Source organism: Cottoperca gobio, chromosome 14 (genome assembly GCF_900634415.1).
Source record: "Cottoperca gobio chromosome 14, fCotGob3.1, whole genome shotgun sequence".
Taxonomy (NCBI): domain Eukaryota; kingdom Metazoa; phylum Chordata; class Actinopteri; order Perciformes; family Bovichtidae; genus Cottoperca; species Cottoperca gobio.
The window spans coordinates 19,349,127-19,421,215 of record NC_041368.1 but is presented as its reverse complement, the minus strand read 5'-3'; the positions used below and the strand labels follow the sequence as shown (position 1 = coordinate 19,421,215).

Below are 72,089 nucleotides of genomic sequence, written 5' to 3'. Positions count from 1 at the left end.
GTGAACATCCGAAACAGATTAAATTGCACATTTTAGATTTAACAACTTTTAGTTCTGGAAATCAAAAGGCCTATGAACACTTGCTGCCCCACGATATATCCTAACCTTGACCATTCAAGGTCAAGGCCTAGCTTTAACCATCTTGCCAGAGTTTTGTAGATGTAGTGTTGCCATCTAGACAAGGTTTGTTCTGCAGCCCGGGGCAGCTTTTTGTAATTGGTTTCAATGACAGTGAAGCGTTTTGCATTTTCAGAAAAAGATGTAGAGCACATAGAAGCGCTCAACGTCAATCGCATTTTTTTCCCATTGTCCAATCAGGAACACCTAGCAACAATGAAATAAAAAAAGTGCCTCTTCTTTTTGAATGTAGGCATTAATAACAAAGCATTAAGGTACAGTAAGCTTCGCGTATTGCAACCTGCAAAAGGTGCTCTGATCAGAGACAAAGAGGTATAAATAGTAAGTAATTAACTGTAGTTTTATGTCTTTGACTGTAAGAAGCAAATATTTGTTGAAATAATATATATTATTATACTTATTTTCCATTTTCCCCTTTTCTGTCGTAGTTGTAGTGACCCAGTTTACCCAGTTAAATCAATGAAATGGAAGAACGCCCCAAAGTGTGGCTGTTTTTCATGCTGGGGTACAGCCCCCTTGCCCCCCTTGTTTTTCGTCAGTAGGGAAAGAGCGTCTGCATGTGTCCCCTCCCTGATTAAATATCCTATTGAAGTACTCAGGAAGACAAACGATATAAAATGATGAGCTCTCGTAGTGTCACTCAGGCTGGCAGCATACATTAAAACATGACTTAGAACTGAGCTGAGAGATAAAAATAAAAGAAGAACACACACAGATGACATTCATTCCCTCGTACTACAATCATTGAAATTCAAATGTGCAGTGATCGTCCTCTGTGCCGACCACCCTTCGGTGTTCATGTAAAAAAAAAAGCTTTCAAAGTGCATCAACAGTGACCTCTGAACTCACCGTGCTGACTAGCGACAGAATCCACTAAAAACCAAATTCACTCATATGTTCTCTCATGATTTAAACATAAAACCACCACATGAGGATATTTCTGCACGTGAAAAGAGATGAATATTCATGCATCCTCGCTCTGTCGGAGCGGAGCTCATCAAAATGTGTCAGTAATTAATATAATAAGCTGAAACATGATTTTACTGGACAGTACATTAAGCTTCTTTTTTTTTCAAACTGAGTGAAGCAGCGGCAAGGGGCCTGGTTATTATTATTCAGAAGTATATTATTCATCATTTAAAATCTTTAAAGCTTTGAGATGAATATAGATGAGGAGACCCTGTGAAACTGCAGTCAAATGCTGCCATCCTGACAGGGATGCAACACAGTGCAAAAATAAAACGTCCCCATCTTGACACCTAATTTTCTGGCACTTATTGCACTTTAAAGCAATTCAAAACATCTGCCAAGACTCAACTGCTTTGTTTCCAAAGAAAACTCACAAGTCTTGAAAGCTTTTGAAGTATCTGATGTCATTTATATGGATAGATTAGATTATATGCTTTACATTTCTGCAGCGTAGTGTTCTTTTCCCCCAGTTGCTGGATCAGGGGTAATCTGCATGTGTCACAGGTCCCACTTAACGTTTTTAATGAAGCAAACATCATTAGCATTTAGAGGTGTTTAAACAGAAAGCTTTGCCCCTAGCGTCTAATGATATTAGACAAATATCCGCAGTCAGCTCCTGAAGGTATTTCTTCTCTTCTTTACTAATTATCTCCCTACACCCTTTTTGCTCCTTTTACCTTTTTCACTTCTCTGCTGTTTCACTGTAAAATACGACGATAGCGACGAGTGAAGTCAAATGTATTTGATGTAACAACATTTTTAAATGGCATGTAAAAATAAATACGATAAGGTCTTAAGGTCTTAAGGTCTTAAGTTATCAGAGAAACAAGCGAAGCAAACGTTAGCGGTGATCCGCTACACCGCAAACTGTCTTTTTGATCGAGAGCCCCCTGGTGGCTGAAAATGACATGTTGTATAATTAAAGTCCGAACTAAAAGTGTTCACAAAAGACACATCAGCTGAGTCGTTTCTATTTTCTCTGAAAGCAATTAAAAGCAAACCAAGCTATGACGAAGGTTATTTGCTACTTCACTTGTAACCGAGAGCAATCTGCCGTGTGTTGGCCTTGCCTGCGTATTTGTATTGAGATGAAAATGTCTTCTGACTTTACAACAGAAGGTGTAAAGACTGTGTGACAAATGAATAACTGACCCTGAAACTCCGTTTAAACTGAGTCCATGTGACTGGATCGTAAATCTCACTTGTCAATCAGCTCAGTTTCACAACAACAGCAGCTAATGATCCGTTAATGTTAGATGTTAAATGTTTTTACAGCGCTGTGTATTTCTCTCCTCTTCCTGTTTATGTTTACTGTGCTTCTCCAGCAGCTCCATTACTGCAGGTCAAGGCACTATGCAGAGATTAACTCTCTGCAATTAGAGAAGTGAAATTCCCATCCCAATGCTCATCATCCTGCCCTCAGTCTTGTTCTGGGGCCCAGCTTGTGAAATATGGATGTACATTCAATATTTAACATTGGGACATCAAAGTGGGCCATAGTGGCAAGAAAAAAATGAAGAAAAATGAGGCAACTTTTTCCAGTGGTACGAGCAGACATTACTCATGGGAGTGCCACAAATCCGCAATTTCCTTTCAGTGTCTTCGTTTTAATCAGAGCATCAACATCGGAAAAATCTGGAATATTCCATAAACAGATAGGTGGCAAACATGGAAGTGATAATATACTAAGAGATTTCAAACATACTGTACGTGCTGCCTGGATTACGCTCAGAGACAATTATGCTACTTAAACAACAGCGCTTCAGTTAAGGTTTGGAGAATATTGTACTTCAATTTAAATAAAATGTGCTTTAACTGTAAATAGAACAAAACAAATGAATATTTCCACTCATACGTTCAGTATAAACATTTTGCAGACATATTATTTGGATGTGATATGAGCCACAAACTATACGCCTGAAAGTGACTCAACTTTTGCAATGCATTGTGGGGTTTCAGCTTCTTATATCGGGCATTAAAAGTTCTTACTAGACATGCAGACGAATTGTAGAACTTTAGCATTTATTCATTCTTAATGGGAAACTATTCTTAACACCACCAAGACAAACAGAAGAGAGCAGACTTGTGGAGAAGCACAACCGTCTAGTGGCCATTCAGGGAACTTTCACTGCTCTTCCACTCAAAGCCACGGTGATTGATTCTCGGCACTGTGTTCCACCATTGTTTAAATTACACAGATTTGCTGGAGGTCGGTGCGACATCCTAATATGGGACAATACACTGTATTGTAATTTGTGACACGTTTAATGTTGACGTGTTTATTTTTGGACCACTTACAAATTACACTGCAGGGGGTTATGAGTGAATTTATTCATATAGTTTTTTCTCTCTTTCTATTTCTATGCTTGTCTCCCCCCCCCCCCCCCCCCCCCCTCCGCAGTCTTTCTCTTGTCCCAGGCAATTATTTTTACCCCTTTGAAAGTGATGAAACAGTTCTTGGGCTCGTTGGAGGAGCGACGACTTGACAGGGAATGCTTAAAGGCACACAATACTCTCCAATGTATAAAGGCAATGTATTCTCACGCTGTATATGCATGTGTGTGTGTGTATGTGTGTGTGTGTGTGTGTGTCTCTGTGTGTGTGTGTCTCTGTGTGTGTGTGTGTGTGTGTGTGTGTGTGTGTGTGTGTGTGTGTGTGTGTGTGTGTGTGTGTGTCTCTGTGTGTGTCTGTGTGTGTGTGTGTCAGTGTGTGTCAGTGTGTGTGTGTGTGTGTGTGTGTGTGTGTGTGTACCCTGTAAAACAATTTTAACTCTGTTTGTATAAGAAGGAGCTTAAGCTTAATATACCAGCATTTCTTCATAAATCTGCATCTTGTGTTGCCGTTTAATGTTTTCACATTGTATCTTTACCACTTCTGTGGCACTACCAACATGTTTGAACCTTGGGCCGTAAAGTTGTCTGTGTTTGTGTGTGTGTGTGTGTGTGTCTGTGTTTGTAGGAGGGGAAGTGGGTATAATCCATGATCGAGTAACCTGATTGTTTCCTTGTAGTAGCTAAATTATATGCATCATGTTTAAAGCAATCAATGCTCGGGAGCTTTGTGATTTGTGTTTGTAAAGTGGGACGGCAGATCCAGCCCCTGCCACCCAACCCCCAGTGAACGTTTTCTTGATTACGTCTGTGTTCCTGCAGCTTTTCTGCTCCGGCTTGTTCTTTCCATATGCTGAGAGGCATTTTGAGTATATGAGTCCAAACAGCCTGCGGTCAGCTGCAACAATCAGAAACAATGTCAAGATAGTGTCAAGTGTGTAGTAATGCCATTGGATTCACTCCAATGTCCCTCCTCGGCTCCTCTGTCCCCTCTCCTCAATCACTTGACACGGAAATCGATCAGGACACTTCCTGTTGAAGGACGTCCCGATTATTTCAATGTGTGTAAAGAACATATAACGTCTGCACTGTACCCATGATGATATAGCGTTACGGAAACTAACAGTAAAGAGGTTTGGTTGTCTTCCATCTGCTTTTGTCTGTCAACGTACTTTGTTAAAAATAAGTTATTATTATTACCATAAGTGCTGCAAAACCAGAACTGTGAGCTCAAAGAAGTACAGCTGCACACTTGATATAATTCTCTGAAGGTGTGTCACAGAGTGCCGGTTGTAGTCATTTGATTCATAGAAAGAAATGTCTCTTTATCTTGAGTCTCATCATTGTCCTTCATTTAAATTGTGTTGTGGGACAACAGTGCCCTGAAGAAGAAACACTCAAGCCCATTATAAGCACATGCTTTACACCTTGTGGTTTGCATGCTTTAGTATTGCAGCACAGCCATTGTCTGTTTTGAAGTCTTTTGACAATCTTTCTTTGTCCTCACGACAAAGTATTGTTCAAAATGATGCATCAGAAAACCCCACAGACAATGTTTGCCAAAGAACCTGAACTGTTTAAGCTATACAAATACATCATAGCTCTGTGCTGACATGGTTTTCCAGTCACGTAATGCACTCTGTTCCACCTGTGTATAGCATGTTCCTTCAGTCGCTGCCAGTCTAATCCTTTTAGCTCTTTGAACTTCTAACCCACTGAAACAGATCATGTCTTGCCCTCAACATGTAGGCATCATGCAGCGGCGCTCTGTCTGCACATAGTCATGTAGTCGTCCAATGGCAGGTACACCAAGCTGTTTGCTCCCAGAAGACGGAATTACTCAGACAGCCATGGAGCGCTCCAAATGGGGGAAGAGGTGAATCACAAAGCTGTTTACACCAACACCACGCTCCGCCGCCTCCGCCGCCACCGCCGCCTCACCACCGGATGAACTTAATCTCGTGTCACAACCGCAGTTGAAATGTAGCTTCCAGAAAGCTTATTCTGACAGAGGCGGAAAAAAATCTAAGCTGCATGGGACTTTTTTCATAGGCCATTATTTTATTTTATTTTATTTTTTTAAAGTAGACTTTATCCAAGGGTAAAGTGATTTTCCTCCCAAAATAAAAAGCACTGTAGATAACGCTGCTCAGATGGTGGGAGCTGGTCATGCTGGGTAAATGCACGGTGTGTCTGTGTGTGCACCTGTCTTTGTCTCACTGCATCTCTTTTGTTCAGTGGAGATATAGACTCCTGTTTCCAGAATTAGCATTTATATTCCTACATCCTATAAGCCCAAATCCGAGTCACTGGCCGCTGGCTTCTTGAGGGCACCACGCTTCGGGACAGTGGATAATCTTATCAGTAATGATACTGCATTTGTTCACTGGTCCGTCTTCTTTGCTGGTCCACCATAGTGCTCTTCCCCCCAAAGTCTTCCTTTTCTTTTCCGCTCGTGTTTTTCTTTTGTATTGAATTCCCCTCCGCTCCCAAACTCCCTTTCCCTTTATTTCCTCCCAACTTCCATTTCTGCTTCAATGCCCCATCCTTTGATTTCAACAAGCTTGTATATTCCCTCCTGCCTCCTCTTTCCTTCCTTTCGCTCATTTCTGTGGTTTCCTTTTTCTCTTTACTCTCCGTCCACTTGGACTTTTATATTCACCTTCCTACCCTACAGCAATAACTCCTCTACTTTCTCATCTCCTTCTCCATCATCACCAATTCCACCTCCTTCACTGCTTCCTCTCCCTCCTTTTGCCTTCAGCTTGCTATAGCGCTGTCCCACAGAAACAGATGAAAACACGACTCCCAAGTGTCCTTTCCCACCCATGATTTCTGCTTGCCTTTTACCAAACTCCAGGACATCGAAAGGCAGCCATTTATCACGGCTGCGGAGCTAAAACCACGCGGCCCGAAAGTATTGAGGCGGTCATAAATCTGGAAAGCGTGGGGGGCATGTTTCAGTCTGTGCAGGAAAGGGTCAGGAAACATTCAGCACCATGTTCATCGTGACAGGACTGCAGATGGCAAACAGAGTTTGGCTGGAATCCAGAGCTAATTAGTGGGATATGATTTTTACCACGGCATAGGCAGGAATCTGACCTCCATCTGCTGCTCAGCGTTAGTTGTAAAGAATGTATTGGAAAGCTTGGCATACCATGGCATTAATAGTTTATATTGTTTAAGTTGTTCCTTATACTTTCATCAGTTGAACCTTAAGGAACCCTTTGTCATTACTGTCCACTAGTTACGCTCTGGGGAAAGGTTTTTACGAGTGCCTCCTCATGCTGTTACGTGATACAAAGGCCAGCTGCCAGTTGAATTCTATTATGCAGATCGACATTTTGCGGCAGTAATGCGCAAAAAAAACACATTGCAATACATCTGTAAACATACCTGTTCAGTAAGGGCACTTTTAACTGCCATCCTTCTCATCCAGACCCTTCTATCATCTTTGCATTTGACTTGCATGTCTCAAACTAAACGTGTTACTATTGTAGAATCAGCTCTCAAGCTGTTTGAAAAGAACCTGCAGACTGCATCTCTTTAATAACACGATCACTGCAAACAAGGAATGCAATGCAGGATACAACAGCCATAAGTTTACCACTTTGTTTTTCTTATTATCATTCTCCTTAATCCCCAGTTCTGTCGCAGATCAGAATCAGAATTAAGTTATTCATGATTAGAATTTCATACCTTCAATGTGACACGTGTCTACATGGGTAGATTCACACTGCGGTCCATTGTGTAATATAAAAGACAAGTTTGAGCATCAGGGCAGCGTAGAAATCATCATCATCCATCAGGTTTCGCAGACATCCATTTTTGCCGATTTGTCCTTGAGAGTAAATTCTGAGTCCTTGCTAGCTCCAGAGCTGCTGCTCTTAAGCTGACTGTGACCTCTGACCTCTGCTGAAGGTCTAGGTAGGAGTCTCTAAATCTCTCCTTTTCTTAACAGATTGCATATACGTGTAACTCACAGTGAGTCATGTTGTGCCTCCTGCACACTGAGACATACTCAAATGCCAGTACCCGCCTAATCTAAATTGGAGTATTTCCAATAAGTTGGGATTGCTTCTGACACGGACAGATCTCCTGTTGTGTGCTACATGTGTGAAAGGGAAACCCTGAACAATGTGCAGCTTAAGTCTCAAACAAACCAAACAACAAAGGAGAAGCAACAACGACAGCAGGGGAGAAAAGAAAAGGCATATTGTCTTACTGTAAAACACGTGTTAAGGTGTGTGTGTGTGTGTGTGTGTGTGTGTGTGTGTGTGTGTGTGTGTGTGTGTGTGTGTGTGTGTGTGATTGTGTGTGTGTGTGTGTGTGTGTGTGTAATTGGGTAGCTGATGTTTTCTGTTTTATTAGATCTATTTGGTATATTTCTGATATAGCAACATAATGCAAGTATAGAACACTCTGAACCATGATGCCAGTCCTGTGGTTGGATACCCCCCCCCCCCCCACATATTAGCACTCTGTCTATTGTGTGTCCTCTTCAAGTTAACTACTCCATCCTGAGTGCTTAAGCAAGAAGTGAGAGCTCTCACATTACACAGAGAACCAGAATGAGAGTCAGCAGCTGAATGCCAACCACTGGATTAGAAATGATAATCATGTTAGAGCTGGGACCAGCATCTGAAGTGAGTGCTCATGATCATTAAACCATGTGGTTAATTAAGATACTGGTACCCCCTCTGCGTGTCTCTCAATCACACACACACTAAAGTACAACATTGTACAGTATGTTCTCGTTCAGTTGATGAAGTGCCAGGCTGCTTCTACACAGCACTGGTAGTAATGAGTTACATTTACTCTTGATGCTGTATATCCATCTGTTGATCATTTCAATGTATTTGCATTGTTTTTAATTGATTATAGTTCCATAACAGAGCATTATGTACTGACTTTTTTCACTATAGCTTATTTTTAGCTTGTCCACAGTTGAGCTTGTCCCTGTACATTGTAATTAAAATATGCAGCGTTATTATCATTAAACTAAATTGCTAATCTGTTTTATGCACAGGCTGCACATGTCTGTCTTACAGGAACAGGAATGCATTGTTGGTTTGGACGTGAGGGCTCTGCGGTTCATGATTTTGTTCCATTTGACATGTTAATGCACTTTATTTATTTATTATTTAATAGATGCTAATCATTATAAACCTCCTGCCCCTTTTTAAAAATGTAACACATTAACGTTTACTAAGAGTGCATTTAACTGACCTACTTTACTTTTACTCCTCTTTCCATCCCTGCTACACAATAGTTGTTGTCTTTAAACATGTTATCCCTCTCAACACCTGCACACATTGAGAATAATCATATCTAGGGACTTAGAGCAGTTTGTGTGCATCTGCCATTCTCACTAAGCTGTCTCACTATAAACAATTGGCTTATTTCTCAGCGAGGCTACACCTGCCAGCTATTGTTGGTGTACTTGCTAGCCTTGGCTGTGCACACAGTGAAGCAGTGAGGGGCCTTCAGATGATGAGTTTGCAGAAGAAACAAGCCAATCAGCCGCCAGATACTGCTCAGTGTCACTCATTATTGGCAGCTGGAAGTATGGAAGAGGCACGGCTTTGCTGATTGTTTGTGCTCACTGGGATTACAGAGAGCGTGTGTGACTGGAATGAGCAACTATAGCTTTTCTGAAAAGGAAAAAAAATTGGTCAATATACCTGTTAAACGATATGCATATAAATCTGTCCTATTGTTCACAACAATGTTACACTTTATGAATACAAATACGTGTAATATTCGCTCTACTTTTAGCTGCTTTAGGTCTCAACTTCTGAGGGAAACCTCTCTCTTTACCTGCTGACTTGCTCTTCACCAGTTGGTATCTTCCTTTGTCTGTCTGCTGTTTTTAAACGTGGCAGGTACAGAGGGATTTAGAGATTCTTCTCTGGAAACAGCTGCTCCTACTGCGGCCCGGAAACGACGCTGAGAGAGTGAAACAAGAACAACCGTACATCTGAGAACTGCAGAGTCGTAATCTGTTGGTCCAGTACTCTGAGTGAACCTCGTGGGTCAGCACACATTCTGACCAGAGTATTAATGCATGCATCGATGTATATCCCTTTTTCTTTCTTGTTTTCTGTGCATGTTTCATGCCAGCCAAATCCAAAGTTCTACTCAAGTAAATACACACAGAGTACACACACACACACACACACACACAAAACACACATGCAGACTTATAATAAGCATCAGGCTGCTGTCATAACAGCAGTCAAGAACTGAATAATGGATGGGAACAAATAGAGACAATTACTTAACAGCTTGTCAATTCAATTAGCCTACCGTTTTAATGGCTTAATCACAGTCATCACACTCCCTCTCTTTTCTCCGTCTCATTTTCCCCTCCCCTGCCTCTCCTCCCCTTTTTTTCTATTTGAAGAAGATGACAGGAGCGAGGAAGACGGAGGAAAGAATTAAGCAGTGCCCCCGAGAAGCTATAAATGAAGGGAGGAGGCAGGGGAACGAAAGAAAGAAAGAATTTATAGGAAACAAATAAGAAAAAGGCAATAAGGAGAGAGGGGAAACAACTAAATTGCCACAGGAAGGAAGGAAGAAGAAAGTTAGCAAGAGGGATAGTTAAGGGAACAAGAAGAAGGGGGTGGAGGGAGGAATAAATGAGGAATGGCTTGTTTAAGCAGAAGGGTTTGAAGGAAGAGAGAGAGAGAGAGAGATTGAGGAATAAGAATGGAAAACAAAAAAAGGAGAGAAAAGAATGACTTGACGTCTTTGATTAAATTAAATTGGATTTTATTGGAAAAGAGTTCATACAGAGAAGGAGAGACAAGCAGAGGAGCAGGGAAATAACCAAAGTAAGACAGTGGTTATATAAAGAGCAATGGAGGTAGTAAAGGTAGAAAGAAAGGAATTACGAGAGAGACAAAGGAAGAGCAAGTGTTTGGCATGAAGCAGCTGTTAGTGAGCAGTCAGGAAGGCAGACAGACAGTAAGGAGGCCGGGAGGACGACTGTCAACACCCCACTAGTCAGCTCTGCCTGGACGAGCCGCTAAAGGGGACATTACTCCCTCTAGCCTCCCACGGACACACACACACTTTTTCTATCGACCATTTGTCTCAAGTTGACGTGATGCTTGTTGCATGTTGGTACTTTACAGCTGTAGTTTTAATGAAATATGCATCGGTCTCATGGTTAACAAAACTATGGCTGTTTGTGGAGCAATGGCTGCTACATTTGTACGGAGGTGTGTGTGTGTGTGTGTGTGTGTGTGTGTGTGTGTGTGTGTGTGTGTGTGTGTGTGGATTTGTAGTCGGAGGCAATAAATGGAAAAAAACGTGGCGTGAACGGCTTCACTGAAACAGATTTCATCCAGAATTTCAGGATGTCAAGGGACAACATATGAAAGTGGTCCAAAACAGAATTGAAAATATTCCATGTGCTGTTCACAGTGTGAACATAGCCTAAATGTAATTTCTAGGTTGCCAATACACATGGAGAGAAACACATCCATGGCAAAAAATAAAGAAAGAAATAAAGAATGCATTCACAACCACACACACAACCACACACACACACGCTTCTCCCACCCGGCAGCCCCAGCAGGGTGTGTCAACAGCAGACTGGAACACAGAAACATGCAGTTGCCTGGTGTGTCAAATATAAAGCTTAACACGCATCACATATCGGTTTCTATTTTGTTTCTCCAGCTTCCTTCCAGCCGTTCCGCCCTCTCATTGTTCTCCACCATAACATCTTTATACCTGCTTCACAGCCACTCAACCTCTCCCATCTCCTCTCGTTCTGTTCCTCTCCGTCTCCCTACATTATTGTTCTTCTTGCTTTAACTGCCTCATCTACTACTCTACTTTACAATTCCCTTTGTTTTATTCAGACTCTACGTTGGAGTGTTAGCGGTGGTATAGAAGACAGAAAGCCATGCTTGTTATCCAGGAGTTTCCAGCGGCCAATATAATTGCTTTTCTTTTTTTATACTCATATACTTCCATCTTACACAGTTATTTACTGCATTCTCTATTTTCTTTCACTGTATCTTTCAATGCTAAAACCTTGCTAACATTTGCAATACTTATTCTAACAAACTTAGTATTAATATTTCTACAGGATGTATTCGCATACTGCACAGACATGTACGTCTCTCTGGAAGCCGCTTCAAGTCCTGGAGCCTGATCAGAAAACTTGGAAATGGTTGTTCTTAATGTTCCTGTAGGTCAACTCACTTTACAAACACAAACAAGATGCACTTGAGCTGACTAATGTCCTGCCATATTCACCGTCACATATACCAGTTATTTTAATGAGGCCATTAATTAATCCAAATATTGAATTAATGAGCAAATATTCTATGGCAGTGCATGTCTTCACACGGCATACATGGATACACAATCTCCATATATTAAAGCATTATCCTTTTTGCCTCATTTAATGTGCAAATGTATACAGCAACACGCTCAAATGACTAAATCAGCTGCAGGTATGTTTAGCAGGTGTTCTTGGTGGTATCACACAGGACGACATAAGGATGATGCTGTGATGACACAAATACTGTTGTAGTGTTTCAACTCGCATGCACAAATACTTCTGGAGGGTTATTTGTTACAGGAATAAATGTAAAGTTTCCCACTGAAGAAAAAAGCCAGGTGTTAGTGGGTTTCAGTGTTTTTGTTGGCTAGTGGGAAAGAGGCAACAGAGAAACTCACGTACGTACGGTCCTTTAAATACAGCAATTAACTAAACCTGACTGTGGGAGGAAGCTGGAGGACCCGGAGACAACCCACGCTGACGCAGGGTGAACATGAAGAAGAAAAAAAGCCCCATACAGTCGCTATCTAATCAACATGTATCATATGTTATATTTTTAAAGAAACAGACGGTTGTTCTCAGGTAGAGTTGGACTGCAGCCTGTGAAAACATTCAGTAATTTGTTTGTCTATGCAGCACCAACACATAATCATGTCTTGTCTGAGGTGAGCTCAGATAAATCCCACCGCAGAACTGCTCACGCTGAAGTCACCTTCACATGCAGATCAGGCCCCAATTACATTCACAATTGTGTGAACAAATAAAAATGAAAGCCACAAATTTGCTCTGCGCTTTCATCTACACAAATCCAGCCCTTAATGCTTTACACGCACCCGCACACACACACACGCACACACTAAGACTTCAGTGTAGGTGATGATAAAGTTCCTCCTTGTGAGGTTATTTTAAAGTTTTCTTGAGTTAATTAGCTCATATAATAGTCTCATTAGTTTGCATTCAGGTCTGCAGCTTGTTCCTATTAACAAACAACTTTGGATTATGTTTTAAACATTGTTTCTCTGCAAGCTGCTTTGATCAGCGCAAAGTTCACAAAATTAAAACAAAGCCACCCGAGTCCATCACCCACTCCAAACACCAGATACAGAAATGCAAATGAGTTCACCACACACACACCCACGAACACTGTTTTCTACACGCACTTGTTGTTGAAGAGCTAATCTATGACTGAGCACACTAAATGATGATCAGTCTGTCACCCAATCTGTTCAATTAACTTTCAAACATCTGAAAATTACCTTAAAATAAGCTAATCATCTTAAATGCTAATATGTTGTTTGTTTGTCTCTTCCATGGTGTTCGTGAGAATGCATTAAGATTAAAATACGTGTACATTTACTTTCTGGTTCAAATTTTGAAAAAGGATTTAGACGCACCACATGTGTGTTAATTTGGATCTTAATTAACATATTGTAGTAAAGATGCTATTTGCTAGAACATATAGAAACATTGCATTTTGCTAATAAGATGCAGAGTGCTATGCTCCACTGCTAATTTGCTAATATTTTTTCCTTGACCACCAGCATCGACTTTCAACCTCTACAATTTGCGTTTCCCCTTGGCATTGAAATTGTCGTCACATTTACAAGAAATAGCTGACAGTGTAAAACCGCACACTGCATGCGAGCCCGTGGTCCCCGAGGCTGGAACACATGGGGGGCTCTAATAAGCAATAACACAGTAATGCCTCGATTTTAAGCCACTGTCTGAACGCATTTACAGGCTGGCATTTAGCTGGCTGCCTCTAATATAGCTGTGCTTATGAAGCTAATGCCTGGCTCCATTCCTGTCTCTGACCTGCCTCAGGTGATTGCCTTCGCACAGCTCAGAAAAACTCCACCCCCTTCTCTCCCACTGTTTTTTCCCCTTTATTAGCATCTGTTGGTCGCCAGTCGAAAGAGATGCTGGCACTGCTCGTGATGCCACCACAGCAGCTGCCGTGTTAAAGTGGAAACCAGAAGAAGTCCAAATCTCAGAGGGAATGGCGTGCCCTCTATCTGACACCTAATACCCAAATACAGGTCTCCTAGCTACCACAGCTGGCACCATAATGGAGGTCATCTGGAGAACTGGAGTTCACCAACAGCTAAATACATTGCAGCGTCTCAAACGCACATCAAGGGTAGAGGGGGAGTTACTTTTTAAGTTTTTAATTTAACAAAAGAACTGTCTTGTTTTCAGCCCTTTCAGCTTTGAAAGCAAGATCTTGTGAAGTTACTTTTAAAAAGATGTACCTCCATCTTTTGTTGTTATGTATGAAACACTTTAATTTCCTTTCTTTGGATGACTCGCTTATTTTCTAGAGATAGATGTCAATATTGATTGATTCTACAAAACCCCAGATTATGTTAAAATGTCAACTTTTAAATGTTTGATATTAATGTCGTTTAAAGTTCTTGCTTTATATAATGTCTGCACAAGACTTAGGTATGGTTAAGGTTCAGAACAACTGGTTATGGTGATAGAAAATGTTAACGTGCTGAATTGCAGAACACAAACTCCATTCTTCCGTATGAAAATGTGACGTACTACACACTCATCCACCGTGCAACCTCACTGTGTTTGCATGTCGGGCACACTGACGTGACGTGCAGAATCCTCCAATATGGACACTGTTCCTAAGAATACTGGGCTCCTTCTTATGCACTGACATTTGCACCATTGACAGTAAAAAATGTGTGAAATTAACTTGTAACATAACTTGATGATGTGTGCATTATCTGCAGCAGCCTCTCGCAGGGGTAATTTAGATTTCTTTTTTCTTCTTTGGTTTGATAAGTGCTTCACAGAAGCATTTATTCTTTTTAATGAAAAACTCAAGCTGATATAGAGCTTAATAACAGTCATTGTGTCCAGAACTTTGAATAGTATTAGCTGATATCAAACCACATGAAAATCATTCTGTAACATATTTACCATAACTATCCCTCTTTCTCCATCTTCTTCTTTTCAGTTTCCTCTCTTTGTAGCCATCTCACGAGCCCTCACTTAACAAATGGCATCTGTAGCCGACACTACAAGTATAAGAGGCGAGAGAAGATCTTCATATGCAGCTGGCACTTAAGTTGCTACCTTGCAGGATTGCAGAGCGACTGTGAGGTTAACTGTCCTCGGATCAGTGACAAAGGCTTGTAGAAAAGCATTCAGTTCTTCAGTATCGCCGCCTCAACATCATCATTCTATGGCCTGGCTCTGCTCTGCTTACACGAGTGGTGGAAGGATGAATTCTACATGTGCGTCGTGATATCGATGGATTTACTCTGTACTTAATATTTAGTTACCTACTTAAGTGACCCCAGAGGATTGTTGGTCACGTCTTTTGGTATTGATTGAGCTTCCACTCTTGGATTTGCGTCGCCTGGTTGCTTGTAATATAAAGAGCAATGCAAACACCTTCTCGTGTGCCAATTGGGAGCTCTCGAAAAGACACGGTACTCAACTTAAAACGGAAATGTTTGTTTGTTGAAACAGATTAAAACCATCTTCGCTAATGAACATTGCGGAGGGAACTTGTGGCTCGATGGAAGTGTTTTTAGTATCACAATTGTATTTATTTAAGTTAATTAAATGTAATAATTTTTAATTAACTATTTTCATCTGCGGTTAATTGCAATTAGACTCAAAATTAACAGTTCATATACAAACAGCACTTCCAGTCTGATAAAGCAAGTAAACTGCTGAATGAGTTGAAGAAACAAAATCACATTTGTTCTGTGTTTTGTTTTGCACCCCCCCCCCCCCAAAAGGGACCGCTACCTTCCTTCCAAACCAATTAAGTTCAACTTTGACGTCTACAAAGACTGAAAGTTGTGAAGTCACATCTGGGCTCCGTCTCTGTTTGACTTGCTCCTGCAACTCAATGTATTCTCTCCTTCTGCATTTCTTTGCTGCGTCTTTCTGAGGAAATTAACCGTGTTCCTGGGGGTTATTTTCAATATTCAAAACACAAACCAACATCCACTAAAGCACTTAACGAGCTGCAACCTTTGTGATTTTAACAAAGTTAAAGCAGTACTTTGTGAGCGCAGAAGAAACTACAAGAGTGGTACTTATATCGTCGTAACTTGGTTTGGTCCATATCCAATAAACTCTCTTCTGAAGTCACCATCCCGACTACAGCTGTGTTCCCTTTTTGAGAGCGTCAAGGGAGAGCGCTGAAACAGATAGGTATTAATTCAAATTGCCTCTCTGCACACCCACACACAGGTGTTTTCACTCTGCCTGATTAGACCTCTCTGCTCAGGTTGAAGTTGAGTAACATGACGCCACCACATAGTGTGTTTGTGAAATAATTGCTTCTTAGGTTGTTGATATATGAATGCATGTAGTCCTTTCAACTTCATACTTTAATATGTGGATTGTGTGCCAGGTCGTAGAGTAATGAGAGTTTCTGAGTCTGAGATGTGAGCTTACTGGACATACTTAAATGGACGGGAAATGTTTTGATCGATGGTCCTGTGATGAAGAGAAGATGTATTGCTTCAGTTTACTTCAGCGTGAGCAGTCTGCTGGTTTGCATTTTGTAAGCAGTATGCAGTAGATACTGATTGAGTATATAATATACTATATTTGAATGTGTGTTCAAGCACATTCATAGAGACTATTTGCAGGGCTAGTCAGTGAACTATGTGCTGTAGCTACCTCATCAAACCAGGACATGCTAACGCTAGTCAAATTAGCTCCATTAGTTTGTATTTTCTCTGTATTGTGATTTTTACTCCTCATTTTGTTGCCAGGATTGTACATCGTTTGAGTGAACAAAGAGTCTCCGCGCTAACGTGACAATTCACAAGGACATTTATTGTAACATTAACTCTTTAGATATTCTGACAGAGGAGGCTACGTAAAAGACGATGGGGAAGCAAAGCTAATAAGCTAAGCTAGCTTCTTGCATTTGCAACATAATGGCACAGGACTTCATAGTACAGTGGATCTATAAAGAACACTTAACACAGCAAACTGAAGCGGGGCACAATAAATACAAACATTTCAAAAGAGGTAGGAACCTTTTATCATGTTTCTGCCTTTTGAAATCTCGGGGTGACTAAGCAGGAAAGTGAGAAATGTCACAATCAGAGAAACACATTAATACACAAGCAGATGAACTGCTGGAGTGACTCATTGAACGAGTCTCGTTGTGATGCATTTGCTCCTCCGTGATCGGGTGTTCAGCAGAGATGCATCAGATTTTATTTAATTTTTCATTTGGTTTGGTTAGATGTGAGGGAATACTGTGAGCAGGAACTTCCTCTATGGGGTGTGGATGAAATAAGGAAGCTGGACAGAATAATAATAGTGATGTTAAAGCTGTGCTACACTAAGGGTCAGGGAGTAAGTAATTACACGAAGAGGGAATAATCTCATTATTAAAAAATCATAGTCATTGCAAAACCTCAGTCAGGTCCTTTTAAAAAAAAAAAAAAAGGATAATTTCTTGTTAAATACTGCAAAAGGTTGTAAAAGGAAGATCACAATGTAAGATTAGTGACAGTGATATAAAGACCAATGGTATTTCAAAATGACGGTGTATTTAATGCCTGCAGTGGCTGTCTGAGACTGGGAGCAGATTACAGAAACATTAACTTCTTTCCAGAGGCAATTTATCTTACAGCACAAGTTAAGAACACATTGTGATTAAGGCTGCACTCACACATACACGCAGCGCAATCACGGATGGAGCAGGAGGGAATTGTCTCGACTCAATTCTGATATATATTCTGATATGTTGTAATTAAGGACGCAAAGATAGATGGGATGTTTAGAGCCAGACTAAATGTGCACAGCCGCAGTACCAGAACATATCTTCTTTGCAACATCCCAGTATACTGCTGTGTGTTGCAAGGCCGTGGTGTGTTTGCGTCAGTCGCAGCAGGTCAGATAGTGACTCCTCAGGTTTTATTTACTTTGACCCCGAATGTCCAGGTTTCCCTCAGTGAGACGCTAAGTCCACGCAGCACTGCCAAACCTCAGCGCTGCTCTTCTGTGGTGGACTCACCGCACTGACCCGGTGTCACAGTGTGGATCCACAGAGAATAATAAATAAGATTTCTTTTAAAAACAAACAGGAAATACGAGACATGGAGGAGGATTACTGCAGTCTCCTGTGTATTCACAGAGGCCTTAATCAGATTTACACGGTCAAAGGTTAGCGTCATGCATAGAGGAGGTTTGTCTACACATTGCAACTGTCTCCTAGAAAATGTATTGTTATACTATTCATTTAAAATGTAATGCCTTTTTTATTAATGTAATGAGGAAATGGTGATGTAATGGTTACTGACAGCACATAATCCAGGGCATTCCTAATGAATTTGCAATTAAGGAATATTTTTTAAATGTAGTTTACTAAATGTTAATGTAGTTTAACACCTAGTTTCAGTGACTGTGCAGGTAACATTGATACAATAAACCTACTTCTACACTGTGTTTGGGGTAAATAAAACCAAAAACATTTGCTTTCACCACATTTTGCAACCTTAAACACATACTTTGCAAATGTGATTTGTCCACCTAAACTGAAAGCAGTCATTAATGTGATGAGTAACACCTGTGTTTGACAAGTCAAAATAACCACTGTGGAATTGAAGGTCTATTTAAAGGGCCTTCACAGTTACACAGGTGTTTTCACCTACTCTGGCTGATCAGACCTCTGATCATTATCGGTCATAGCACTGCTAATTAGATTAGCGCTCCTACACAATGTACAAGCAACCAAATAAAAGCATAACAGAAGTTGTCTAAGTGTGGACATTCAATGTGTGTGGTGCACAAATACTGCTTTATGACCAAATACCTGCAAAACTAATGAGATTCCCGTCCAGCCTCGGCTGTACTTAAGTGCTAATTAGTCTGTTAAAGTAAGCAGTGAACAAACTAAGAAAAGGCAAATATTACTCAACAAAAGTAACAGGAATAATGGGAGGTGTCAATGAATCACAGCCAGGTGTGAGCAGAGGTCTAATCAGCCAAAAAATATTGAGAACACCTGTGTGGGTGGCTCATTGGTGGGGGCTGTAAATATCTCACACAATGGAAACTGTGAAAAGCGAATGAGAACACTCCCCTCAGTTGGACTCGACTTCATGCACAAAAATGAGGACTTGTGTCTTGACGTATTTAAACGTTACTACCTAAAGAGTCTCGAGTTTTTGAGGCAAAATCCTGGAGAAATTGTGAGGTAGGCCTCAACGCTTGGCAAGCCAATGCATTTAAAGAAATTCTCTAAGCTTACAAAACCTGAAAACACAATAAAGACAGTTTTGACTTGACTTGCTGAACAGAAAACCGCTAGGAAAAGCTGAGACACTTGATGCTCACGTGGATGGATGAAGGTTAGTCATTTTGTCTTTCCGTAAATACGTTTCTTCCTCTCTGTGAAGCAAAGGCCAGATATAAAAATGAAGCAGCAGACAAAGGTTCATTACGGCAAAGGGAACCAATTGGCCACACTATCGTTTTTCCAATAGTCTGCTAACCACTGCTTTGGGTGATTATAGATTTATCTATCTCTGCTTCCTCTTCACACATCACAGACTCCTGCTAAATGTTTCCCTTTGGGGATGAATTGAGCGAGCTTGATAAATTGTTCTCATGGGCGGGAGGCTTTTAACTGATCTCTATGAACATCAGACCTCTGACAGCCACCGGAGCATTTCCAATGGGTTTCCCATTATGTTTATGTCAATATTGTTGTTTATTATGTTTATATATATATATATATATTTGATGTAGCGACCTCTAAACGAGGTAGTTCCATGGAGATTAAATATCTCGTTTTCGACTGAGACATGGCAAAGAACAGCATTCACAAACATAAAAGCTGCTGCCAAAAGACATAAATAATGAACAATTACAATAAATAAAAGGTGCAAGGATAGAATTCACAATATGAGAGTTTAAAGCCGCATTAAATGAACGCTTGGTAATCTTGAGAAGCTAGCAAGAGTACGGTAGATTTTGAACGTAGCCAAACCAGCCTAGTGTTGCCAACTCTTTTCTAATGAAACTAGCTAGCAGCACTAGCTCCAAAAGTCGCTAAATCTAGCCTGTGACGCTCAAAGTGTGCACAGGCAGAGTGTGTGCAGGTAGTGCAGGTAGAGTGTGTGCAGGTAGAGTGTGTACAGGCAGAGTGTGTGCAGGTAGACGTGCAGGTGGGGGAGGTACACAGACAGGATGTCTATCTGGAAACAAAAGTCAACTCATGGATATGGTTCCAACCGTTTTAAAGAGGAAAGAGCTCCATTCTCCTAAAACTAGTCAGTGCAGACTGTTAAATATTTAAAAAGTGCAATCATCTCTTATGTTACTATTTTGAAACCAAAGATAATTAAGGATAATAACTTTCACTTTAACTCCAAACCCCTAATTTAGTGAAATAATGAAAGCCTTGTTTTAGAATTTAAAACCCTTCATTTTCCTGCAGTAGAAAGACTCGTCTCTCCTTCTGCTCCCACATTGCCGTCGCCTCCATTATTAAAATTACACCACCTCCCCCGCCCCTACTTACCCCTGTCTCCCCCAATTTGCTCCCCATGCTGCTGGCTGTCCCGACACCACTCTCATAATTCCTCCTGCTATATGGCTGCCGTCAGGGGATGAAATGGTTTCCTTGACCAGAGCGGGACCTGGCAGTTGTTTTAGTGTTTGGGTTTTAGCAGAGCAATAAAGCATCGCTGGATAACCCCGGCTGACGGAGAGCGATATCTAATAGGCCTGTCGCTCTCGTGCCAAATCGCTTGCTGCATTTCAATTAAGGGCTTTTCAGGGGCGAAAAAAAGGCAATATCAGACATGGAGCGTGTGCAAGATGGTATCAATGCATACATGCAATAACAGTTAGGATACCATATCATGAGACCTTTAGTCTGTCAGCACTCTGTGTGTGTGTGTGTGTGTGTGTGTGTGTGTGTGTGAGTGAGAGAGACAGAAAAGAAAAGAAAAGTCAGATTGAGAAACGCATTGTTTTTCTCCATGCCTCATTTATAATCATAGTAAGCTAGCAATGACAAATAAAAGCATGCAACACAGAGGTACAAATGTTTGCTTATGGTTAGTGTACTTAACATTGATGTAGCAATGATTCATACACAGTAAAACACCTCAGAGCATCTAATAACATTATATATACTGTGTGTGTATATATAACAAGATATTGGTTAAATGAAAGGATTGTGCGTCGTGTGTTAGCAATTACTTGAATGAAGTTATGGAAAACATTTGTTGTTACTTAATGTTGAAGGAGTCCATTGTTCACATTTAACATTAGAGAGATATGTTGTAACTTTGTATGCCTCCATCTTGTTTGTTCATTAATGAATTCCCCTCTAGCTTGCCTTCCCTTTCACATTCAGAGGAAATGCAGGCTGAATGTCTCTAAACTTCAAAGGTGAATGTTCACACCTGAGTGACTTACCTCTCAAAAACAATGAACTCTCTTTAAACCTGCAGTGAGTTTAAAAAAAGGAAAACAAATTCAATCCTACCAAGCGTTGTCTGGATGAACCGTGTGTCAGGATTTCCACACAACCAACATTGACTGCAGCAAGGTCACTTTTCCCGCACGTCAGGAAAAGTTTGGAGGAGAGGAAAATAATATATCGTGATGGAGAAAGCTGTGTGCCATCGCTTTGAGCATTCAAGTCTTTATAAGTCTGTACGTTTGTACGAGTGCAGAGGAGTATGTTCATTATTGTTACTTCGTTCTTCTCACTGCTGGTCCACTATGGTCCACTATGGCCAATTTGTTGAGCGTCCAGATGTCAAATGTAAATGTACTTCCATCCATCGATCGGCTACCGCTTATCCGGGGTCGGGTCCCCAAACTTCCCTTCTCCGGGCCACATCCTCCAGCTCCGACTGGGGGATCCCGAGGCGTTCCCAGTGAGGAGATATAATCTCTCCACCGAGTCCTGGGTCTTCCCCGGGGTCTCCTCCCAGCTGGACGTGCCTGGAGCACCTCCCTATGGAGGCGCCCAGGTGGCTCCTTACTAGATGAACCACCTCAACTGGCTCCTTTCAACGTAAAGGCTGAGCTTCTCACCCTATCTCTAAGGGAGATGCCTTTTAATGTACTTGTCAAAGGTTAAATGAAAAATCTGCTTATACCTGGTCAACACATCCAGCCCTGTTTGTCTTTCAACCCACCCTTTCCCTCCCCCTCATCCATTCCTCCCACCTTATCCTTACCCACAAATCAGATCAGGCAGCATCACGCCTGATAAGAAACCCCCAACACTGAGTCTCCCTCTGTCCGGACTTCAGTTTGTTCTCCCAGGACCGGCCTAAAAGACCACATCCCTCTTCCTCCTTCACCTCTCCCCCATACATCCATTCTCCACCTCAACATCCAACACCTCCTGAAAAACACATTGTTGTGGCGTTTCCCTTGCTGGTGAAGTAGAAATGTTCATCACAGCTCACACAACGGATGTAAAAAGCTGAACAAAGGAGCTGAATCAGAGGAAAGGTCATTTAAATAAAACCTTAGCGGCAGCAGGAAAGTGTTTTGGATGCGTGCGTACGTGAATGACGTCGTGCATGTGCAAAAGATGCAGACAGAACAGCTGGGGCCGTACATGGAAACATTGCTGCATTTCTGCAAGGCACTACTCGTGGTGAAAAACTCCAGAGAATACCTTTTTAGTACAGAGCACCTGAATGCAGTTTGTCCCCAACAGGCTGCACACTATGAAGGTGTTTCACATATAATTGATACACTGTCAACAGGTTTCCTTCACAAATAAATGTGTTGCTGCACTACATTCAGACACCAACGCTCCGAAGGAATAACACACCCGATCTGGTTAATTACAGGAAACAAAAGGGTCTTTGTCAGCCACTGAAACTTCCCCCTTTCAATAGTTTTCGACTTCACTGTTGAATCATTAACCATTCTGAAAGATATGATAGCTCTCTCTTCAGGAGTGAAGTCATGTGTCTGTGTGTACAACACACAGCAGTAGACATTGATTAGATTGTGTTTTGAAGCAGCTGCTATAACAAAGTTGTTTAAAAATAATACAAATAAATTAGTCAAGAAAGCCTAGCCACGTTGTTTTCAAAATTCCACGCTCAATAAAACTTTGCTAATTATCTAAAAACAACTTTTCAAATCCCTAACCCTAAAAACCTTTAAAAAGAAAACTCAGCAACCGACTCATCTCGCTCTGTCAAAAAACTGGGATCAGTGCTATAAGAGCCCCCAGGCAAAAATCTCTTATAGCCAGAGGATATAGAGAAAATGTTTCCTCCAAAGCTGTGAAATAGTGTGGAGAGCAAGCAAAATACAGAAGGGCCAATTAATGCAAAGGAGACATACCTACACACACGCATACATTTACACCCACAGAACCGGCTGCTTATCAGAGGCGGGGAGAGCAAGATCAAAGTAGCAACAGCGTCGAGAGGAAGGGTATGAGATTGAGACAGAGCTGAGAGGTACGACGAATGGTGTTAAGGAGAGAGAAGAAGGAGGATAAAGAAACGAGGAGAAGCCAAAGAGCAGCAGGAAGACTGATAGAGAAAGGAGAGGAAGAGGAAGAGACAGAAATGAAATGCTCAGATCCAAGCCGTCTGAGAGGAAGGCAGTCAAAGATTTAAAAGAGTTTTTCGGATTTTGGTTTGATGGATAGAAGAACTCCCTCGAGTAGAGAAAAGATACAGATAAAAAAAAAAAGACAAATGACAAGAGCTGATAACATGTGCAGAGTGCAGAGAGAGAGGAAAAAGAAAAGATAAAGCACTGTGAGGTAGATTGTGACAAGAACTTTGAAGAAGATTTAAAACGGGCGCATAATGAAGGATCTGATATGGAGAAAAACATTGAAACATCAACGCTTTAAACTGCAGGTGTGAGTCTATTGCTGGAGGGGACAGGTGCACTTCACCGTCTGTTATGAAGATGGATAAAAGGACTTTTCTTGCATCTGATCAACTGATTTCATTGTGCTAATCTAGAAGAATTCTACCTTTTTCAGCCACTAGCCTGGAAGCTATCGATGAGCCCAGTGTGTGAAAGTCATGACTGGATTCAACCACTAGAGGGACCTGGGGCAAAATGAATTCTGGGCGCCTACTGACCTTATGTTGGCATGTGAAAGATCCAGATTAGGTAATAAATTATTAATTGCTCTTTAGCTGTTAGATGTTAAAAATAGTCACCAGTCACTAAAGTTGTCCGTCTGCTATTTAGGCCGGCACATGTGGAGTGCAGCGCATTCATCAGAGCTGTTCTGCCTACACACAGGTGCCGACTGCTGCTGGAAACTAGGTTGATGAAAGCAGAACGTGCACGCCAGAAAACCCAAAGAAAAACCTCCATAGTGCTCGTCTGACACAAGTCGGGTTCACAGCAAGCCACCATTTTCTGGTGTGTCTCGTGTTATTCATTTGATGCACTGTTAACATAAAAGCATTAAACGTTTACTTTGCCATATTAACCATTTCTAACTTTTTATTTTCTGATTTTGAATAAGCGGTGTTGAAGTGCTTTGTGGTGCATTCCTCTCGACCTGACTTGATGGACATCTCCTCTAAATGACAGTTTTGACTTGTTGTTGTCACTTGTAGGAACTCAAAATGTTTATGTGTAAAACGATATGCAGAAGAAAATGAACAGTTTCGCCCGGTTGCCACTTGGGGCTGCCAAAGTGCAACATTTATTTCCCTCTGCAGCAACAAATCATAAATGAAAGGGACTTGAGAAGGACAGAGGCATGAAGACAGAGGTAGACATGTGATGAACTCATATATGTGCAGAACAGTACATGTATCTAATTAAATACCTCTGCTCCATCTATTAATAACTGCTTATCCCCTCCCCGGCACGTTGCTGAGCCTCTCCCCTCTCCAAACCATAAAAATGATGGCCCCTGTGTCTTTCTACTGAGCAGAGAGAGGCGCCACTCTTAATGCCAGCCAAGCAGAAGATAAAGAACAAGGGCGGTTAAGCTTTGTCAACACAAAGACACAAAAGTGAGGGAGAAAACATAAATCCTGCACTGTGGATATTATGTGCAGTTCCTGGGAGACTCATGAAACACAAAGACAGGAAATTAAATATATAGGAGTAACACAGGCACTCCTCAGGTGCACAAAGGTAAAGAAGGACAAAGCTAGTAGTTTTTATCTTTGTATTTTCCATGAAGGGAGGGGGGGGACTATGAACATCAGCTCACAGTGTTGCCATGAATTGCTACCGAATGTCTGAAAGCTTGAAAGAATCCCAGTCCATGAAAGAAACACTAACTCCTAAAGCGTCCATTGTTTTGGCTTTCCAAAGGTCTGCGCTCTAAAGTTCCTCTCTTCCCGTGCTGTGTTTGCACTTTCTGTGCCACCAAAAACAAACAAACAAACTCTGTCCTGGATTTCCTACTTTTCATCCTGACATTTAAGAGGACTTGTGGCATCCCAATGGGGGTAGGTGTAGTGGAGAGCCTTTAGTTGGAAAGTTTATAGACACCAGTATCGGTTTACGCGTTTGACGTTTGGTTATGTTCGGCGTGTTGAGACTTGTATTGTTGACCTTCAGAGTGCAGATATTTTTGATGCTCCCCTCTGAGACGCTAATAACGTCTTCCGTTGCTTTAACTTGTTGACTTCTTCGGAGAAGAAACTCAATTCGCCACATGTAGGCAACGTGACTCTTGAGTTTCCTGCGATATCTTTACTCAGATAACACAAATTGCACTCTGTGCTATAACACAGGATATAACTCAAACAACACATGCGATATGAGACACGCCTTACGATAAGACCTGTGGGGATGAAGTGTTGCAGTTTGCCAGAACAATCAACACAGAATATTGATCTCCAATATATTAAATATACTTCCCATAAAACAGCCTTCATGTTTTACTGAAGTTCCTTAAAATAGCCAGAAAGCTCAGCCATCTTTTCAACACTCAGGGAGATCATTATACATTACAAGTCATTCAGCAGACGCTCTTATCCAGAGAGACTTACAGTGAACTAACTACAGGGAGCAACTCAGGGTTAAGTGCCTTGCTCAGGGGCACAATGGCAGCAGCCCTGGTATTGAACTCACAATCATCCGGTGCTGTATTTGAATTGTATAATGAGAAAGATATTTTCTTACTGCACCGCCAAAAGGAAATTGTGTTTTTCACAACCTCCTGACAGTCACACTCACACTCACACACACACACACACACACACACACACACACACATTCACAGCTGGTAGCAGTACATTGTGACCACAGTGTGTTTCTGGTGGCTCCTGACTGGCTTGAATGGGATCAGTTGGGCATCAAGGGCATCTTGATGTGAACTGAAGATAAATACTTATTTACTTTTCTTCCTTGAAACTTATTTCCAAGAGTCCCCAAATGATTATATTTAAAAAATAACAGTGAGAGCACAATATCTTGCAAGACCAGATGCGATAAACGTTTTTATGGGTGTCCAGTTGTTAAATGGACTCAATCTGGCTGTTACCATTTCAGTCTCCACCCCCCCTGTTTAAGAGAGTATCTTACACACCAGACTCTTTTTTTTTTTACCGTATCTGCTGAAGGTGGATGTCCAACATTACCAAAACCCTTTCTGGAGCCGGACTCTTCAGTTTGAGTCTTCCCATTGATCTCTCCCATTGAGGAGATGACCACATGGTCTGATCACTACAGCATGTGCTTTGATGAGCTCTGGCCTGAGCCCAACTGTTTTATCTGCTTTACCTTCGGGTCTCTTGAAACTCAATGTATTGACGTCTCTGTGAAAAGTGTGTACCTGCTGGAATGGGGTTTAAAAACAAATGCGGGCCGACAGATCCAGCAGATGCTGAAAATACGGAAATTATTACAAAGAAGCCAAATGGGTCAATAACCGTCAGAATTGCCCTTGATGGATAGTTTCACACGAGCGATCTGATTGGTCAAACATTTATCCCAGCTGTGTGAATTATTGCCGTAAAGCTGGCGGTGCTCGAGGTTGCTTTGATTGCTTTGCCAGTTTTCTCCTGGTTTCCACGAGGAAGATGTGAGTGATCTGTGTTTCTGCTGGAAAGAACTCAGACAGTAAACCTGCTGCTGTTAAAGCCGTTACTGTAGTTGTTGTTTGGCGACGCCCAAGATATTTCTGCTATTATTAGATCAAGCGAAGGCGGATGTTTTGAGCACCCATTCATTTGAGATGATTTTGCAGCGGTGTTGGATATTTAATTACCTCCGAAACATTAGAGAAAACCAATAAAAATTATAATTTCATGAAGCTACAAACAAAAATGTGTTGTTTTCTGTTTCTTTGTTTTAAAGCAGTCGACCACAATGACACCTTTCATAATTCAGAATATCATTTTATATATATATATATATATTTAAAAAATATATATATATATATATATATATATATATATATATATATATATATATATATATATATATATATATATATATATATATATTTTAAAAAAAAATATATATATATATATATATATATATTAAAAAAAAATATATATATATATATATATTTAAAAAAAAAATATATATATATATATATATATATATATTTAAAAAATATATATTTATATTTGAGTATTGTCAGCAGATTATTTTAGAGCATTTTTAGTTTTTATTTGGATTTCATTACAGCACTTTACACCCATTATTAGAGAGTTCATACCTGAAATCATTTATTTTAAAAGCAAAGGTTGTAACAAATCAGACTCAAAAGTTAGTTTTACTCTCAATATGTCGTAGGAACCTCAACTGAAAGATGTTGATCTCTTCAGAAATGTCTTATGAAAGTTAGAAAACCCTTTTCAGAAGCTGCTGGATAACCATTGTCAAGACTTTCACCCTTCAGCGATCAAAAGTAGTTGTGAGATTTTCCGGCTGGTAGATTTCATTTACTGCTGTCTCCCAGATAGATCCGCCTGCCATAACGTTGTACAAATATCCACAAAGCCTGATTATGTTATCTCGCTGATGACACGCACCCAGCAGCCATCACCTCCTTCTTTTCTAATCTGGCACATGGCAGATAGGAGGTCAGTGTCTTTAAAAATATATTTATTTGACACAAAAGGATCAAATCTGTCACACACATTTCTGTCCAACCTGCAGACAGGAGAGACGTTAAAAACGTTAGTATGTAGAAATCCAATCTCAGTTTGTCATACTAAAAAATAAATAAAAATGTTAGGACGGTTTGAGTGATTTTATGTGATAACCCTACAAATATTTTTTGTTGTCTAATTGTTCAGTGCCGTTTTTACGCAATTTATCATTTTGTTAAAACTGCAAAATAATGTTTTTTTAGTAATGAGGATTACAGTTTTATTTTTCTGTCCAGTATAGAGGAACAGCATGATTAATAGGAATTATATATTAGTTCCTTTATGAAATATCTTCCTTGCTTTATTCACTTTTTAATAGTTTAATTTCAAAATAAAATCATCCCCACTTTGAAAACTTGTGCTTCGACACAATAACTGCGAGCTGGGAGATAACATTGTTTGTGGAATATATTTGTAGGAATGCACAATAAAGACTCTTTGTTACAAAAGTTAATTCTTCAAAAGTACTTGTTGGATTCATTATTTTATGTTGAATGATTTAAGAGAGATTTGTTGGTTTCTGACCAGCAATATGTTTCAGTGTAAGTCTTTAGGATTAATTCTGCTGCGAGAACAGCCTGTCGCAGCCATTAATCAAAACTAGACGAGTCAAAGATATGCATATCAAACTTGGTCAGTCTTTCTTTCTCTCTGCTTCAATCTGTCTTGTCACTCACTGTTTTACAACTTTAAAAGACAGGCATGCCGTGATAAACTTTTAATACTTTTAGCTGTGCTGAAAAGCCATCTCAGTGGTGTCGCGTGACATTACAGATTCACACGCGGGCTCAGTTTCTCTCCCTTTGGTGTATTCGTGAGATTCTGGGTAATCGTGGCACCACATTACAAAAAGTATAAAAGCGTTGGAGGTTTTTCAGCTCAAATCCCTCTTTATTATGCTGATGTGTTGTTGGTGTCCCACAGAGAGGAAAAGCAGTGGGGAAACCAATTGCAAAATTACATTTTTATTTGCTCAGGCAACATTTTGATGTGGAGTCAGTTACACACACATCCACAATGTCTCTTACACAGTACATGGTAACACGCCACCATCACTTAATTTGGTTAAAGGACACAGTAGAAATACAATCTGAAACACCCAGGTTTGTCTGATGAGATATGTGTGTGTGCATACTGCCTCCTTGTGGTGAAGTTACTTATTGATAGAGGGATTCAATAGGACCGTGATCTGTGTGCAGTAGTAATGGCCTCTACCAATGGCCGGACAGGATGACGGACACGGCTTCTTCATATTATAACCTCGGTTTTGCGGAATGATGAGAAGCTGTGTGGTAAAGTCATTCCCTGAGTTACAAACGCTCCACTATCGCCCCCTACTGGCGGGACAAGATCCAACATGGAGCCACTTCAAATGGATAAATCCAGTATAGTCTGTCATCCTGCCTACAGTTTCTCATAAAAACTCATAGTATACTATGTATATAGTATAGACAAAGTCATGCTATAGTATGTAAAAAGTCATAGTGTCATGTCATAAAAATAGCATAAACAAACGTTGAGTAGCTTTAGCTGAGTTTTGCTGCTCTTTCAGTCTGAGATTTTCTTAATTAAAGGACCTACGAAATGATAAACATGAATTTCTACTGATGCTAGTAAATGCTATTTGTGGTGTAAAATGATGTGTTATTTATGACACAATGATCGCAGTATTTAATAAATCACGATTTAGTATGTCGACCACCGACGCCGTGTTCTGACGTCACAAGTAGAACACAGTCCCGCAGTTGAATACACAGACAGCGCGGCAGACGTGGCGATGTCGGACTCTGGCTCGGATATTTCGACAGAATCCAGTGACAGTGAGTTGTCGATAGACTCGTTGCACTTTCAAGAAGAGGAGTTTATTGAGGAGGATGCCGGTGTCGTGGATTTAGATCATGCGGGCGAGTTTAACGTGGTGGAAACAGAGCAGCGCGAGACACAGTGTTCAAGATGGAGACACAGACGGGAGGGAACATGTGGATGATGGTGACGGTGATCCTGGATTTGGCGGAGATCCTCTGCGGCAACAGAACACAGACAGGTATATACATTTGACTATAGTTCATAGAACTTATCAATAAATAGTAAATACATCATAATAAAACGTAACATTATCCTCGATCGTAAATAGATCACTAGCTATCCTATATCGAGTCGATAGCTTGGTTTCCTTGAATTGTTATGAACTGGACTAGTTGTCCGTAAATTGCTCGATTGCTAAATATTCAATTATTTCTCTACTTGGACACATCGACGTCTGTAAAGCTTGATAACTTGATTCTTTCTCGAAGTGTCTGCGGTTGAGGTTCTATCGTTGTGTCTGATGTCAAACGTCATATATTACGAGCTGTATATGAAGCATTAGCTATGAGCTAACAAACAGACCGGAGGACAGCGCTGCTTTATAAAGTATAGTCTGTATACTGACCGTCTCACGGCTGCCTATAGGAGCCGGAACACTTACCAGATGTTCATGGAAGTTACGATGTCGTAACTTTACGTGAAACGGGTAACAAGTTGCTACTAGATAGATCCGACCTCCGTACGACCATAACAGGCTTATGAGCTGCTTACGAGCCTGTCGTCAAACACAGGCATATAAATAGTATGAAATTAAGAAGACGTTAATATTGGCCTTTTTTCTGGATATTGCATATTGTGTACATGTCCTTACCACTCTTCTTTTGTACATTTAGGTGTATTGAAGAGGTGAAATTGAAGAGCCGCTGCCAAGAAAAGGATGTCATGGAGGAATTCAATGAATGTGAGGGACATGGTGCAAACATCACCTGCATAACAGATCACCCAGGATTCCAATCTAGTTGTCTGGATGTTTGGGTGTTGCAGTTTGGGTGTTGCAGACAGCATACCAAAGGTATTTGAAGAGGGACAGACAACAAGCAGGTGATCAGCCACGTAATGAGTAAGTTACTTGTGTGCACAAATGTGTAGAGCTCAGAAACTTTGATGTGTTTATGGAGTCGAAGGGTCACTCTGGCCACAGTCCACAGAATGATAAATAAATAAATAAATACATAAATAAGGTTGAAGTGATTACCATTGAATGTATTATCTTGTATGTACAGAATGTATCACTATGTGCATACCGCCTGTTGATGATTCTTGCTGAGGAATACTTGCGTTCAGAACCACAGACTGCCATCATGTGCCATTCAAAAGATTTCTGTGCCTACATTTTCCATCTGACAACGGACGTGAGTCTTGCGTCAAGAGTTCAAGTAGCTGAAGCATACTTTACAAACATGTGTTTATAATCAAGAAAGAGAGTAGAGAGATATGATGAGAGGAGAGAGAGGAGGAGAGAGAGGAGATAGAGGAGAGGAGTGAGTATAGAATAGAGTAGTAGAGAGATAGATAGAGATAAGAGATAGAGAGAGAGAGAGAGAGATAGAGATAGATGAGATATTATTAGATTTATCGAAGATATAGACATATAGATATAGGTATATGGAGATATATAGAGTGATAATGTATAGGATATTGATAGGAGAAGAGAGAGAGGTAGAGATATAGGGGGATAGAAAGAGTATATATATAGAGAGATATATATATATAGATATATTTGATATAATATATTATATGATATATATAAGATAGATATTATATATATATATAATATAATATATATATATATATATATATATATATATAATATATATATATATATATTTATAATTATCTATATATATATATATATATATATATCTATATATATAATATATATATATATGTGTGTGTATCTGTATTTGTATTTGTTATCCTTGCATATCAATCTTGAAATATTATGACGCTGACCTTTGAACAACCAAACATGGATTGAACTTGCAGTCCAGCTGGACCTGACATGTGGTCGAGCCTGCATGGACTTGTGGAGATCCGTGGAGGGGGATCCGTCTGCACAGCAATTTCATTCTGACATGTCTGAAATGTACAAAAACACGGTCATACTCGTAGTGTGAGACCAACAACACAGTTTTAGCTACGAATATATCTGCAACGATGTTTGAACAACCTCACAGCCGCAGAAAGGTTTGTTTTACAAATGTTGCACAATGTGTCTCTGAAGTCTGATGTCCTTCAACCAACTGGGTCTACAGTAGGGCTGCAAGTAATCATTGTTTTAAATCGATTCATCGTTTGGTCTGTAGACACTATCCTGGTAGTGTTACTCAAAGTTTTCTACAGTTAAAACTACGTTGACAGTAGAATAACCAGCAGTGTTTGTCACACACTGCTTCACATTAGCCAGATGAAGTACGCTTCAGCTGTTGCTAAATAGATTTGCCTGTTCTAATATCTAACGCCCCCCCTTTCAGCTTATAAATATATACAGTATATAATAGCTTTTAAGCACACATTTCAGCTTGGTCTGTCATGAAAGGAAACGACCTCTGAGCTTATTTACGATCAGAGATCAAAGTTGACTGTCTAGTTAGCGACGCCGACACAGTTGAGCTGGTCATTTACTCCCAAAAGATCCAGATAACAGAAGGCTCTGTGATGTAAATACTCTCTTAATCCGACTCAAATCTGTCACAAGATTATTTTAGATGTATCACTTGAGCAGGTCAAACATGAAAGCATGCATCACAACGATGAAAGAGACGGGGAGAACTCTTTACACAATTTGTGCTTTATTGACAGAAAAAAAAAGAAGTTTCTACTGTTGATTGCAAAAGCAGTGTTGATCCATCACCTTTAGGCAGGACAGCTCCCCTCATATTCCAGCTAATATGACTGAACGGCACAGTGCAAATCGCTGTGTACCTTAACTCTAACCCTATATATACGGAGAGAACAACTGGCGGAAGGCGACGAGAGCTTGATAACAAATATGTGGATTCATGTGGCAGTTATGGCATTTCAATTGAAGGCATGAGACGGCCACACACAGGACAACATGCGACTGTAATGAATAGAAATAAAGTCATGGTCTGGTCATGGTGGTGGTTTTTGCTCATGTGAAAATCCAGCCGTACAGAGCGTGCAACATTTCTGATGAACTGAGATAGCGGTCCACCAAACTGTCCTCTGACAGGAAGTAAGCAAAAATGAAATGTTGTGTGAACACAATGAAGACCATAATGATTTATAGAGACTTCACCGAAGTCATAAAACAAAGAGGGCCAGCCCCAGGATTTCTGCATAGCAAAATCTGGGCAGTAGAAGAGGTACCGTAGATAAGTAAAATATAAATTGATGAACATGTCTTCTCACATACATTATATTAGTACATTCTAACCTGAACAATTCTCAGTATCAGTATTTAAATGGCTTAAGCCCATGGACAGTTCCCTCACCTGAAGAGTAGTCACCCTCCTCGACTTAATGTGCAGCTTAACTTCCCAACATGTCGGGATTCTACATCCCTTATCAAATGTAAAATCTAAATGAAAAAGCAATTATGCATTTATTTTCTCTGAGAGGAGACAGGAAACATAGGTGATGGTTTAACAGTTGAAAATAAATTTGGACTACATTTTGAAATCTCAGTGAAACTGATTTCCATCTCATACATGAAAGACTCTTTTTGAATTTGTATATTTAAAATCAATTTTCCCTATGTTTTTCTTACAAATAGTTTAATAGTCATTTACTTAGAGTAACATCTATGACAAACAGACCATTTTCCACGTGAGCGGTAGACAGTAGGTATAAGTAACAGCTCCTGGATTGCTGCTTTGCAAAAGTATGCACGACACAACGAGTGCTTTAAAAGCCAATGTTTAGTGTGTCAATCCATATCTTTGCTAATGGCTGAGCGAAAGATCCATTATTGGGGTAAATAATCAGCTGTTAGAATTAAGCATTATATAATGACATTGTTAAAGTGAGTAAACACATTAAGACAGTACGCAGGAGGGGAAACAGAAACAGGTGTAGCGGGACCATAAGGCTGAAACACAAATATAAGACCCCTAACAAACCAAAATATTAAATCCCAAGAAGTCATAATTGAGGAAAAAAAAATCATATTCAAATAATATAACAAATGAGAGTAAAAGATAAAACTGTAAAAATCTCTCTATGCAGATAACAGAAATGTTCTGGACAAACTAACTCTATCCCAAAGACATGATGCTCTCCAGTTGGCCAGTAAAGCAAGAGAAAGCATCAATCAGGCTCCATGACAAAGCACAGCATCTCAACACCACCACTGGCCAGACAGGAAGGCCAACTGGCTCTGTGCAGGTCTTGACATATTGTCCTTCTGAACATGGATCAGAAAACGTAGTCCCGGGTCATCTTGAGGGACGGCATGGCCTCGTTGACATTTTGGTCCAGGCGGTGATATTCCACGGTGTTGCGGGAGCACAGACCGTCTTTCCAGCGCCGGCTCTGAACCAGGAGGAAGATCTAAAAAAAAAAAAAAGAAAGGAAAAAACAAGAAGCAAATAGAAATCAAATTAATCTGATAGATGTAGTGCTGATCAAGTAAAAGTATTTCTTGGTTGAATGGCTAGCAGAAAAGATGACAGACCACATAATTGGAATCCTTACTTCAGCTGTAAAACCCAAAGTTACACGAGGCCAGGATAACATATACTAAATATATATACATATATATAAAAAAACAGAGAATGTGTTCCTCTACAAAGAAAAATATATATATTTCATGCTGCTGTGCTACATATGACACATTTAGTTTGATAGGATTGTGTGATAGCTTTTTTACAATGTTAATTTTGCAATTTACAGAGGGTAAAGGCTGAAGTAATATCAGCCCAGTGCAACCTAAATGTATGCGTCAGCCTCATCTCTGGCCTCTACATCCTGAGCAGTGGCCCAGCTGTTTTCATGTCAACACTCACCTTCCTCTTGTTGTGATAGGTGATGTAAACAATCGCCACCAGGAAAGCCAGGATGACCAGGTGAAAGAAGAAGTGGGAGTCCTCGTCCTCTGTGTTGTAGCTGTCTGCTCCCTTGTAACGGGTCACCTCCGTCCCGTCTGACTGCAGCCTGTTCACAGGCTGGTCTTTGAGGTCGTCATTATTGTTGTTGTTGTTTTCATATACGTCCCCGTAGGTAGCATCATCTTCGTCCTCATCTGTGTAATTATCCAAACCAATCGGTAATGGTCCTTTGTCAGTGGTCTGCAGCAGGTCTGGATATGGTATGTTCAGAGCGTTTGAGGGTTTGGAGTCAGAGACAGGAGCTTCTTGCTCTTCAGTTACAGGTTTCACTGGTACAGGGACTTTGACAGAGGTGGTGGGAACTTCTGGACTAGAAGCTGGGGCGGCTTCAGAAGCAGCAGGTTCATCTGTTGTCTCTTTACCCTCTGTTATTGGGTCCTCTTTGCTGACAGTTTCTGGCTGCAGTGTCTTATCAGAGGTATCAAAGATGGTGACTGACTGTAAATCCCCATGCACATTAGATGTTTTTGGATTAATGGCTGTTGTGGAGTTTTCTTTAGGAGCCTCTTTTTTTGTTGTTGTGGAGTTTTCTTTAGGAGCCTCGTTTTTTGTTGTTGTGGGGTTTTCTTTAGGAGCCTCTTTTTTTGTTGTTGTAGTAGTAGAGTCATTGCCAGCAGGTGCTGCAGGGTTCTCAAGATGCTGTTGAGATGGCGAAGGCTCTTGGTCACCTGCTTTCTTGCTCAAAGTGGTTGAAGTCAAACTTTGAGACGTGTTTCCCTTCTGATTCTCTTGGCTTGGTGCTGTCAGAGATAAGAAGGATAACAATACAAGACAATATATATTAGGTTACAAAAATAAGCTTGAAGAAATAGGTTGCTCCTTAAAAACACTTGAACTTATCAACTTGAAACGTTTGTATTAGAGGTGCAACGGTTCTGAAATTGAGACTGAAATCCAAATCCCCGGGTTTGGTATAGACAGATGGAGAATCGTTACTCCTCTAGTTTCCCTGATTTTAATGTTAAAGATTCCGGCCATATTATCTGCCCAGAGAATTCACCATTGTTTGTTTGTTTACATCTTATGATTACTTTTCTCGTGTAGCATAAATGGACTAAGCTACAACTGCATTTCTGAACAATAAATGATCCTTAAATCCTTGCATAGTAAACTAAATGTGTATTTTCAAATCAAGGACGCGTTCTCTACAAAAATCAATCTGAGTTTTGAGTTTTAACCCATTTCAAGAACTACACTTTCATCCAAAGTGACATACTGATAACCCCCATCACACACGTAGTCAATTTAGGAAAGAAAAGAAAATGCATGTCCAAATGCTAGTACAGATATAAATAATGTCATACAAGCCCACTGTGTGATCACTCCTGAAGCAGCTATGGCGGCGAAAATAAGCTCGACCCAGAGACTGCCATCCCACACAAAAGCTGCAAAGTGGACAGTTGAACTAAACAGCAATATTTGTGTGTGCCACACAATCTTGCCATAATCCCATGACAACTGCTGACAATAATAAATTATGTTTTGAGACAAGTATATATACACACACATTTAACATGTTTAAGTTTATAAAGCTTGCAGTTTAACATCCATAACATTTCAGTTTAATAATTATTAAAAGTTACATTTTCAAGAATCTCTTGTCTAGTTTGTAACTGTGAGCTGAACTCGGTGTCATGCATCTGGCCAGCCTTCCTGAATCAATGGCACCATTTAACCTGTGTCAACATTAGTGCGTCCTGTGGGAACAGGAGGTGCGGCTTAGGAAGGGACGGGAGAACACTATGGACTTGAAGCATCGAGTAAGACGTCCCCAAGAGAAGAAAGGAACTATTCATACACATGGCCAGCTTAAATAATCACTGAACAGGAGATCTTTGTGGTAGCAACAATTATAGGCTTTGCTGCATGAAACAGCATGTAGGAAAGTCAGCCTTTAGAGACTGCTTGCAGTTGAGTCATGCTTGACAAATGTCTTAATATTTAAGAATACTTATATTATTTCCGTAAATCAAATATCTTGTCGACAAGTAATGGGGGAACTTCCTCCACATTTGTCTAAAGTTGCACTCTTTCAGCTCTTGGATCATTTTTATTCTGATTAAACCCATATGAGACATAGATGATGGCCAAAATTAATCTTGCCACTAGCTTAATGACTGTATGTTCAGACTTTGGCTGGTTGAACATTCAACCAGTTTGCTTGATATTTATTAAGCTTGAAACAAACAGCAATGTAGTGGCTGATCAAGTTAAGTCCGCCTCCCTTTGTATACATTGTTTTTGTCAAAACCTAAATGGCAATCCACAGTATGAGGACAGCACATTAAATGAAATGTCAAGATCTGATTTCATGAACCAATGCCAAACATTTGAGTTTATGAATGTAACTTAAAATGCTTCAAAATAAGATGAATTGTTAAGTCAATAAATGTTGCAGTCAGATACCGATGCGATTCCAGGCTACATAAGGAATAGCGCCATAAGTAATGTCACATCACAAGGCATGCGGGACGAATCTTATAGCAATGCATGACTTGTGTATGACATATATAAAGTTGTTGTGGATAGATATTTCATGTTTCAGCAAGTCATTTCTAGAGAAAATAGTCAATTCAAGGAAAATGTTTGTTCTTAACTAACAGTCTATGTCTGTAATGTATTTGTGTTGCATCAATGCATCTTTATCACAACAATACATGTAGCAATAAGCTGTCTGAGTGAGTATGTTGAGAATGATAAGAGTGGCACAGTCATATTATGAAAAAGAAATAGGCCGATAACTTGATTTTTCCCAGTAAACACAATGTCAGGCACCCAAACGTACCTTCATTTGAAAAGAATAACATGCAACAACAACAAAAACTGACTTTCTCTCAATTGAATTAATCCAATAACTACACGTGGGCCCGGTCAAAGTCCATTTAAGCATGACAGGGACATGACATAGAGAGAACAATTACAGCCTTTACTACGGTCCCAGTTCCTTGATGGTAAACTTCAAAAAGGTTTTAATAATCTGTGGCGCTACTGGACTGACAGGGAGTTACTCAACAGCTCAGATATATGACAAGGACATCTGGACCCGACCACCACAAATCATTGCTGCGAAGGAAGAGTTCCTCGGGGCATCACCAAGTAAACCTTTAAAAACACCAATGACATTTCCACTGGGGTTATCTATTGTATAACACACATTGACATGAACTGGTGGAACTAAACGTTATATCGAATATAGGTTTACCGTTACGTTGGTTACAAGGTTGTCGAGCGTGAAGTTTGATTAGAGAAATATAACTTCCTGGTTACTGGTTTCGAGATGTTTGTTATGACACTAATGCGTCTGTATGATTTAAGGAGTTACTTAAAACATTGTAAAAGCCAAGTCAGGCAATTTTGTGTTAATTTAAATTGAATTAAATGCATAATTAACGTCTCAACGGTTTGACGTTGACGTTTGAACGTTGTTTCAACTGACATTCTGAGCAGTTACGTTTAAAGCCTTATAACTCTTTATATTTGTGGAATTACTACGTTGAACTTTACTGTAATAGTTTGATAAGGACTCGATTTTAAAATGAAATACTGTTTTAAGACTTTTACAGACAGCCTGTCATCGTCCCTCTCACCTGACACCGTAGTTTGCTAGCATGACGCACTAGCCAACTAGCTATATTAACGTTGACACTGGCTAGCTAACTAGCAGTGCTGTTGGTTGGTTTTAAAAACAACAGTCGTCATATCAGGTACTTCATACAAGTCTAACATACCTTTTGTCGCGGTAACTTCTTGTAGCGGTAACCCTAACCCGCTGGCTAAAGGTTGGAGGAAAATAACCAGAGAAAGAGCACAAATATATCCCCTGCTTCGCCCCATCTTTCTGCACGTCGCCATGTTGATGTGTGAGTAACTGAAGAGGCGTGGCTTCGCATGGCCACATGATGCGGAAGTGAGTGCATGTGTTCAAAATGATTGTTCAAAATCAGCTGTCATGGCTCAAATAAATAAATAAATAATCGTGGATTATTCATACAAACTCATGCCAAACATGCCGAGATCAAATATCCATCGCTGGGTATTCAATTATCACAACTACTCAGACTTTTAAACATCTTTAAAGATCTGTGTACGTTTTCCTCGCATCCAATCGACTAATCGTTTCAATTATCAAGCAAAAATGTTAATATTTGCTGGTTTTATTTTTAATGCTATTATAAATAATTGGGTTTTTAAACCGTTTTGTTTTGTTTTTTTTGCTTTCAAAATGTTCAGATATTTTATAAACAATAGATTTTTAGACAAGATGGAATATTTATCAATTGAATTCAAAATTAAATTTATGATCCCAGTGAAAATCGACAGTCATCGTGTAATATCTGGCTTTAAAAACGTTTTTTAAATTATCCTCAGCCTTCACACATGGCCAGCTAATTTGCAACATCACATAATTTGAAATAAACATTGAAATGAATCATCACAACATGCAGGTCATTACTGTATGTGATACAACGCAGAATAACAAATACAATCACAAACTGATTCAAGATGTTCTTTATTAATTCAGGGAACGACAATACTGTCAAATACACTAAGCATGATTCCCATAACCAGTTGTGGAAGACTACAATTTCCTTTCCACACTATTCATTACTTTCACCCTCCCTCAGAGAAGTACTGTAACTCTTATCCAGAGAAGTGTAACGGTGTGGATGATAGGTTTCCCTCCTTCGGTCCAACAGGAAGAAATAACAGGTCTTTGCCTTCTTAAGACTCCACAGATGGATTAAACTATGCAAGACCGTCAATAAAATAATATAATATTTTACTATATGTAACAAAAGACATGTTTCACACCAAATGCACAGACACAAAAAACAAGTGAGACAAAAACACAGAATGTCCACATTGGAGTTTAGCGTCCTCTTAGAGCTAATCACAGCTGCTTACATCAGGGACAACTAAACCATCCCATTGTATACTATATCAAGACAGACATTAGAGCTCGCCAGTGCAGAAGGGTGGAAATTAAACAGTTATTTCACCACTACAACTTTTGAGCACGGAGTGCTTAATAGTGCTATGCAACAGCACCATCTGGTGGTTGTAACTACTCAACTGTACGCTTACTGTGCTTTCCATTTGATCTGCATTGGAGAGCAGAGAGGGACACAAATTAAAGCATTGCGTTTGAATGTAGTGATGGTCCACTTGACTGTACTCAACCCTATTTTTCCCTTGCAAACTACACAGTTCCCGATAAAACTTTCTGTTTAATGGTTGTAGTTTTGATCTGAACTCAGCTCTTTATTTCCAAAATATAATGTTCCCTTTAAGTGGTCCTTTAAAAGTGGTAGATCGTTGCAAGAAGGATTTGACGTTTAATGCTATGTTGCCTCCAGCTGTAGCTTGTCTCGGGACACAGGGGTTTTTGTGAGGGCTAGCTAATCAATAAAAGGATTTGGAATTTTTTATTTTTTTTTGGTGGGGAACGCTGTGTGTGCTGGGAGGACTGGAAGGTCGTCTGCATCATCCTCTTACGCCTGGAACTCGAGGCCGAGACCAAGCTTGTGGCCACCAGCGTTGATGTTCTTGCCATCAAGGAGAGCAGAGAGTGTCAGCTTGATGCCTGCAGAAACAAACACCAGGATAAGCCATGGACAGAAAAGGCAGTATATGTAAGTGTGTACATGTATATTGTTTGTTGCTACTTATTCCTCCAAACAGTCTGAAACTGTATTTTGATTAGTATTTCTGCTTCATAGTGTTTGCTTAATTGAGTAAATGTTTAAAAAAAATTGTGGTCTTTGTAAAAAATAGTCCGTTTTTTGGGCCCATTTAAGCACTTGGCACCAAAATGATATACAAAATGCACTCACCTGGCTTCAGAGTCTGAGTGTAGCCCAGGCCCACAAGGCTGGAGTTGTTTACCTTGGCCTGTGTGAGAAAAAATAGATGAAAATGAAAAAAGGATGCTGAATAACTCACGGAAGAAACAAAATACACACTCCTCCTATTGGCCATTTTGTCTTGGATGAGGCTTCTCTCAGACCCAAATAAACTTGACACGCTCTCATGGACTTGCATTCATCTTTCCAAGTTGGTCAGCTATGCAGAACTCGCAGCAAAGATTGTGACCCAGATTTGAATGGAGCATTATGACTGTTCGTTGTTCATGTCATCGAGACTCCGAATCTTCTGTAGTCAAGGCCAATTTAATAATCTGACCCTGCACTATTACTTTCCTTGTGAATTCCTTTATAAAAAGGGACATTGCCATCGTAGCACACGTGACTATAGCACTACTACAACTACTACTTCAGGTTACACACTACTCACAGAGAAGGATGCATCAGGGTCAATCTGATACTTAGCAGCGATGCCAAAGCGGGTGTTGCTGTTTCCAGCAGTCCAGGCCAGGTTGACGGCTGTCTCCAGCTGGTCATTCACCTTCTGGTAGATGGAACCACCAAACTCAGTGCCATCATTTCTGAGGAGGAGTAGCAGATTGGAATATATGAAAATGTTGCCGCAACGCAAATAATGTTTCCCTAAAGGTGATATTTAGCATTTAAAAAAAAGGGATAAATTATGTTTTTTTTGGTTAAAAGAGCTCGTCAGGTGGGTGCACCGTCTCTGATGTAAAGCCTACGTTATACTTTGTCTGACCTCACATAATCACTTCAGCTGTAGACTGAAACAGACGGGCTTGGCCAGGGACACAGCAGGAAACAAGACTAACACTGTGCCACCGCCCTCTTTTCACACTCTCAGACACGACCTCACTGCCTTTTCACTGAAGCCCTTTATGCAAGCCAACCACTCACTCTGCCTCACATGCAATATAGGAAATCCCATCACCTGGGTGTAAAAATAACCAGGGTGCCCGACAGTGAGCCAAATGGGCGATGAGTTAGTCAGCCTGACAAGGGCAAGAAAACTATTTGAAGGCGTCGGTCCTGTCACAGTCAGTCGTTTCACTTATAGCTACAACTTTAAACCTCGACTTATGTTCAAGTACCACAGGACAGAAACACTAAACTAATCAGAATGTATGGTTTTATGCATAGTTGGCTTAGTATCACACTTAAAAAACATGCATGCACAAGGGATTCAGGTTGTGTCTATGTGCTTATTCAGACATTTCGTTGGTGATTTTACAAGTTGTTTTGTTTTTTTACCCGCTCAGCTTTAGTGTCAAGCATCAGGGCAGCATCTACGGCTGTACCCGATGTAATTGTTTTTACATTTGGAGGTTTTCCAATGACGCTTCATGTCTGTCGTCACATTTTATGACATCAAGCTACAAAATTAAATAAATGTCCTCGAACAAAATCCTTAAATTTGAATAAACTAGTCAACCCTGTTATCCCTTTATTAATAAATGCTAGCATATTAATGACCATCTGCTGCTTCATGTAGTCTTACACATTCGTATGGAGCTGGAACTCGTCCGTCTTGAATCCAACCGCAAAGTTGCTCTGGGTGATTCTGTTCCTGCCAGCCTCGAAGGTCATCTGGTAGCCGGCCAGCCAGCCCTCGTAGCCCACTACTGCTGCGCCGTGGATGGCTGTACCATTGATGTCGTAGTTAACGTCACAGCCAAGGTTGATGTGGTCGCACTTGTAGCCCGTCTTGACCTTGCCGCTTTTCTTGCTGGAAAGAATGTCAGGGAGAGAGAGAACAGGTTGTTCATGTAAACACATTGTTCTTAGCAATGTGCCCTTTATTCATTTACCAACATTTAAGAGCAGGGTTCTTTGATGACTTCACTGTCGCAGTGACCTCAGCCTGACACGTCGGCTAACTTAGCGTGTAAGCTAGTTTGCAGTTGTGTGTGATGATTTGAACAGACCTGTTATGTTTCTGGATGTTAGCTAAATATTGTTTTGGTTCATTCATAGGGTACTTATTCAGCAGTTGAAATGCAATATTGTTTTGTTTTTTTAATGGCCCAGTATCTTCCATGTTTGCTTGGTAAAATACATTTTTCATTGTGCTAGCTAAAGAGTAAACGTTGTATTCAGCCACTGGCGGCAGACATCCACCTGCTCACATTGGCAAAGAGCAAAAAGTGACCCAGGAAAGGTCAAATTAGGCCATTTGACAATTACAAACAAAACTATAAGATAAGCCGCTGACTATTAAGTAAAAGGTCCTCAGTGTACGACTGATGTTCTATTTTGCAATGAAGTCTACCTATTCACTGTATTCACTGATCTCTTGATTTACATGTTCATGGTTCCCATTGAGCTGTTCTTACCCGGTGTTTGGTGAGAAGGAGGAATCAAACGTCAGCTTCAGCCCTTTAGCCAACTGTGGAATAAGGAAGCAAGATATGGCAACAAAAAGAAGAACAACACTTTAGCATGAATTGCTCATTAGATGAAACTACAATCCAATTTACAGCAAGGCAAATAGCACCCTTGAATTGAGTAATGGACCCGAGTGAATACAAAAATAAAGATACTGTATGTTACTGCCAATAGCAAACCAAATCAAAAACATTTAATACATATTTTTAGATGGTCTTGATCCCCACACCCCCATCACCAACCTGGTCTTCAAGGGTGATCTCGGTCCCCAGGGTGTTGTCGGTGTTCCACTTCTCTGTGAAGGTCAAGCCGTGCTCCGCCCACTTGTACTTGGTCTCCAGGGATCCAGCGACCTTGCTGGTCTCAGTGTTGGCAGAGCCTGTGCTGGTGAACTCCTGCAGATGATAGTATTGGTGTCAGGGTCATACAGACAGGTATATTAACTTTTTTAAATCATTTTAATTAGGCTTACAATGGGTTTAAGACAGTGGTGTGGTGCTGTAAAACTTCCAGCAACACTGTCTGCATTCAACATCGTGGAACAGACACTTGATCCCAAATCCAGAGGGTTTCCAAGGTCAAGAAATCAATTTGAACTAAAAGTTAAGTTAATTATACACAGTGTGTTGGATTGTTTTGACACAGCATCTTCCCATTTACAAAATAATAATCATCAGTCAGGTAGCCGAGGCCAAGGTGTCCTGGCAACATTTAGGAGATCAGATAACCTGCCACTTATCAGCCTCTTAAGGTATGATAGGACGTATGATAGGACGTATGATAGGACGGCTGCAGTCTGTAGTGGCAGCTCTGGTAATCTGACAATGACTGGTCACGACTTACCAGTCCATTGTCAGACTTTGTTTTCAAGTCCAGCTTGATGACCCCAAAGCCTGAAACAGACAACATTGAATTAAAGATCAAAATGATGTTGGGATGAGAACACATATACGCCATCCAATAATAACCACTCTGAAACCTGTTATTATAGTTGTTGTAAGTGAAGCAGGCTTTAAAAAAACACCAAAGAGCCTTCGAAACAAGAACCACTTTGATGCCGATACTACGAGTCCTAACATCTTCACATCTGTCCACATGCGACACATTAACGCACGTCGTTGAGACTATATCTCTGTACAATGCATATTATTTTTTATACTTGAACCTTTGAACATTTCTGTGCTAAAGTGTCATTTCTAAAAACTGCACAGCTCTTCCACTTTTCATTTAGATATATTGTACATATTTGTATAGTATTTATTTCTTCTATTCTATATTTATTCTTGTACATATTTTAATCTTTTTTCTTTCCCCCCCCTTCACATTTTTTGTATATTTTTATTTTATTCTATAGTTGTGTTTGGAAATACTTGCTTTTACTTATTTGTATTGATCTTAATGTGTTTATGCTCCAAAGCAAATTGCTTGTACGTGAAAACCTACTTATTAAAACACATTTAAAGAATCCCTTTAGATATTTCAAAGCACATTGAATCAAGTCATAGATATTGATTAGTGTCTGTGAAATAGCAATTTATCAGCCTCCAGAGTGCATTTAAAGTTATTTATATGCAACGGATTGAAAGAGTGTATTGATTTGAACTAGATGCTGTGAGAACATTAATGCTGTCAGTTATGAATAACAGCTAGAAGGCTGGTTAAACAGATGCTGGCTCAAGCCTAAAGCCCCCTTCATGGCTCTAAATGATTCACCAAACCACACTTCACATGACCCAGAGAATATCCACGTCCATGTACTTTCTTTCCTGGTACGATTCTTTACTTCCCCCTGACTAAACATTCTACTAATGCAGCCGTCATTGTCCATCCTCAGGCAAAGCTGTAGTAGTTTCTACCCTCTGAAATGGTCACCAGCTTCACAACTACTCTCAGTTTTGAGGCTTTTCTGTGAATGTGATGAATCATCCTTCATGGTACATATGAATCAGTCTGCAACAACCGGGAACTCCCTAGATTTTAAGAGGACATCTTTCAGTAACCATTGGATCGCAGCTGTGTGTATATACACAAAACACACACCACTTTTACTGCACGTTGTGCAAGTTCTGCAACATTATACGGTGGCTGGATTTGTACAATGCTTAAGAGGAAGTGTTGCATTTAATCTTGCAAGAAATCCCCTTGATTACTTCACAGCACAATAGAGTTAGAAGATCTTGTTCTTCTGGTGTATTGAGTGACAAAATACATATTTATTCTAATGGCAGAGAGAATAAAAATGATGATAGTATAAAGAATGATGAAGAAATTCTACCACAGCTACCCGCTTCAATGAAGAGAAAAACTGCATTAGCACTTACTTGTTGTCAAACCTTTTTTTCTCTATACATCGTACTGCAGTAAATGTTAAATATGCGACTATGGTTGGCTGCTTAGTGCTTACCGTATCCCTTGGTGAAAACATCCCTGGCAGACTTTCCAAGGTCAATGTAAGTTGGAGGTACAGCCATCATCTGCAAAGACAAAGAGGATCAAGGCTTTGACTAAAGAACAAGGCAGAAAACAATTAAATACTACATTCTCTCTGAAAAAACGACATCTCATGCATGCATGTTTATCCTCCCTCTGTGTTACAGCTTTAGGGCAGCCAGAGCCCAAAGTCACACAGCAGAGGGAAGGACACAGGACAGATGAGATGTGAAGTGCTGCTGAAAGAGGAAGGCAGGAGCAACTGGAGGTCACTGGTGGATATGAACAGGTACAAATGTCATGAAGTTAGCTCACACACTCAATCATCAATTCCTTCCTCCATGTCCATTATTTTTCCCACTACTTAAACAATCTAGGGAAAGAAAGGTTCATTTTGACACTGAAGTCAATTTCCTTAATCAAATTTGAGTATTCAAAGTGGGAGAAAACAAGTTTAGAAAGGACAATGGAGGCCACAAACTGAAGCACAAAGCTGACTGTTTGCTAACCCTCCGGATTGACTGCGCTCATGTGCAGTATGTGTGAAACTCTTTGTCCTTTTTCCTAAACAGCCTGTTGTACAAGGCAAGTCTATTTCATCATGATGTATTATGGGTAGATGTAGGTTCCATTTTCTAATAGCACAAACTGTTATCAAGGTGAAGTTGTTACACAGGCATATTGATAACATTTATGTACATAAGGATTGAATACCTCAAAGAGTCACCCTACTGCCAATCACCAAAATAAAATCAGCCCTCACTTCTTTCCTTCAAGCCTGTTCAATCCAGTTTGATGGCAGTCACACTTTTTCTCAACAACCCCACCCTTGTGCTCAAGTTGTAATATGACGAACACATTAAAGGCATATTTGGGCACCGGTTTATTGCAGCAGTCCACAAGATCGCCATTGCGATGTTAACTTGCGCGATAAACACATTGCAAATCACTACAATATTGCACTTAGGGATTTTATGTTTTGGAGTCAGTTGAAAGAGAGAATCACCTGAAAATCTGCACTTTCAAATGTAACTGTCATTATTTTCCTTTTGTGTAAAGTTCAATGTGCTTGTTTTTTTAATTTCACCCAGAAATGTGTTATATTTTGACAAAACACAAGCAGCAGAAAGGCAGAACTGACTACACTTTAAGTAATACATTGTTATGACATTCAACAAATCGCATATTTCCCTGATATAAACATGCAGCCCAACCCCATACATTTCTCTCAACCACAATAAAATGTCGACCTCCTAAATAGCTGCAAAATCAGCTCTGACACAACAAGTGTCTGTCTATCCCCAGGCATGTCCAACTCTGGCCCTCCTGAATCATTCAGGATGCCCCCCTGGACAGCCCTCTCAGCACAGTCACTAGTAATTGTGCTAATATAGAAGCACTTGGACAGGACGTGGACTAATGTCAAGCATCTGCAGTGGCTGTTAACACTACACAAATGGCAACGCTGTGCCAACTCACCTCAGTGCGCCTGAGTAGTTTTATGGCTTTCACACATGGCTACAGGCTAAGGCCTTAGAGGACAACCCTGTATATGTGATAGCCTGCAAAGTCTGGTCACTGAGGTGAACTTGGGTGAAGCTTAATGACTTTGGGTTGAAGAAGGCTATATTTTCATACAACAGTCACACCAAATAACTTTTATAAAGAGGGCATCCCAGCATTATGAAGACCACTCATGAAAGGATGAAGTAACACTTGACCTAGCTACTCAGTTAAAGGATGCATCACTGCCCTTCAGCACTACTTTAGTTGAAGTCTCATTCAGGGGAATTCAGCTGTAAGACAGACCTACAATTGATATAAAAAGTCTCTCTCCAGAGTGAATACAGTAGTGGTCACTTGACTCAGACAAAGAGGTCATGAAGCCAGTGAAGGCAGCATCTCCCTGCCCTCGCCTGCTAACAGATTAGCATTAGCTAGCTATCAAGGTGGACAGCGGGCAAGTGTCTCCACATTATGGCAGGTTGATAGGAAAATAAACAGTAACACGTCAAGAAGGGAAACCCGTAAGCTAGCTAAGCTTATTTAATTATAGCGGCCTGGATAACTGTTGAGCAGTGGCTCCTGCACTGTCAAATGACCGCACATTAGCCAACAAGCTAACAGCAGTTGGAAAGCAGCAGGCCTAGCATCTCTGCTGCACACCCGACTGCACCCACCTCCGGTAAGTCAATGGATGAGACGGATTGTGATGGAGGTCACAATCCACCGGCCGATAGCAGTGACAGTGCAGTGAAGTAAACGTCAGCTGTGTTGCATTTCAATATTGGATACATAACGTACCTCTGCGTGTTCCTGTCCTGGCCGAGAAGGGGCTTGTCAACTGCACAAAGGGAGGTGGTCTGGAGTCACGTACGTTACAAGTCACGCAAGCAGCAGAGGCCTCTTGTCATCGTCAAAGATACAACATTCAATCAAATAGCAAGATGGTTCACACCCGATTTCAGCATTCAGGCCTGAGTGGTATCGGCGGGGAAAAGGTACGAGGGTTTCCCACTATTTACACACAAGCCTCGTAATTTCTTGTTTGACATTGAATTAGTGGTGTAATCCTGTAGTTACTAGGCCTTGCATAATATTATTTCTCATACAAAAATATATAATCAGTTTATAAAATATGATTTATAAAAGGTAGCCTCAGTAAAAATCACCTCCAACTCGACCAAATTAAACTTTAACTGCTAACATGTTAATGCATAACAATAATAATAATAATCAAGTAAATAGCAACAATAATAAAAACAGGTACTATTTTTCTCCCCTTCATCCTCTGCCATAAGTTATTAGAACCGAAAACGGAAATAGCAAACGTGAACTATCTTGCATAGCGTCCTTCTCTGGTGTCGGCTGTTTCCCTTGACGCATGCGCAGTTTAGTCCTACTCCGGGCAGCACGCAACTCCTCCCGCAGCATCCCTGAAAGGAGGTCGCGTTAACAGCTGACTTGAAGTCAGTTTTCTGCACCTCACCACATCGTGCAGTTTATACAAACTGACCCGGGACAGCTTAGGAAATATATCAGCAGCTGTAATGTTACATAACATCTGTGCAGAACAGGAGGACTGGATGGACTCACAGTTGACCTCTGCTGTTACATGATGAAAGTCATTTTCAACCTGTGTACTACAAAGCTTTTCCAACTATTTTTACTCACTTCATAATAAACTGTTACGTGATTTCAAAATGTAGGCCTACATTTATTCAAGCATTGTACTTAAATTCAGTTTTGAGGCATTTTAATCAAGTTTTTGTATGTTATGCTACATTTCAGAGGCAAATAATTTACATTTCACTCCACTAAACGTACTTGACTCGTATAGTTAGCCTGGTTACTTTTCATTTTACATGAATATTATAATTGGTTTTCTGTTTAAAAAAAATATATAATGCTATTTCCCATATTGAACTACCCACAAATAGTTTTACCTTCACTGGCTACAACATGGAAATGCTGCTGACATATTAACAGCAATAATAATACAATATTTGTATTTGAAGGGGTCGTTCTGCTGTATACAGATGATACTTAAAGTACACTTTGTACACTCTAATTTATATGTATGTATCATATATAATATTAATGTTACAACTGCATCAATGCAAAATATTTACCCTGATATGTTAGAAAATGTATATTAAATGTTATGTTTTTTTAAAAGAATAATCTGAATGTAAACATCTTTGTCACAATGATGGTTGTGGATAAAGATTTGTTAAAACACCTGAAGTAAGAAATCATCATGAGGTGAACTAAAACAGATCACAATATTTCTATGTTTTATTTGATTAAGGATACCCTGTTATTTTAAAATACTCCTGTCAGGATCTTTAAAAAAACTCAGATTTTAAAGGCATGTGAGTCGTATCACAAGTCAAATTGTGGGAAAGGAAACTTTGTCTTGCCTTACACTCCTGGTTGTGAATGCAGAGCTGGGTTTCGCAGTTTTGTTTAATTTTGTGTGCATGGTTTCGCAGAAACGCAGCAGTGTGGTTGAGTTAAGAGAATGTTGGCAGAACCTTAAGGCACTTCCTCTGCAACGAGTACAGCTGGCAGCAAAAAGCAAACTCTTAGAAACCTCCAACTTCTTTCCTACCTCTTTCACACATACATTTTTAATGTCTGTCGTTGCTTCTAATCTAATTTGATAAATGCTCACCTCTGATATTTCTCTTTTTTTGGGTAAATTACACTAGTAAGGACTGTAGATATGTATCATATACTATGATCAAAATACCTCAATTAATGAAAAGTTAAAACTATGCAAAAGAAATTAAATAAAAACGTCCCCTGCCTGATATAAGAGAGGTCGTTGAAAAAATTAAAGCAAGTTAAGGACTTTCATCAGCAGATCAGGAAATTACAATCAGCCACCAAAGTAACACTTTATGAGTGCGTCTGTCAACAGTTTGACTGTAAAAACATTCTTTCTACCTTCTGAAATAAGGAAATAAAGATGGGATCTTGCAGCGACTGAGATCCTGTATTTTAACAGTAAAAAAACATAACTGTGATAGAGTTACAGGGTTAACTAAGAGAGAGGTTGTGCTCAGTTTTAGCCAGTAGATGTCAGTGTCTGTAACAATGTGAATAAACTCACGAGTGTCAGTTAGTTTGATGTTTCGGAGAAATGAAATGTGGCTCAACAGCAGACGAAGAATCACATTTTCAATAAATCTGTTATCCACAGTGACATTTATGAACTATTTCACCAACATTTTAAATGTAATTACTTAAATGTTCTTTTTATTTTTATTGATTTGTGGGCGGGCTAAGATTAATTTGCCAACCTTTTAAATAATATAATTAAAAACCGCATTTTGACCCTTTCCCATGAAAACCATGTTTCCCCTCATGTATTTCATGAGCTACAAAAAAAGTGTAAAGCATTTACAGATACTCTAATGGGGTTTGTTAATAGTTTATTAAACTCCACAACTACACATAATGGAAAACTGAATCAAATGACCAAATATGGAGATATACATGGTTTTCACGAGACTAAATATGTTTAAAATTCATACATTAAGGCTAATAATCTCACTTTTAATTGTATTTTTTGAACTGAAGTTGTACATAACACATTGTTTCCCTCCCATATAACTCACAATTAACAAACATGTTCAGTAAAAGGGTTTTTCTCCCACACACATGAACACAAACTGAACACTAAGTTGTTTTGTGAAGTGTTATATTTCATCAGTTTTTGCTGCACTCAAGTGTTTCCAATTTAACGAGTTGAAGACGCAACTGCAAGCAAAATATTCTGCTCAGAAACATTTGCCTGCATTTACTTGATTCTTTATGGAAAAGGATTAACATGCAAAACATAGGCCTATACTTTATAAGATTAAAGTCAAAGCCAAACATATTTTTTCTCTTGCCAGAAGGACTTTATATTGAACATATTTGTTTTTAAGTACATTGAATATTAAATACGGATTAGTGTATTTCTCCTGTCAAAAAACTATTGACTTTTTTACACTTTTAACTGTGACAAGCTGCAGCAGATCTGCTTCTTAAAAGCTTTAAAAACTTCAAGTGTTACTTCTTCAAACAGTGCCAGCTGGCTTTGTTACAAATGTTTTAGTTGGACGGCACTTTTGTCACATTTTGATGCAATATTGGAATTTAATGTTGTCAAGATATACTGACGGCAGCTATGATGGTAAACAGTAATTAATAACAAATAATTAAAGTAATATTGTAAACAGCATGGCTCGTAAATAAAAGGGTCTGTCTCATGACGGATGAGAAGAGATGACCAACATCCGCAGCTTGTTGTCATTAAACAAACATATTTAACTTATTTCCTGATGTGTATTTAGAAGTTTCCATCTCTGTTTTATGTCCTTGCTTCCCTGAATCTCAAGTAACATTTAATCAACAACTAGTAACATGTTTGTCGCCTGTCGGTCGCCTTCAGAGGCAAGCCAAAATTCATTTCTAGATTATCCTCGAGTCATATCTGGATGCTCTGCTTTCATCCCCCAAGCTTCAAAGCCGACGCTACGCTCACTTCAAACAGCCGTCACTGAGTGCCAATCAAATCCGGCTCCAGAAGACAACAAATGTTAATCAACCCGGGCCAAGCATCACCAAAGTAAATAAAATAAAGTGTAAACAGATGCCATAATTTGCAACATATGGATAAATAAGGCAGTATGTCATCTTCTTTTTCTTTTTTTAATCCAGTGGTTCACACAGGGTCCAAACTCCTCTCCCACTTCCCTCCATCCATCCATCCCAAAGCCTCTCTTATGAGTCAGTGACTTCACTGCGTGCTGCTGCTTTTTCCAGCGTCTGGTTAATACGGGGATATAAATCACTTCACGCGTGTTCCCGTGTTCAAACAGTCTGAAACCAGTAACCTTTTTACCTTCGTCTCCGAGGGATCAAATGCAACATTCAGCATGCTTAAAAGGTTTTTGTAAAAGGTTTAATGGTTGGAAGTTTCCACTTTCTGCCATCAAATTGGACGGTGAAAGGGATGACTATTCCAAATGGATAAATAAAATCATTCAGTCATTGGGTACAGTCCAAAAGTATCAAAAAAAAAAGAAAACGCCTTAACATAATTGCTGAAAATGTTAAATACAATATAAACAAAGGATTAGATTTGGAATAGCACGTGAACATTTCTGTTGTCCACAGTTTATTGTGTTCAGTCAGTTACCTGTAGCTGATCACAATGTGCTGATCCCGCTCTAACCCTAACCACATCTTGTCCTGTGACCAACCCAGTGATGTAATGTCTGGAGAAACAGAAACAATGTGTTTCACTGAACAATAAAGATCTGTTTCTTCCTCTTCACATTGTTGAGAGTGGTATCAGTAAGGCATTGTTCTCCTGTGAAAATGCTTCAAATCCAATATGGTGCTTTAAGTTTGAGGCGTGTATTGAATTCTTTTGAAAACCTCTCAAATGCAATGGAGTCAAGGGCAAAGTCAGGTGGTTGCTTCATTACAGAAGTTCACTTCAAAGTGGAAGTCAAGTTTGAAACAAGCAGTTTGTCGTCGTGGGTTTCAGCTCACGGCGACTTAAAAATGCACGTACAGTATTTGTTTGCCTTGTTTTGTTTTGATCAGCACCAGGAAAAGTGAGAGATGCGTCCTTCCTGTCTGAAGTTTGGTAAATAGATTAGAGGCATGAGAAAATGTCAAGGCTCAACTGTGGTCAGAGAGGAGGGAGAGGGAGAGGGAGAGAGGGAGGGAGAGGGAGAGGGAGAGAGAGAGAGGGAGGGAGAGGGAGAGGGAGAGGGAGAGAGGGAGGTTAGTGATAGGTATATATCTAGCTACTATTCTTATTCTCTCTCTAGCTCTCTCTCTCTCTCCTCTCTCTCTCTCTCTTCTTCTTCCTCTCTCTTTTTCCTTTCTCCTCTCCTTTCTCTATTTCTTTCTCCTTTCTCTCCTCTCTCTCTCTCTCTCTCATCTATCTATCTCTCTCTTCTCCTTTCTCCTTCTTTCCCTCCTCTCTTTTCGTTCTCTCTCTCTCTTTCCCTCTCTCCTCTATCTCTCTCTCCTTTCTCTCTCTTCTCTTTCTCCCTCTCTCTCTCTCTCTCTCTCTCTCTCTCTCTCTGTCTCTCTCTCTCTCTCCCTCTCTCTCTCTCTCTCTCTCTATTCTCCCTTCTTTCCCCTCTTCTCTCTTTTTTTCTTTTCTCTCTATCTCTCTTATTATCTCTCTTTCCTCTCTCTCTCTCTCTATCTCTCCTTTCTCTCTATCTCTTTATCCGCTCCCTCTAGATCTATCCGAAAGTCTCGAGAACTAAATAGAGAGATGAGCGCTCATAGATCTATTTCCCTAAAAGATCTATATCTAGAGAGCTCGAAAGAGATATACTCTCGACTAGCCCTCCTCTCTAGCTTTCCCTTCGCTCTGCTCGCTCTCGCTCTCTCGCTCCTCGCTCTCGCTCTCTCGCTAGAGAGAGAGAGAGAGAGGAGAGAGCGTTTGTATGTAGCAGATGCAACGATCTTTATCTCTCATTCATGACGTCCAAGGAAATGTAGCGTAAGCTGGTTAACAGTCAGTTTCTCAGTATGTGATGATCAGATGTGCTGATAATTGCTGTCATGTCGCTCTCGCAGACACCTGCCACCTTGTTCTGTGGAAACTGAGGTGATGCTGCAGCATTGCCCAACACTGCTCAGTGCATTGATTGCCTTTTAAATGCTACACAGTTGCTCTGTGAAAGCAGTATTACCCAACAGGGATCCAACGCTGGGTAAACCCTAACTGCAACCTTCAGTTTATGAAACAGGTTGCATTTTCTTATAGATCATTATTATTAGGGCTGAGCAATAATTCAATATGATGAAATCATCTATCAAGATACCGTCGATACCGATTTACTGAATTGCCAAAGAATATGCTATATCGAGATTGTTATCGAGATATGAAATGATCTATATTGATTGGGTTAGAAGATTTTGGCCATATCGTCCAGCCTTAGATCAATTTATAGTTAAAATAATCAATTCAATTACAGATTTGGACATTTTGAAAGCACACAGTTTAACACTTCACCAAGATAAAACCATTATAATCTCACTAATATAACATTTCTTTCATTTTCCCTCATTCGAATTGCAACCAAGTGTTGCCTGCACATGTGGCTCTGTTCTAAAACTCAAAGTGGTCTTCCATTATAAACACATATAGTGCTAATTGTGACACTGTCAGAGTTAAACAAACACTGGCACTTTGACTTTGTAGTCACCTTTTTATAGATGGCACCTTTAAAGACAAACCTCCTGTAAGTAATGACAGAGCTCTGCTATGAGAGAGGCTGGGAAAACACCCGTGGTTGTTTAAAGGATAAAAGCGTTCACCACAGACACAATACTCCAAGTTAGTCCAAGTAAAGCTTATATATTTGGCCACATTGATCAGGAAAAGCTTACATTCAGATTCACATCTGCCGTTGATAATCGAAAATATGAAACCACAGGTTTGGCAGAGAGATGGGAGCTGTGGCGCTGGCAGCACTTTTACCACAAACTATCAAACTGCCACGAAGCCTCCTGCTGAACGCCACCTCGCTGCACCCAGCATCAATGTCTGTGCTGAATACAGGACCCTGTAATCAACAAATTCTCCATATTACCCCCCCCCCCCCCCCCCCTCAGGTGCCTCGCCAACATCAAAGGAGGTAAAGGATGGTGTGGTATCTCTGTGTGCCTGCGCCTTCTACTGTATGAAACAGCCCCGAGACACAGGCGGGGAGCAGCCGAGGAAATTTAATTTCATGACTACCACGTTGCTACCTGGCAGGTAGGGCTGTGGTTCATTTTGTTTGTAGTTTTGTAGGCTTCGCCTGCACCGGGTTAAGAGCTGATCCCACCAAACGCCGGGATCAGATATGAAAATCCCCATGTTTTTTTATGATTCTTTACGGAGCAGAAGTGGAAAAAGTACCAAAATGCTCATTTATACTGTTTATACTTCAACGGAAATGTATAACTCTTTGAGTTTATAAAGTGAGATTACTTTTCTCATCTCAGATGAATGAATGAATGAATGAATGATGCCACCATTACAACATTTCTGAAAGCTGTACTCTACTCTGTAATTCATGCCATTCAAAATCTGAAAAATAAAATAAAACTAGTGAAATGTGTTGAAAACAAAAATACTTCCTCCAGCTGTTTATTAATTAGTTTACTAATTGACCACTTGTTGGGCTGCTATGTGTGTTTTTCACTCTTGATACTAAAGTGTCTGTTTAAATGCTATTAAAATATGTGTTTGAAATCCCTCAGCAGTTGATTTGAGTACATCGTGGTAAAGTGAAGGATTTGAAACACACTTTTAATATGAGAATATGAGCAAAGGCCCAGAGAGAGAAGCTGCGCACCATCTCTAAGTAACCTTAGAGTAACCTTGGGGTGCTTTCTGATCCTGACTTGAATTCTACATCAGAAAATTCACCAAAACTTCCTTTTATCTTCTCCAGAGCGCAGCCAGATACTGAAATACTGAGAGCTGTAATTATTTTTAAACTCTAAATAAACTGCAAATGCAGGCGCAGATGTTTCATTGGTCGCTTGTACATTTTAGATTTTAAGGATGTTTTGGACAGCAGGTGACACAGACTATAAACTTCACACTCCCTCCATGGTGCTCAGTAAATTCAACAAACTGTCTTTTAAAACTTTGTATGCCAAATAAAATATCTGATTATAAGCGTTAGGTGCCAACTGCCAATGCATTAATGTTACTGGATTGTATAATTAATCAATCATTTTAATCTGGTTCAATTTACAAACGTAGCTTTACCACAATTGAATAATTATTTCAAATGAGTTTCCACAATTTGAAAATGAGTTACTTGAGGAAATTGACAATTCATGCTGATAAACATTACAGAAAGATTTGTTTTTCCTTTTACATTTTCTCAGTTCTGCTTTTAACTATAACTTACACCTGCTGTTATCAAGCACGCCACGTTCTCTTGGAACTACAAAACAGAAGGGTCCTTGAAATGCATGCTGGGAAGTCTGCTAATCATGTTTCTGTAGAAATGTCATTTATTGAGTTTCTATTTTTGTTCATTTTATATTTATTAGAGTCATAATTCAGAGTCAGAGCAGCTGTTTATAAGTTCTGAACTCAAAATAAAAATATTGGTTTATAATAACTTGAAATGAATCAAACGTATATGCCATACACAACTTCTACTTCAAACCAATTCCATTCACACAACTCAAAAGGTTACAGTTTGTGATACTGAAGTGATAAAAGACATTTTCCACGTGGGGGGAGGGGGGGGTGATCAGCGCTGAGATCTTTCGCTGGTTGTGTAATTCTGTGTGTCGAAACACGCCGGCCTCAGAGTCTTCACAAAGCATCTACTGTAGATATGAAGAGCGCGTTCAAACTGACAGAGATGTGAGGAAAGCAGACAGAACTGTTGTCTGGGCGTAGGACAATGCTGTTTGTTAAGATGCTGACGGTTAAATCTAAATGCCAGGCCCACCTCAAACTAACGTACAGCCACACACACAAGAACAAGCCCATCACACACACACACACACACACACACACACACACACACACACACAGAGGCACAGACACATACAGACACATACAGACAATCACACACATAAAAAAACAAACAGAGTATTGTGTCTCTGTGACTGTGGATGAACTCTACATCTTTCAACACAAGAAAATTCTCCATCAAACAATACACACACACACACACACATTTAGTCAGATATCTGTGCATTGGTCCCTCGCTACATACTGACAGCATGAAATCATAAACCATTCACATGTCCACAAAGGATCACTTGCCACGTGTCCTTGATATCCTTTCGTCTGACATTGTGTTGTTGGGCAGAAAGCCGTCGGACTAAATGAACAAACTGTAAATGACATTGATGATCACGCATTTATTGTGTGATCAACAAAAAGAGACATGAACACATTTGCAAACAAGAATAAGATATCAACATTTTCAGCATCATAATGTAATATAATGTAAAGTCCAAACAATGGAGATATACATATACACACATATATATATATATATATATATATATATATATATATATATATACATATACATATACACATATATATATATATATATATATATATATATATATATATATATATATATATATATATATACATATAACACATATATATATATATATATATATATATATATATATATACATATACATATACACATATATATATATATATATACCTATACATATACACATATATATATATATATATATATATATATATATATACATATACATATATATATATATATATATATATATATATATATATATATATACATATACATATACATATACATATATATGTATTTAGAAAATGTAATTTACTGTTAAAAAAAAGAGTGAAATAAGAATATGTGACTCTAATAGTTCTGATGATTGCCCCAGGGCAAAACAAACCAACTATTCATCTTTCTTTTTTATTTGATTTCCCAGCATAACTTTAATTACATGTTGTGGCCGATGTAATTCCTCCAGTCAAAATCACATCTCCATTCAGTCGGCTCCGTCAGCTGCGATGAACTACGTTATTATCTCTCGGCTCAGAGAGAAAAGAGCAGCTTTGCTTTTCCTTGATCCCACTGACTTTATTTCAGATGATGCAACTTCCAACCTCACTTACTCTTTCCAGACAAATACATTTTGTCAATCACGAATCAGGACAGCGACACACCAAAACCCCAAATAAAGATTCAACGCAAAAATTTTAAAAACCCTCAACAGCTATACATCACCGCGACATTCAAATTAGAGCCGTATCAGCCAAATCTCATCAAAAGCCGAGCGTGGAGAAATGTTTCCGATTGTTTTCTCTGTGTGTGTGTTTATAGCGACCAGGAGACAGAGCCGATGTGGAGATATGTGCGGTGACACATTTGTCGCCATCGCAACGAGGGCCCTATAATCTTCCCAATCAGGAAAACCAGAACAAATTAGGCTGTGCAGCGCTTCCAGTGTGCCATCACTATAAATCATCATCATGACCCCGAACATGTACAAGTACACTCTATAACAACAGGGCCTGGGAGAATAATGTTTGTTCCCAAGATTGTTCCACAAGCATCGGATGATATACTGTGAGAAGAGTCCCCATTCACATCTATTTCTCACACACTTATTGTAACGTTGGAGTGAAAGTATGTCACAACCATAGGTTACAGAATCTGCTGGGTTTGGGTTTGGCTCTCAGCCGTTTTCATTACAGGGTTTGTTGGCTGTGAACAAGCATCAGGGAAGACAGTGTGATTGTTTACTGCCACAGTGATCGAGCAACGGAGCCACGAAAAAACACCAAACAAAAGGCCTGACAACCAAAGTCGCATAAATAATACTGCACTTTTTTTTTTGTCTGTGAAACTTTCTCAGAGCCTGCAGCCATACGAGCGGCTCCGCGAGGAGGAAGTTAGGAGTTTAGCATGTTGTCTAACATGTTCAGCAGGAATATTGTTGTGTATGTTCACTATGTTAGTCTATTGGTCCATTTGCTAATTAGCACTAAACACACACCGACGCTGAGACTGATGGGAAAATCATTATTTTGCAGGTATTTGGTCATAAAAAATTTTTTCACAAAATAAAATGTTGACCTGATGGTAGGGAAAAGGTTAAGGGACCAACAAAGTTATTATTCTGAAGGGATGTGAATGTTTGTACCACATTTCATGGCTATGCATCTGATATCTGTGCAGATATTTCACTCAAAACCACAAATGTTAACCTCAGGGTGGTGCTAGAGGAAATGCCGTGGAATCACCAACATCATTAGGTTTCAGCCTCTGGGGAACATGTATGTCTGTACAAAACATCCCAGACATCCATCCAAGTCGTCAAAACATTTCTATATGAACCAAAAATGTGGCATTCATCCTCTGGGGATCAAATGAACGAATACGAATGAATGTTTAAGAGATATTTGACTGACCGACGTCCACAAAGCCAGATTCTGTTGACGTCGACGTGTTCCTATTCAGCAGCTTTAGTTGTTATCACAAACAGTTGTTTTAAAGAAAAAGTACGTGGAAACAAATGAGGTAGAAGAACATTTTCTGGGTCATTTAGAACAAAGTTGTCTTAATGTGCACCGCTGTTAATAAGGGTTTAGGAGAGTAGAGAATTTCAGACGAAAAAAAAACATAATAAAAGACAATTCATATCCCAGTGAGTGAGAGAGCACTGCCAGAAGGTCTGTTTTCAATACGAATTTAGTTTTAATGGTGTAAGGAGCTGGAAATCAACTAAAAGAAAATGTAATCCAGCTGATGCTGTTTTTCTGCCGTTTTTTCCACATGTTTTGTAAAGTAAAAATGTGAATGTTAGATCAAGAGCAAGAGCAGAGAGAGAGAGAGAAAAGGGGCAAAAGGAAGTTGCAGAACGAGGGTGAGGAAGAGAGAGAAAGACTGAGAGGAAGACAGACGCAGAGGGAAAGAGAGAGAGAGAGAGAGAGAGAGAGAGAGGAGAGAGAGAGAGAGAGAGAGAGAGAGAGTAGAGCAAGAGAGATAGAGATACAGAGATAGAGAGAGAGACATAGATATACCAGATAGATATCAAGAGAGAGAGAGAGACAAGATAGCAAGAGAGACATAGAGATAGATAGATGATAGAGATATTCGATACCTAGAGGATAGAGATAGATAGATATAGAGAGAGATAGAGAGATATGCGATATAGAGAGATGAGAGAGAGAGATAGATAGAGAACGGCAAATTAAGTTGCAGAACTAGGGTTAGGAGAGAGATAAAGACTTAGAGGTACAGACGCAGAGGGAAAGAGAGAGAGAGAGAGAGAGAGAGAGAGAGAGAGAGAGAGAGAGAGAGAGAGAGAGAGAGAGCCAGCTCAGTTCCAGTTGGATATCCAATCTGTGTTCTCCGTCTCCGAGTCAAGTAAAAACCATCAAAGCTTGAGGTTTGGGGACTCAAAGGTCGGTTCAATCGCCAACCATTTCCCACAGCCTTTCAAGAGCTGCCAAACGTTTATTTGTTTTGGATTAATGTAATTAACCCCCCCTGTTCCCGGTGTCGCACATGAGAAGCGCGTCACAGTGAAAAGATTACAAGGCCTCTGTTTCTCATACTTCCAGCCCGGACAGCCCGACACAGTGGCTCACAGATTCCGTATCAGTGGATTACATTTAGCTTCAGCTTGACGTATAAATCGCCCTGTGACAGTTCTCACGAGCACATCAGCAAACACTTTGCAGTGCGCGCAGGAGAAGCATCAATCGCACTTATAGACTTTCACACAGCTACTTCCAGTTCTGCTGTTTGCTTTGTGACTGTTTGATATTTATTGGAGTATTGTTTGTTCTCTCTCACGACTCATATGGCTTTAGAGCAGCTGTTAAATCATTTGACTTCATTTTGTTAGTGCTTGATAAGAAAAGAATAAGATGCTTGTAAAAAATAATAACTCTTTTGAGGTATTTTCTCCAGAAAGAAATGTCTCAAAGGCTCCCAGTAAATATTATGTTGCGCCCCATATTGTGACATGAAGATTGTTATTTACTCTTAACATTCCTCTGAGAAATGCATGTGAAGGAAAACTGCCGCTGTGACTTAAAAAAAGGGTTTATCACGTAGAAAACTAGATTTCCAATCCTGTGTTTCACCATAAAGCAGTTCCTCGTGCAGTGATGAGTCATAAGAAAGTCTTACATTTCTAAATATTTAATATTTTTAACTAAGAAACCGCTGCAGACTTCTGATGTCATGCTGTGTGTTATATGTGGGTTATAAAGGTCATTGACTTGGATCATAAAGCCTAGTCACCCAATAATAGTCATTTCAAGTATAAACCGGGTTTTCACAAACCAACTCATCGGCCTCTCCACGCAGCCCAGAGCCGTAACTCTTCTGGCGTCAATATGTTTTCATGTGACACAAGTCACAGTAAAAATGATGTGAGTATGTCATATATTAGTGTTCCAGTCGTAGTAAAATGTCCCATAAATCCTGAGGGTTTTCTGTTTCATACGCTACATGTCCTCTTCATTGGCAGGGGAAGAAGAAGAAAAATATTTTGAAGATTTAGTGATCAAACCCAGATGGACCCAAATCATTTTTCAAAGTCTGGTACAATGACAAATGTGCTTTCTGGGTTTGCATAAGTTAGAATAATGAGAGGTTTTTCTTCAGGCGGAGAGATGCAAGTCACGGTTTGAACATTTTAACAAGAATTTATATGATGGAACTCAGACAGTACATTTATCCGAACCTTTTTAGAAATCATGATAAATCTAAAAGCTATCTTTTTTAGATTTAAACAAATAATTGTTGAGAGATTTGCCAGAGGCAGACGAATGAAGTCTTTTATTTGTCGGTGAGGTGTACTTAAATAGCCGATGAGCAGCTTCAACCTTCAACAGAGATTAAAGCAGAGCGACTGCTGCTTTTTCTTACACACTAACGACATAAGCCTCCTCTTATATTCTTGCTGTACTGATGTGGTGGAGCTCACACCTTCCACCGATGGCCTTCATTCGGATTAATTTCCATTTTGTACCTCAAGAGGTCAGTCTCGCTCCCTGTGCCAGCAGCGGCTGACCACATACTGATGACCAACAGAGGCTGCTCTCAAAACAAGCAGAGCACAACCCTGAGACTCTTTGCTGCACTGATAGTACCGAGTCCAGGCGAGGAAACAGGAACATGTTTATCTTTGGAAGTCACTCAAACACTGTACCTCTTGTTGATCGTCTTGTTTAAGGTCCTTTCATCAGGGGAGTTCCTGTGAACACGTGGGCTTACAGCGTTATCCTTTTTGACTTACTAACCAACGAGCACAGCCTGAAAACTGTTCCTGGGCGACACAAACCCTTCACCCCCCAAAAATAATGAATTAAAGGATAAATCCGCAAAATAACAAAAATAAATGTTTGCAGGTAATGTTGTTGTTTGATGGGGTTTTTTTATATTCCTTAAAACTGGCTCAAATGTTGACTTCCGCCCAAGGATGTTATGTTTTCAGCTTGGTTTGTTAGTTTGTTTGTTTGTCTGTTTTACAGCGGGATTAAGAAATAACTGCTGGCCCGGTTCTCATGAAAGGGTGGCCCAAGGAAGAACCCATGACATTTTGGAGCAGATCTGAATCACGGGGCATCCGCAAGCATTATTTTTCATTTATGGAAACAGCCTTGCCGGAGGTCTGCGCTGTCCGAGAACCCTTCTAGTGTATATGCTTCTTCTTTTTTTTTTTGATAACAAAACATTTGTCAACTATCTAAAACATCAATAGTAGAAACAGGTTTTGGAATCAACCCAAGCATAATGGAAAAAAAAGAAAGCCTTTGATGACCAACGAATGTACAGGGAGGAATCCATCAAAGAAGATGCAGAGACAAACAAGTTTCCACCCACAGCATCTCTGAAAGACCTGAAAGCAATTCTGCCAAAAGACATGTGACAGTTGGGGAAGATAGCTGCTTGTTTTTGTGTAAAGAAAATATGCTGCTCTTTTGCGCCGAATATGCTTATTAAAGGCCCTTTCTCTGCAGGCATTCTGGGAGGTCTGGGCGAACACGAGAGATCTGATCTGAGGGTGGAATCGTCCTTTAATTCTGCTACCAGATATTGTATTATTGTAGTTCTTACTCGAGGATTTGTCTCTTAACCTTGAAGAGTTTCTGAGAACTGTTGCTCAAGGATGCAAATGATAAAAAAAAGAAAACACTTACATAAGTTATTTAATTAAAAGAGACTGAAAATATGTCTCTCTCTGCAACCTTATGTGCTTTTCTTAAGGCAAATCATTTAGCACAAGTTCTCTCTTTGAGTCCTCCCGTTTCCATTTCTGCTGCCAGTTTACTGAAGAGAGAAAGAAGTATGGCAGGATGTTCTCTTTGTCCTGCAACGACACTCCCTACATTTGACCTTGGCTTTAGATGAAGCTGTTGAGGCGCTCTGTGATGCTAAAGAAATGTCACAGAGGGCTGGTGGATTAAATGTTTTTTTAAATAGTATTCTCCGTCTATTGTGACTTTCGGTGCTGTAACTCGTCTCCCATTTATTCTTCACTGTGAACTTCTTTGAGGTATCTTGCACCTTTTTTTCATCTCTAAATATCAGTTTCTCAAGAGGGACAAGCATGTTGATTTCCCTGTTTTACTTCTGTGGATTCTGATTATGTTTTTTATTTATTATAGATTATGAAATGTTGTATTTGTACTATGTTGTTTATCCTGCTACACACGACATCTATTGCACGTCTGTCCGTCCTGGGAGAGGGATCCCTCCTCAGTTGCTCTCCCTGAGGTTTCTTCCATTTCTCCCCTTTAATTTTGGGGTTTCTTTTAGGAAGTTTTCCCTTGTGCGATGCGAGGGTCTCAGGACAGAGGGTGTCCGATGCTGTACAGTCTATAAAGCACACTGAGACAAATGTATAATTTGTGATATTGGGCGATATAAATAAATTTGATTTGATTTGACATCAGTTGTCTGAAATATGTCCTGCGTGTAGGAGATAGTGTGAAGTGTCAATCCCGACACGCTGCTAGTTATATCTGTTCAATGCTGTAATAAAAGGCACTCTGAACAAATATGAGCAGCATCCACTTTATATAACATTAATTTCCCCCCTCTTTTATCTGATTGACATTTTTTGCCACAATGTTATGCACCTTCTTCGCACAGTCATAACTCAGTCACCTCTCAACATAAAGGATATCAATCAGTTTAGAAATCTAACAAAACAGATTACATCATGTCTCATAATCATCAGAATTATCTTCAGCATCAATTTTACCCAGAAGTGTTGCGCACTGATGTTGCACACTGACGTTGCACACTGACGTTGCACACTGACGTTGCACAGACGTTAGTCTCACTTTATGGTCCAATATTGAAGTCTGACTCCTTATTCAACTTGACAGCTGATGGAAAATGAGATGAAGTGAGATTTATAGTGTTATAGTGCATGCAACATGAGAAAGAGAGCGTTTTTTTAGATTTTTGTCAACACCTTTCTAATTTATTTTCTTGCACTCTGGATCTCTTACCATTTCATGCACATCCTCCATCATTCAAAAGTATGCATAGACACTTCAGACCAACTTTGGTTCCCACACACCTCAGCTGTAAATCCAAATCCAGATACACACATACAGTAGCTTTGCATTATAAGTTTAGTACCAAAGCAGGTCATATTAAATGAAAAGCATTTATCTCCAAAATGTCAAGTTCTAAAATAAAAAAACAGCCCAGTTTTATACTTTGTCAACATTTATTTTGTAGACAATTACAGGAGTTTTTGTTTTAATTGAGTTTGAACCTTGGTGTTTAGTTAACTGACTACCTCCAAAGTTTAATTTAAATAATGGGTTTCTTGGGTTCATGTTGTTGTTTGCTGTATTTTTGAGTTCCTGATATATATATATATATATATATATATATATATATATATATATATATATATATATATATATATATATATATAGCAGATCAAAGGATCGTGGAGCTTTAATTGAATTTGATGAGAAAACATTTTTCAAAAATCTAAAACAGATTTTTACTCAAATATTTCCGTAATCCACAACAGAACATTTGCTCTTTCAGTTTATCTGAAATCTCAAAAATGGATCAGATATGGAGCTACATGTCTTTTATTGGATATGCCAGTTCTGCTTGAAATAATGCTTTGTGTGGGAATACTGACTCTGACTGAAGGTGAGGAAATTACATTTTTGTTCAACTTTTGACACTAATTTCTTTTTCAACCTTAGTAATATTTAAGTATGTGTGTGTGTGTGTGTGTGTGTGTATGTGTGTGTGTGCACATACATGTAGTGTGCACACTAGCACATGTGTTTGCTGCTTCCATGCAGATGTGTGTCTGCACACATGTATGCATGTACTGTGGGGCCGATCCTGAATCCTTGATCTTCAACTGCATGAACTGGCATGGAAACACTCACACTCATACGCGCGCGCACACACACACACACACACACACACACACATAGGCTCACACACCCACTCCCCAAACCTAAACAATGATCCATCATACGAATCCACATCCTCCTCTGTGCCACATCAGTCCCTTTACTGCGGAAAAACTGATCCCAGAATCGGCTGCTAACTGTCAACTGTAGGACTGTGAGCCGCCCACTCACCACTAGAAAGAGACCACTGTGGACGCACGCATTTAATAGGCCTGCCATCAGAGTAAATGGAGGCTTAGTTTGAGAGCGCTCTGATCTCTCTCTGGATTTGTGACGCTCCTCTTTTTTGAAAAACCCCAAGGAGAGCGAATACAATGGTGGATTTGTCGAGGCTGTAATTGTGATTTTAGTTTTAGTTTTGTTCCTTGTCATTGTAGGTGAATTGTCTGGCGTGTCGCAGCTGTCAGCGCGGTTTGTGTGTGGTGTGTCTGTTTGCATGAGTTTGAATGCTTGCTTGCATGTAGGTCTCAGGCTCTTTCCGCTGAACACTTGCAACCATTAGGTGAAACATTAAGTGACTTTTGATCCAAATTGGGACGCCACCACCTGGTTTCCCCTTATATCCTTAACATTTAAACGTGTGTGTGTGTGTGTGTGTGTGTGTGTGTGTGTGTGTGTGTGTGTGTGTGTGGTGTGTGTGTGTGTGTGGTGTGTGTGTGTGTGTGTGTGTGTGTGTGTGTCCTTGAGCTGCCCATTGCTTCAGTATGGACATGGCCACCCACTCTCTCTGCCCTGCTCTACCATTTATATCAAACTCCACACATAATAGACCATCTGGGGACTCTGTATGGCTAACTCATTAGCACCACCACAAGTTCCTCTTCCTCTTTGTGCCAGTTACAAAGTGATTTCCTTTTTTTTTTTACTATTTTCCAGCCTCTTGGCAGCCGAGTCGACCGACATGTAAAGGTGGACGCGGCAAAGATAAATGTTGAGATTTGGTTCAGTGACAATTTTAAACAACATGGTTTTCATGGGAAGCTGGGAACAGGGAATGAAAGTGAAGCCTGCTAGTGAGTTTATAAATCTGTTGTAACTGTACAGCTCTTGCAAGGTGGGTAAACTACAATACAAAGTACAAGATGTAAGAAAGAAAATCAGCAGTTTTTGAAAGCCACTGCTTTTACTGCAGCCTAGAAATACATGTTTTACTCTGTAAAGTAGTATTTATTTCTATTTCACTAAAGACAACTGAGCCAAACATTTGATTTATATAAGGAAAGACGGGTGTGTCAGAAAAGTGGGCCACAAGCATCAAGATCTTTGTAAATTTCAATGTGGTCTTACCATTGAAAGCAGATGATTGTGTGCTTTGCTTCTTTTTTAGAAAAAAGCATTAGAGAGCAAAACCAATAAGGGAAATTATGCAGAAGCAATGCAAGATACAAAGAAATATATATATAAATGAAATGAAATGAAAAACTGAGTAGATCTCTGAAATCAAACCATAAATAAACGAGACCAAAGCAGAGAAGACAGAGTAATCAGAATCAGACTCTGATTATTAACGTCCCGTTTCATGCAGTGTGTTGTGTTCTGGTCGATGAAGCTCTGGGCAGAACCTTCATCGCTGAAGGAGTCGGGCCTCTCTGGCTGTGGTGAACACACTAACCACTAATATCAGGTTGGTTCTGCAGAGGAGAACAACAGCACGGCCACACTAACCAGACAGCTGCAGCTCCCTGCATCACAATACGCTAGACGAGGGATTAGCCACTCAGATAGCATAATAACAACAGCAACAACAATACTGATGACACTTGTACAAAGCATTTGCATAATTACACTAAGGCCACTTTACAGCTACAGCCACAGCTGCTGCATGGAAATACTGTGTATTGTATAGTGGATAGTCATATGAGAAGAAGTTGGCCACAATAGATTTAATTTGTACATTTAGATTTATACGTTTTTATGGTGTTTTGAGCTAAATGCTAACATCTGCATGCTAACACGCTTACCTAGCCTAGCCTCCTGAAACGGACATTCCCATACAACGAAACATTGTACATTATTTTTCAAGGGGAAACGTAATTTCTCACGGGTTATGTGTGTTTTTAACGTTTCAAAAATATGTTTCGTATGTGTTTGGATTGGTGGGTAAACCAAATGTGGGACTTTCACCCAGAAGTATTCTTCTTCTTCTTAGGACACGAGGTTGAACATGATGTTTGGCAGATAATATTCACCTTTCACCATCTTAATTGTAACATTCATTTCACATTTGATAATCACTTAAGACAAATACAGCTGAGGTTGATGGACTCCAGTTAGTTTTGCAGGTACCAAAGTGTAACTAAATACATTTTCACCTGATGATGGCACTCAATTAAAAGTCAGGAGACTATTAGCACTATTTTTTTATGATATGATAATGTTTGTCCAGGCTCACCTGGAGTCAACTTTATGATTTCCTTCTTATAGTATTTAAATACCTGGTTCTGCAGCTTTAAAGGCACATTGTTTACTAAAAACAATGTATAAAAGAATCCCTCTTCACTCATGACCCACTAGAAGATGTGTGGCGGTGTCTGCGTGAATCTGGGGTTGGCGTTCAGGAGGGGAGGAGGGGCCAACTTTGAATTTTGTGTTTACAAAAACCGCTGTCAAATTCTTCTCATTGTGCCTTTAAATGGACAGAGGAAGATTGAAACAGTGGTCTATATTATTAAATCCCATAAAGACGGAACCAGGACTGGCCTACGTGCATCTTGTGTGGCTCATGTTAACACTTTTCATATTTGGTTGTAATTTTATACAGAAAAAAAATGAAATTCATGAAACAAACCACTTGATGTTGTGAGAGTAATGTGAGCGTTTTTCAAAAATATAAGCCGTATTTTCTGGAGGACGTTTTTCATTAGTGTGCTTTGAACTTTGTGGAGGTCGCGGGATCTAACAGCCCACTGAATTATCTGAGGCTAATTTAGTGCCACATGCGTTTTATGTTGGACATAAGATGCTCAATATTCTGTGCGTCTGTGCGTCTGCCATGAAAATCACTTGTCCTTGTAGTAAAACGAATACTGTGTCTTCTTCTACAGCTGTGAATACGAGTAACATTTACTCTGCTGTACTTATTTAAAAGCTATTACTAGTTACCTTTCAAATTAAGATTTTACATAGACAGCATATGATACATGAGTTTATAAAATATGATCCATTGTTACAGATTTAACTACCAAAAGTATGTGAAGTATGTAACCAACAACAACTTTAAAGTACCGCCTACATATGAATACGTCAATAATGTAATACTGCAACACTGACAGCACTCACATTATGAACACTTTACTGTTGATACATTTTATTTATATTCTATAAGAATCCAACACTTTGAAAAGACCCATTCTGCACAATAAGTACTTTTACTTTTGCTACTTTCAGTTCATTTAGCAGATAATACTTCTGTACTTCTAACTACGTAACATCCTGAATTCAGAATTAGTTTTGCAGTAACTCATACAGCTCGACTCAATCTTTAAGAATGTGTTTATGCTGTATGTCTACAGTTCTTTTCTTTTTTCCATTTACTTTTGTATTGTACATACAGTACTATGATGATGTAGGCGTGCCAGTATTGTAGCGTACAGATGATCAAAGATTGAACTCGTTGTTTAATTGTGAAGTGTTGAAGTTTGCTAACAAAGGCAGGAAAAAGAGTCCATGCATCAAACCTCACAAAGTCTGATTCCATGTGCAACTATGCCATGTACTACACCTCATAAACACTCTCTGCTACTACCACAACGACTCTTACTAATGCTACCTACTACTTATCAGCATTACAGTTTTCTAGCCCCATAAGCCTTCATAATTTCTTGATTTTACAAGCTATTGTCTATTCTCAGTTAAACATACGGTGGGAATTGATATTACCACACGGGAGAAATTGTGCAATGGAGAAAAAAAAAAAGTTTGTTTCCATTGAGCCAAACTGCAGCTTTGTGGTTCATCAGTGTATGAGCGTGTGTTGTGTGTCGCCTGATTCAAATCTAATGTATCAAGCTTTAAATAGCAGGCACGTTGCCTCAACTCAGGGAGATGACACTCTTTTCAGCATTTTTCTCAAAAGTGTGTGTTTGAGGCGTTCTGTGGTAAGAGGCTGCATGTGCACGTCCTTGTGTGTGTCTCTGTGTACGCATATGCATGCTTCTGTCTTCCTGTAAGTGTGTGTGTGTGTGTGTGTGTGTGAGCGTGTGTGTGTGTGTGTGTGTGTGTGTGTGTGTGTTTGTGTGTGTGTGTGTGTGTGTGTCAGGAGCGAGGAGTGAATGGCTTGGCTCCACATCAAAGGCCCCTGCGAGTCTCTGCATTAACGAGGTCCTTTGTTCCCTGCCTCCCAGATTACAGCACGTCTCTCCCTGTGCTGTGTGCTGTGTGCTGTGTGCTGTGAGTGTGTGTGTGTGTGTGTGTGTGTGTGTGTGTGTGTGTGTGTGTGTGTGTGTGTGTGTGTGTGTGGAGGGCACGGTAACCTGCAGACCAAAAGGCCAAGGCTTGATCCTCCTCCTCATCATCATCATTCTTATCTAATGTAGCCAAAAAGAAAGCCGGTCCAAAGAAAATAAAAATGTTCAGTCAACTTCATGAATTAGTTTAATTTCTGGTTTCTGCTTACACGTTTTTATTGTTGCTGTTTTATTATCATGTTATTATATACTACCCTGTATTATGTAATTCTCCCTTAATTTATGCATGCCAATTATTGTATCTTATTGTTTATCACAGACAATGCTTTAGTGTGCACAGTGGCTCTTAATTCATGCAAAGTGGAGTCAACTATTACTGCATGAAAAGGTATCTTCAAAGTCATAGATGTATGACATAAAAACAGCAAAAAGCAAACAGCGGTTACACATTTGGAAACAATTAATGATTAGCATCTGATGTATCTGTTCCTAATTTAGAACAAGCCATATGTTGAATCCTGAGTGAACCTGCAGTACAATCACAAGGCTCCTCAGTGTGAACTAAGTCTAATACGGTTTATTGTGTGAGTTCTTGGTGTTTACTTGATTTCAAGCAACCTCTCATGGAATGCATTTCTAAAAAAATAATCTTCCAACCTCTAGACCTGCCTTCAAACCCGATGCTTAAACCTGCACATCAGCTCACCTCCATCAGCTCAGCGACACACTGAGTCAAACCTCGCGGTGTGTTTGTGTTCGTGGTGACATGGCGTGACGCAGAAGCTCGTTTTGCAGCTATTTCCATTCACTATCAGCCCTGTTTTTCATAAGCCGGGGCATGATTTGTTAATGCACGTCTTTTAAAAAGTTCATGAACTGGAGCGAAGATGGAGCTGTTCTAACCACAGCGCGCTTGTTCTTTCCCCTGAGCACACAGGGACGAGGGGTTATGTGATCATGCTGAACTTACTTCTCTATTTGTCTTAAGTTGCTCAAGACAAAATAGACGTGATAGATGTGTTTTCAAAGCTCTTTTCCTCCACTGTTTATGTTTGTTGATTCCCCCCCCCCCCCCCCTCCGCAGATCTGTGATATCAGCTCATAAATGTTTGATAAGCAGCTAACGAAGAGGTAAAGGGACTGCACTCTGCTGGATCAAAAGAGACAGACACATTCAACTCAGCAAGCTCTCAGCTAACTAGAACTTGAACAAGCCTCATTATCTGGCACAACAAATTAAGCTTTTTTATTTGGGTTTATTTTGCTGAGCCTCTGCTTTGAGTCCTCACGCGGCTACATGAGAACAGTAAGCAGTGTTTTATTGTGGGCCAGCGTGTGGTTTCACAGGAGAAGGTGCCGTGTGAGTGCCTTGCTCAAGGACATCTTAGTGGGAACTGCTGGAAGAACGGACCACACTTTTTCCTCCTTCACTTTCAAATCAATCAACTCGAAGGTCTCTAAGTGACCTTACTTCTCGGTGGGTAAACTGTTACTCACATTTCAAATGTCATTCAGCCTCCTACAGACGTCAAGCCCACCTTCACAGGAGCTACGTGGCGTCCCCTCAATGTGCTACTTAAGTCAGCCTCTTTGTTTGCACAAATGTAGAGTGCTTTCTACACGTTGAAATACAGGAAGAAAGACTCGATGTCAGATAATAAATAAGAGGCGAAATATCTGGCGAAGAACTTGTGAGTCATTCGATCTTAATTATCTTAATATCTTAATTATTCTTTGAATGCTTTTTGTTGGTGGCAGATTCATAAATCATAATCTCACTAAAAACCACTTTGAATATTTGATGAGAAAGTTAGTTTACTGTTTCATTGCAGACACTTAGTCGCAAAATAAAACTGTAGAAAAGATTTGTTGAGGTTTCACATTGCTGGCTGGGTGCTGCCTTAAAGAACATGGTTTTGATTGTAGGAAAACTACCAATAAAAAGCACACAAGTGGTTCCAGTTAAGAGCAGTTCGCTTGGATGTGGTTTAACCCCAATGAAAGGACATGATTTAATTACTCTGCAGCTTTAATGCGCCTGATGTTTCTTTAGAAAGCACAGTGTATAATCTTTTTTTGAACCAACGTGTGATTCATCTTTGTAAAAAAAATGATAATAAAACATGCTGAAGAAAGAACGTTTCCCCAACCAATGATTAAGCAATGGAAAGGGACTCATTGTAATAATCACCTCATATCAAATGAGTCCTTAACACTCTGACGGTGGAGTTAATGTTTGGGTGTTAATAGTACGCCATCTTTAAGTTTAGACAAGATGTATATTTCCTGTCATGTAGTCTGTTGTCCTATCCTCTCTTGTAACAACTCAGATTTATCCTGCGGACCCTAAACACTGGTCTAATACCACAGAACATTAATTATGTTCTTAATTAATTGGTATTTGAAATAGTATGTTATGATACATATTTAGTTTAGAACATATCTAAATATCAAGAATTGCCCATGTTATATTATATATTCATATCTACCCCTTACAGCTTATCCTATACTATATATTACCCATAATGCAAATTACTCTGCACTTTACTGCTTTGGTTGGATCGTTAACTGCGTTTTGTCTCAATACTTTGTACTGCAATGAACATAAAGTTGAATCTACTTGCTCTCTGACGTAACGTATCTCTGTACATGTTAGCGTTACTTCCCATTCAGGTATGTTTTGCTCTGCTAAATTCCCATAAACTTCAGATTATTAAAAACAATACATT

At 39.8% G+C, this 72,089-nt stretch overlaps 2 protein-coding genes and 2 long non-coding RNA genes across 6 annotated transcripts; 1 reads left to right on the top strand and 3 right to left on the bottom strand.

Moving 5' to 3' along the window:
• Positions 1–8,028: 8,028 nt before the first annotated feature.
• On the bottom strand, positions 8,029–15,113 carry LOC115019268 (uncharacterized). The gene is made up of 3 exons (XR_003833453.1): positions 14,674–15,113; positions 9,258–9,386; positions 8,029–9,091 (listed from the first exon to the last, which is right to left on the bottom strand). It is a non-coding gene; the product is annotated as an uncharacterized LOC115019268 (long non-coding RNA).
• A 3,682-nt stretch (positions 15,114–18,795) lies between these two features.
• Positions 18,796–24,318, top strand: LOC115019287 (uncharacterized). 2 transcript variants are annotated; one of them, XR_003833466.1, is made up of 4 exons: positions 18,796–18,934; positions 19,038–19,088; positions 23,732–23,865; positions 24,001–24,318. It is a non-coding gene; the product is annotated as an uncharacterized LOC115019287 (long non-coding RNA). The 2 variants fall into 2 exon arrangements; XR_003833467.1 differs by having other exon boundaries at positions 23,947–24,318.
• An 8,148-nt stretch (positions 24,319–32,466) lies between these two features.
• Positions 32,467–38,693, bottom strand: c14h5orf15 (chromosome 14 C5orf15 homolog). The gene is made up of 3 exons (XM_029448842.1): positions 38,497–38,693; positions 34,667–35,508; positions 32,467–34,211 (listed from the first exon to the last, which is right to left on the bottom strand). The coding sequence occupies exons 1-3, from the start codon at positions 38,618–38,620 to the stop codon at positions 34,077–34,079; spliced, it is 1,101 nt and encodes a 366-aa protein (XP_029304702.1). The 5' UTR covers positions 38,621–38,693; the 3' UTR covers positions 32,467–34,076.
• A 566-nt stretch (positions 38,694–39,259) lies between these two features.
• On the bottom strand, positions 39,260–47,861 carry vdac1 (voltage-dependent anion channel 1). 2 transcript variants are annotated; one of them, XM_029448445.1, is made up of 9 exons: positions 47,773–47,861; positions 45,443–45,512; positions 43,882–43,931; positions 43,281–43,433; positions 42,987–43,039; positions 42,152–42,379; positions 41,063–41,213; positions 40,603–40,660; positions 39,260–40,352 (listed from the first exon to the last, which is right to left on the bottom strand). In XM_029448445.1, exons 2-9 carry the CDS (start codon positions 45,510–45,512, stop codon positions 40,261–40,263), a joined length of 855 nt encoding a protein of 284 aa, XP_029304305.1. In that variant the 5' UTR covers positions 47,773–47,861; the 3' UTR covers positions 39,260–40,260. The 2 variants fall into 2 exon arrangements, with proteins under 2 accessions (XP_029304305.1, XP_029304306.1); XM_029448446.1 differs by lacking the exon at positions 47,773–47,861 and adding an exon at positions 47,649–47,760.
• Between the last annotated feature and the right edge of the window lie 24,228 nt (positions 47,862–72,089).

Bases quoted from the DNA above. Each gene is read 5' to 3' on its own strand.
- c14h5orf15 (XM_029448842.1), bottom strand. From the start codon at position 38,620: ATGGCGACGTGCAGAAAGATGGGGCGAAGCAGGGGATATATTTGTGCT. The intron at 35,509-38,496 runs GTATGTTAGACT...TATCTCTGACAG, and splicing joins AGAAGTTACCGCGACAAAAG to CACCAAGCCAAGAGAATCAG. The intron at 34,212-34,666 runs GTGAGTGTTGAC...TTTTTTTTTTAG, and splicing joins CCTATCACAACAAGAGGAAG to ATCTTCCTCCTGGTTCAGAG.
- vdac1 (XM_029448445.1), bottom strand. From the start codon at position 45,512: ATGATGGCTGTACCTCCAACTTACATTGACCTTGGAAAGTCTGCCAGG. The intron at 43,932-45,442 runs GTAAGCACTAAG...TGTCTGTTTCAG, and splicing joins TGTTTTCACCAAGGGATACG to GCTTTGGGGTCATCAAGCTG. The intron at 42,380-42,986 runs GTAAGAACAGCT...CATTCTTTCCAG, and splicing joins TCCTTCTCACCAAACACCGG to CAAGAAAAGCGGCAAGGTCA.